The 68,911-nt window shown below is 45.5% G+C and overlaps 6 protein-coding genes, 2 long non-coding RNA genes and 1 other non-coding gene across 43 annotated transcripts; 3 read left to right on the forward strand and 6 right to left on the reverse strand.

Moving 5' to 3' along the window:
• Positions 1-4,155: 4,155 nt before the first annotated feature.
• On the reverse strand, positions 4,156-8,272 carry LOC117833722 (uncharacterized). Its single transcript, XM_034713321.1, has 10 exons — positions 7,986-8,272; positions 6,993-7,029; positions 6,453-6,530; positions 5,957-5,981; positions 5,835-5,867; positions 5,594-5,715; positions 5,382-5,512; positions 4,996-5,219; positions 4,650-4,879; positions 4,156-4,488 (listed from the first exon to the last, which is right to left on the reverse strand). Exons 1-10 carry the CDS (start codon positions 8,264-8,266, stop codon positions 4,399-4,401), a joined length of 1,251 nt encoding a protein of 416 aa, XP_034569212.1. The 5' UTR covers positions 8,267-8,272; the 3' UTR covers positions 4,156-4,398.
• Positions 8,273-8,548: 276 nt separating this feature from the next.
• LOC117833729 (uncharacterized) lies at positions 8,549-10,977 on the reverse strand. The gene is made up of 3 exons (XM_034713331.2): positions 10,363-10,977; positions 9,342-10,289; positions 8,549-9,259 (listed from the first exon to the last, which is right to left on the reverse strand). Exons 2-3 carry the CDS (start codon positions 10,068-10,070, stop codon positions 8,912-8,914), a joined length of 1,077 nt encoding a protein of 358 aa, XP_034569222.1. The 5' UTR covers positions 10,071-10,289; positions 10,363-10,977; the 3' UTR covers positions 8,549-8,911.
• Positions 10,978-11,216: 239 nt separating this feature from the next.
• Positions 11,217-11,298, forward strand: TRNAS-AGA (transfer RNA serine (anticodon AGA)). The gene has a single exon. It is a non-coding gene; the product is annotated as a tRNA-Ser (tRNA).
• A 2,911-nt stretch (positions 11,299-14,209) lies between these two features.
• On the reverse strand, positions 14,210-15,918 carry LOC117842683 (WRKY transcription factor WRKY71). The gene is made up of 2 exons (XM_034723537.2): positions 15,625-15,918; positions 14,210-15,513 (listed from the first exon to the last, which is right to left on the reverse strand). Exons 1-2 carry the CDS (start codon positions 15,775-15,777, stop codon positions 14,617-14,619), a joined length of 1,050 nt encoding a protein of 349 aa, XP_034579428.1. The 5' UTR covers positions 15,778-15,918; the 3' UTR covers positions 14,210-14,616.
• Positions 15,919-30,263: 14,345 nt separating this feature from the next.
• LOC117843134 (uncharacterized) lies at positions 30,264-49,376 on the forward strand. 35 transcript variants are annotated; one of them, XR_011897438.1, is made up of 14 exons: positions 30,270-30,516; positions 31,545-31,798; positions 33,243-33,982; positions 34,910-34,980; positions 35,068-35,161; positions 37,164-37,502; positions 37,594-37,843; positions 39,003-39,168; positions 40,176-41,009; positions 41,112-41,432; positions 41,749-45,414; positions 45,607-45,680; positions 46,248-49,135; positions 49,238-49,365. It is a non-coding gene; the product is annotated as an uncharacterized lncRNA (long non-coding RNA). The 35 variants fall into 35 exon arrangements; XR_004637659.2 differs by having other exon boundaries at positions 30,271-30,516; positions 47,267-49,135; XR_011897422.1 differs by having other exon boundaries at positions 30,271-30,516; positions 33,243-33,378; positions 33,544-33,614; positions 33,746-33,982; positions 41,749-49,135.
• Positions 35,978-39,893, reverse strand: LOC117843239 (uncharacterized). The gene is made up of 3 exons (XR_004637688.2): positions 39,411-39,893; positions 37,117-39,288; positions 35,978-36,992 (listed from the first exon to the last, which is right to left on the reverse strand). It is a non-coding gene; the product is annotated as an uncharacterized lncRNA (long non-coding RNA).
• LOC140221743 (cinnamoyl-CoA reductase 1-like) lies at positions 47,365-49,930 on the reverse strand. Its single transcript, XM_072291652.1, has 6 exons — positions 49,788-49,930; positions 49,485-49,639; positions 49,222-49,407; positions 48,759-49,114; positions 47,892-48,051; positions 47,365-47,681 (listed from the first exon to the last, which is right to left on the reverse strand). The coding sequence occupies exons 1-6, from the start codon at positions 49,894-49,896 to the stop codon at positions 47,616-47,618; spliced, it is 1,032 nt and encodes a 343-aa protein (XP_072147753.1). The 5' UTR covers positions 49,897-49,930; the 3' UTR covers positions 47,365-47,615.
• A 1,308-nt stretch (positions 49,931-51,238) lies between these two features.
• LOC117843254 (chorismate mutase 2, cytosolic) lies at positions 51,239-54,229 on the forward strand. Its single transcript, XM_034723828.2, has 5 exons — positions 51,239-51,553; positions 52,948-53,034; positions 53,118-53,261; positions 53,374-53,466; positions 53,831-54,229. The coding sequence occupies exons 1-5, from the start codon at positions 51,347-51,349 to the stop codon at positions 54,080-54,082; spliced, it is 783 nt and encodes a 260-aa protein (XP_034579719.1). The 5' UTR covers positions 51,239-51,346; the 3' UTR covers positions 54,083-54,229.
• Positions 54,230-58,303: 4,074 nt separating this feature from the next.
• LOC117843245 (acetyl transferase GW6a) lies at positions 58,304-60,629 on the reverse strand. Its single transcript, XM_034723819.2, has 3 exons — positions 59,942-60,629; positions 59,688-59,848; positions 58,304-59,528 (listed from the first exon to the last, which is right to left on the reverse strand). Exons 1-3 carry the CDS (start codon positions 60,224-60,226, stop codon positions 58,667-58,669), a joined length of 1,308 nt encoding a protein of 435 aa, XP_034579710.1. The 5' UTR covers positions 60,227-60,629; the 3' UTR covers positions 58,304-58,666.
• Positions 60,630-68,911: the final 8,282 nt, after the last annotated feature.

A 68,911-nucleotide genomic window follows, 5' to 3' on the forward strand; every position in this document is an offset into this window, starting at 1 on the left:
GCACACATATAAATATGTTCTACCATGCGTGCGATCTCGTGCCTTTTGGTTTTGTTTCATTCTTTGCTTTTGCGGCTTGTAATGTTAGATTGATCTTGCAAGAATTGTGCAGGCTAAAGTAGTGTGGCAATTCACTGCTGAATACTCATTAGGATGTTTGAGGAAACTGATCAAACGCCGCCATGTCAGAGATGAAGCTGCATATTACTCCTAGACTATGCAGTTGATGCTGAGCAGGTTCATTCCAGGCACCCTATATCAGATTGTGGAGAGGAGAGAATGGAGGAGGTAAGGAAAACGTTCTAAAATTAGGTGGCTACTGAATGATGGCCACCTTTTAACAGGCTGCATATATCTGGCTGGCTGTTTTCATCGGGGGACAATTTTTAACGCCTGAAACAAAACTAGCCGCTGCGTTTGTTGTTGTAACTGATCGCCTATTGTTGTAACAGCGGCTTTCTTGACCTGCTTCTTGTTGAAGAAACAAAGCAGGCATTAAAAAAACAACACAGGTAAAATATTTTCCAAACATGTAACGTCTGGGATTTACCACTTCCCACATTTTTTTTGGCAAAAACTTTCTTCTGTAACTGCTCTCTTATGAAAGAAAGAAAGAATGTGATACTTTTTTCTTTCTGATTGTAGATTCACAAATTTCAAGGAAATGACAATTACTAAATCTGCAAAATATAGTGCATGATCACGCAGAATTTAAAAAAAAAACTTGAAAGATCAACAGCCTGGTAATGATCTCCTAAGCCAAGAATCACACAGGAAACAGTAACAGCAAACTTATTGGAATTTCTAGCTTCCATATATATGTTACAGTCAACCGTTCAACCCAGTACATGGTACACTTGAAACAGAGCCCTAATTTTACATCATTCAGGTCCAAATTGCATTTGCTCAATTTCCTGCCAGCATATAAGATCTTTCAAGCTAGACTCTGTTGAGAGTAATCACAATTTTGCGAGGGCTGGCATGATCACGGTGTTCGCACAGCCATGTACCCTGGAACAGTTGAGTAAACACTAAGTAAGATTTGGCAATCTCAATACAGGCAGTTTATTAGGTGGGAGAACGCTCACATTCCTTGCGTTAGTGAGTGGCATTGGCACGGAGTCACCATGACAAAATTAACTGGTCACGCTTCACAACATGTTAAGGAAAAAACTGACCGGTCACAGCAAGGTATGCACGGTACAGCACACGATTCGCGCACAGGCAGCCCGGAGCACATATTTATATATGTTCTACCATGCGTGTGATCTCGTGCCTTTTGGGTTTTGTTTCATTCTTTGCTTTTGCGGCTTGTAATGTCAAGGGGGTGTTCGGATACTAGGTGTTAAACTTTAGTAGTGTCACATCGGATGTTCGGATGCTAATTAGAAGGACTAAATATGAACTAATTATAAAACTAATTGTAGAACCTCTGGGCTAATTCGCGAGACGAATCTATTAAGTCTAATTAATACATCATTAGCAAATGGTTACTGTAGCACCACATTGTCAAATCATGGACTAATTAGGCTTAATAGATTCATCTCGCGAATTAGACTCCATCTGTGCAATTAGTTTTATAATTAGCACATGTTTAATACTCCTAATTAGTATCCAAACATCCAACGTGACAGGTGCTAAACTTTAGCGGGTGGTATCCAAACACCCGCTTAGATTGATCTTGATGATAGGAATCAGCATGGCAAGAATCGTGCAGGCTAAAGTAGTGTGGCAATTCGCTGCTGAATACTCATTAGGATGTTTGAGGAAACTGATATAGGTTTGCGGCTTCAAACGCCACCATGTCAGGGATGAAGCTGCATATTACTCCTAGACTATGCCGTTGATGCTTGGCAGGTTTATTAACATGATCCAGATGTCTCTAATCACAATTTTGGCATCTACTTCCGGTAAGAAAATCATAGCCGCATCGATATCCCTCTATCCGATGAGGTCCTGTGGGTGTTATTAGCTGCACAAACGAAGATTTTCAACTCATTTATCAGTTTACAAAATCAGCAATCAGTTTGAGATTAGTTAAATTGACATTGAAAAGAAGTCTACTGTATCAATTTATTTAGTGGTAGGAAGCTGAGGAGCAACTTGTTGGGTTCGCTCGCGGTGAAGAACATTTTTTTTACATGATCTTCAACAACATCATCACCTGGGATTGTCATTGTTGGTTGATGTAAAGACTTTTATGACAATGGATGTTACGATATTTGCACAAATAAAACGATAGATAACATTATAGAAATTTTGAATGCTACAAACTTTTACCAAACAACGACCTATAGCATTATAGGAATTTTTAATGTTACGAAATTGTACAACCGATGATCCATAATATTATAGAAATTTTGAGTGTTACTAAATTTGTACAAAAGAACAAGCCATAATATAAAATTTGAATGTTTTGAAATGTACTGATTTCAAAAACGTCATCCATAAGATCGAAACAATTAATTTGAGTGACACTTATTCACCAGAAATGGAAATCTATAAAAAGTAAAATTTAAAGGGTGTTTGGATACGAGGTGCTAAACTTTAGTAAGGTCACATTGAATGTTCGGATGCTAATTAGGAGGACTAAACATGAGCTAATTACAAAACTAATTGCACATATGGAGTCTAATTCGCGAGACGAATCTATTAAGGCTAATTAATCCATCATTAGCAAATGGTTACTGTAGCACCACATTATCAAATCATGGACTAATTAGGTTTAATAGATTCGTCTCGCAAATTAGACTCCATCTATGCAATTAGTTTTGTAATTAGACTATATTTAATACTTCTAATTAGTATCAAACATCCGACACCTTCTTAGTTTGATTCACGAGAGAATAGGAGCTACCGGGCTAACCGGCTAGGATGGTGGTGTGTGTATTTTCTTAGCTAGGTGCGGTCGTGAACACGCCATGAGGAGCTAGTCTAGCAAAAAAATGCTCCAATGTTGTGAACTGGCTTAGCTTAGGCTAAGGTGGCACCCACGTGAGTAGAAAAAATCTCTCTTCCCACCTTGTCACTTACTCTAGTTGAAATCATTTGTTTATTCATTGCACCGGGTGCCCAACCAAGCTACGGGTGCTTGGAGATTCTAGCTTAGCACCAAAGCTCCAACGTGTAGCACCTCCTCCTGTTTCTCTCTCCTTCTAGCACCTCCTTAGCAAGGACACTAGAGCTGCCCTACTGAATTTCTTACCCCATCTCTTATCAACCTATCTCTCTCCTACGTATCCTTTCACGAATCTCAATCTGCAAAGTAAGCTTGGCATGGCAGATATGCCTTTCCAAAGGAAGGCACATTCGGCGTTCGGCTCAATCAAGATGGCAGAGGCAAACTCGTCAGCCTCGAGCCCTCGACTTGAGCGGGTGGGCGAGCGTTCCCCGTGGCCGTGCCGGCCGGCATGCAACCCGAGGGGGAGTGGCACTGTGACATGAGCTCAACATGAGAGTGAGGCAGATGCTCACAGCACTTGAGCTGGTAAACAGTAGCACCGTGCGAGATTTCTGTGACCAAACCGACTGTTCACAATCTCTGCACGGTGCAGTACAGAAGATCACACAGCTCGTCACATAAATACAGTCCAGCGACGTTGTGCTTTCATTCTTCTTTTGCCTCGTAATCTCATATGACTTGATAATGACAGTCAAATCAAGCGCGCAAAGCACACACCGGAACCAACAATTACTAGTCAAAAGGCACTGCGGAAATTCTGCGTCTGGATATCAGCCACTGTGAATGTTGGAGGAAACTGATCTCTGATCCCAAACAAGAGCAAACATGAGCTTCACAAGTGTCAAACACATATGTTTTCCTTTTTTGTTTTCAAATTTATGGTTTTTATATCTTTTACTCTTTTTGGTTGTCAAACACCTACGTTGCGAATATTTTGGTTAACTCGTTTTGTTTTCAAATTTATGTCTTTTGTTCTTCATAACTACTCTTTTTTCCAAATTAGATGTTCTACGAAGACTCTCTATGCTCCCTATGTATTCAGGTAGCTACTTGTAACGTAGACTGCTGGTTCTTCCTTGATTTATTCAGGCAGGTCATCTTTCTCTTTTTCAATCTGCTCATTCGATTGCTGTGACCACCCTACATTTCACATCCGGATTAGGCGAGGCAAATGACAGCAAAGACAGGTAATATGTACATGGAAGTACTGTAAAGAATCCATAAATAGACATGAATAGCTTTAGATATCAGTTGCTCCACTGTGGCTGAGAAAGGATCACAATTCTCACAAAAGAAACATTCAACTTTACGATGCCACTAACCCAACCAAGGATGCCCATCCCACAAGGACAATAATTAGTCAGTAGCTCATCAAGCTCTTCTCCCTGGTCATGTCTGTCGCTGGAAATACTGATAAAACATCACTGCCTATGTATTCAGCCCTTCAGTGAGTATTTCTTTCCCGTAAATGCTGAGAATTTCGGTTCTTCTTTCTTTGGCTCTTCCTTTGCTTCCTTCTCAGGTGCCTACGAATTGATGGGCAAAATATTAGCACAAAAAGCTGGAAGCCTGAGGCAGTTATTCCATGCATCTATGCCAACTCAAACAAGCTCTCAGAAAACAATGCAGTTCATCATTGGGTTTCCCAAACACTGGTTACAAGGCGCATATGTTGCAAAATACCAACCTTATCAGCTCGATTTCCACCAGAGCCAAAGACAAGCTTTCCTGTGGTCTTACGCGACGAACCGCCCTGTGACGTGCTGGCTGTCGAGGGCTGCACACTATTGGTTGCATTAGCTTGTCGCTTTGCAGGGCATGAGGCCAGCATATCTTTATCTTTAGAAGGCTTCCCATCCAGACGCCTTCCTGAACCAGTGAAGGGAATGAACTTTGGTTCTTCTTCAGCTGGAGCCTCTGCAAAAACAAACGCAAAAGAATTGGAGGGCCAGTGTTTCTTGTCTAAAAGTTACAGAATAAACTGCACAAAGAAGAGTAATCGCATCCAGTGATGTATAGAACAAGAGCATTACCACCAGTAGGCTCTGTGTTTGCAGGAACGGCAGGTTTTACTGGCTCAGGTTCTTTATAGTCAAGTGGTGGAGCAAAGTCAACCTCGCAATCAGTCTCAATAATACTTATAGCATTGGAAGGTTTTGTCTCCACTATATCAATGTAGTACTTCTTGTTATTATATGCTACCATGATGCTGTCACCTGTGGTTAGACAAGAAAAGTTCCGCAAAGTTTTCTCCAAGCTGCAAGAATGACGCAAACAGGTCATCAGTGTTCTTCAGGGATTCCATACTTGAATTACTCACTACTTGTATCATGTCACAATACAGCAGTCATATATAGGAGAGAAGGGTAACAGATGTTCCACTAGGATAAGAAATAGTTAATAAAAGGAAAATACTAACATTGCTTTGGGGTTTGAGATATCTAAAAAGTCTGTTGTATGAGGCTGTAACTTGACATATGTGCCCTTTGGGAGGTTGGCATTTTTTATGAACACCATATCTCCCTCTTGCAGAAGAAGATTTTGCATCATCTGATCATGACCACGTAAAGTTAGCTTCATTGCCATAATAATATCCAGAGAAGTGCAGCAGTATCCTAGATCTCAACATACCCAATATGGCATGTAGATCATGCCTTCTTCTGCAATGAACTCCAGAACACCACAATGTGAAGTCCGTTCCGCTGCCGCATTGTGGACTTCAAAAAGCATAGGATATTCAATATGCAAAGATGCTGCAGAGAAATCAAACATGATTTTTTTTTAGAACTGAGAATTTATTGCCAAATGCGTGTGTGTGAAAAATTGCTAAATAATGTAAGATAAAGAGAACTAGTCGAATGCGCTAATTTACCAAGACGATCAAGAGCCGACGGTGGCATAATAACTGAAAAGAAGCAAAGTCATAATCTTGTGAACTTCTAATGGCAAATAAAATAGATACAGAACTCAGAACTCAGTGAAACGAGCACATACTTTTGTCGCCGGCCTCAAGTTGTGGCTGCAAAAAAGGTAAAAGAGATCTCTTAAAATTAATTCGAAAAACGCAAACCAAAACTGTTATCTTGAGAAGTGGTAATTATTCTATCATTATATGTTGATAGAATTTACTGCAGGATGCTATATTGATATTCTAGTAAATCATAACAATTGCAAGCTTAAAAGTAATTCAGTGACATCCTTACAAAGGCAAGAGTCAATATAAGCATGCCAACAAGTCGCTACTAAAGCTTAGTTACTGATAATTTAAAGATATTTTACTTGATTCAATTCACAGTCATGTTGAAAGCTCCTCATTCAATAATCGAGTAAAAATTGGCATTAGAACCCAACCTATGGAATATGACTCAGATGCAAAGGAGCACAGAAGCAATGCAGAATGGAATAAGAGAATTGCTTACAGTAAAGCATGCAGTGGAAAAGTATGTTCAAATAGAAAATACGGCCCCTCATCTTAAGAAGATTTACAGACCTTATCAATGAAAGATGCAGGGTAGCAGCGATATGTCTGCTCGAAAGTGCTTCCACGGTAGCCATAGCCTTCGAAGTACTATTCATCAGAAAGAAATGTATAACTGTATAAGGATTGAGCACAATGCAGTGTGTCTCAGCAACAAATGAAATAAGTAAAAATTCTTGTATGAAAACGAAACAAGGCAGGAAACAGCTCATCCCAACTTCTCTAGTTTTGTGCATCAATAACATATATGATACGTAAAAGAAACCATAGCTTGGTTCAGATCTAAAATCAAATGCTACCATATTGGTCAAGCAATGGCAGCAAGTATCATGGAAGAACTTTGGGGGTCTGAATTCACTGCTGCACATTAGTCAGTGCTATAGACCATAAGGAATATCTCTTCACATTGTTTGACTGTACAGTGCTATTAGCTACTTCCAATTGGGAGGAGCAAGCTACTTACATGATTCCAGGGGAAGAAATTCTTGACCTATGGGTCCGATTGTTGGAAAAAGATAAGGAAAAGAACATATTTTCAGCTATAGGATTTACCATTGTTTCCAACACGAAGGTTATCCCCTTCTGCTCCCTAGAATATCAGAAACAGAAAATAAATTAAATGATGCAGAGTTGCAGACATAGCAGAGATATAAAAGCAGGCACTCGAAGTCTCGAGCATAAATCACGGCTACAAAAATAATTGCACTCACACTTGTGATCAGTGTGACAACCAAGAAAGGAGAGACAATATCAGTGTAAGTCTTGGTCAGTCCTTGCCTTGACTGAGGCTAAGAAGACACAACATCACACCAAAGAATTAACACTCACAGTAAGGAGATAACATGTTTGCAAAATGCTCGTGAACATGATGACAACCAATTATGGATGTAGAAAAATTATATCCAAGATATAGTCAGCTATAAGTCCAGTGGAATTTTTTGGAATAAAAGTCCAATAGAATTGATAACCATGTACTCCCTCCGTTCCAAATTGTAGGTCGTTTTAGCTTTTTTTAGTTCATGGATATTATTATGCATCTAGATATAGTGTATGTCTAGGTGCATAGTAATACTAGAAAAGTCAAAAAACGACCTACAATTTGGGGAACGAAGGGAGTACTCCGTGTCTGGGTAAAGGCGCAAAGCAAACTTCAAGGTCCTAATACTCACTGGCATAGCGGCATGGTACAGTATATTGATTCGGCTTTCCGCATAGCGCCCAACTTGAACGAAAATTGAACAGGTTACTTTAGCAATAGACAGTGACGGCTGCTAACCTAGCAGCCTTCCAGTAACTACTAAAAAGACGCATCTTTTACCACTCCTAGCGCGCAAAGGGGCTAGATTGCTAGCACATACGAACAAGAAGACAGTTGACAAGACGACGAACTTTGCCAGGCACAACTTCCTGAGAACTACTGATCTAATTCAAGCGCGGTAAAGGGCCTGCTGCGGGGATCGGATGGGACCGGAACGGTTGGATTGCCCTTGCCCCGGATTAAAGGGGAGCAAAATTGAGCCGACAGTTGAGGGCCTCGAGGCTTACCGAGAAATCGACGAGCCGGTGTATCTTGAGGCAGTCGGAAAGGCAGCGGTTGCGGGGAGGGGGCGGAGTAGAGTAGAGCGGAACCCTCCGCTCTGGGTTTCTTCGGGGAGAAGAAGAGGAGCTCGCGCCTTGCGCTTGCCGCTTGGTTGGAGGAGATTGGAGAGAGCCTGAAAGAGGAACAGAGGGAGAGGAAGGAAGAAGAAGCGAATCGGGGGGCGAACAATCCAGAAGACGGGATTCGGCCACGTATTGGGCCGGAAACCGGGCCGCATTTCGCTCATTCTTCTTCACTGACAGACTGGTTGAGAGCCCAAGCGTAAGAGGAGGCCTCACGCGAGGCCCGTTAGCCGCACCGAACAGGCGCCGTGTTCCTCCCTCCGTGCGGCCGCCGCCGTGGCGCCGTGCGCCCGTCCTCTGTTACGTAACGGTCGTGCAACGTCACGGATGGATCCAGCCAGCAAATGATTACTAGTATTGCGTGTTCGGCTCCCCTTTTCAGCCGGCTTATCAGCTGTACTGCACCTTATTCTCTCTCACGAAATACTATTGAATCAGCAGCAAAAAAAAATAATGCTAGTTAAAAATTATCTTATAATTTAAGTTAAAAATAGATTACCACCCAAGTTGCACGCACACGATGGCCATAGGCCTCAACAGAGACCTCGCGCTAAATCTCTGCCGAAATGATCGAGTTCTTATTTCCCTTTCTTCACGGGGCAACCGGCTGAGCAATCAAAAATGAAAAGGCCATGGTCCGCTAAAAAAAAAGAAAATAAAAGGTTATGGTAACACTGTCACAGGTAAGAGGAACTTGTACATTGTACATGTTAACCTACGGACTAATGCAAACGCCGGGCATCGTGCGAACGCAAGCTGTACAGTACAGCAGCCCAGTACGGCGCGCTGCAACGCGAGCAAGCGCGAGGTCACTGTCCCTGTCCGTCGTGCCGCGGCGCCGCCGGCCGCCCCAGCGCCAGCGCGGCCGTGTCCTGCCACAGCCGCGCCTCCATCTCCTTCTCGGTCAGCCTCCGCTCCGCGCGCCGCAGCGCCGACTCCAGCGCCGCGATGCGCTCCCTGTCCCGCCGGTGCCGGAGCTCGTGCAGCCTCCGCTCCAGCTCGATCGCCGACACCCCTCCCTCGTCCCGCTCGCGAGATGATGACGATCCGTTGTCGCTGTCGTCAGGATTTCCCCCGCCGCCGCCGCCGCCGCCGAAGCGCCCTCCTTCCAGCTCTATGAAACCGTCGTCGTCGTCCGACGGCGACTGCATCGAACACTAAGCAAACACAATCCTGCCGATCAGCGAATCGAAACGTGCCAATTTCGTCGCGGTTATGTGTGCAGACAAGTATCCGTACCTCAGGAGTTTCTTGCACGGTGTCGCACTTCCACTCTAATGATGGTGGTTGACGCTGCACGGGCTCCGCCTCGAGCTCTGCTCCCAGCGCGTCCGTTCCGGCGCACCTATCAACTTCTTCCGACGTCCTCTTCCCGTCCTCGCCTCGCCCGATCTCCAGGCAGTTGGTGCTCGTGTCGGAGACGCAGCTCGACGACGCGGTGGTCGTCGACGACGACTGCAGGTTGTTGTTGCAGGTCTTCGGCATGACAACGGCGTGATCCGCTGCGGCGCCCTTCACCCTGCCGGCCTCGTCTCTGATCTCCTTCAGGAGCGCCTCCATCTGCGCGCGCACCTCGGCCATCCGGTTGAGCTCGACGCATGTCCTGGCGAGGAGGAGGAGCATGCTCAGCCCCATGCCGGTCTGCGCCGCCGCCGCCACGCTGCCGGCGCTCCGCTCCGCCGCGCCCGACGAGGAGTCCGCCGACGACGCGCCCTCCTCGCTCTTCTCGGCCGCCGCCGCGGTCTCCTTCCGGCCGCGGCCGCCGCTGCGCTTCCTCCTGCCGAGCCCACCAAACCGGATGCTGGCGCAGGTGAACCGCGGGAGCCGCAGCCGCGGCGGCGTCTCCGGGGAAGGCTGCGAGGCCGCCTCGCCGTCCTCGCCTTCGCCAAGGTAATCGTGGATCGTCCTCTTGCCCTTCGTCGCCGCCGCCTCTGCTTCGCCAATGTCGCCGGCGCCGGCGCCGGCCATCGCGTCCGCGCGCGCGAGAGGTCACCGAGCAATGAACCGCCGGCCGGACGGGCGAGCGAAGCACGCGCGTCGAGTGGAGTGGCGTGTCCCCGTGTCGAGTACTCGAGTGGATCAACCGAGTGGTGAGAAGAGGGGGTCCGGGGCGCGGCAACGCAGATGGCGTTAGTACGGTCGGGGCGCGGGACACGTCGGCGCGTTCCTGTTGCCGGACCGGGGCAGCTGCCCCGGAAAAGAACATTCCATTAGGACAGAAGATGAAGAGTGAGAAAAAAGAAATCGTCAGATTCCTCACCGTGGTTTCCCTGTGTCAATGTGAGTCTCTGGATGGACACCGTGCATGACATTGCCATCACACCACCATTATCTTGGGAGATTAACTTAACACAACACAAGTGGAAGTGTACTGAACTCCTACACTGGGGAAGAAAACGACCATCATCAAGCCGTCCCTTCCCAGTCTGATGCATGTAGTCGCATGTCGTGTCAGCATGGACCGCGCGCCGGCGACTAGTCCATATTCCCCCAATCATTGATCGGCTGGCGACGACGCAGCGCTGGAGGTCGCGCCGGTGAGGGCGACCCGCCCGTCTGGAGAGGCATGGGCGTGAATGCTGCAAGTGTCAAGTCCCCATGGCCCCGCGTCGTCCAGCTCCCCGCCATGGACCCCGCGACAAGCTTAACCCCAGAAGCAAGCGGCCAGGAATGGCGATTGATTATTAGCTAATTAAATCCGGCCTGCTCGTGGTCTGACCGGCCGCCGCCGATGCAGGCGGAACGCGTCGGCGTCGGCGGGGGAGCGAGCTAGCGGCGGGTGGAGGTGGGGGGCCTGGGAGGGCATGTTGGCGACTTGACGATGGGCAGGTGATCCAGCACGGGCCGGGATCGATCTGATCTCAGCTGCTGTTGACGGATTCGAACGGGTCGCCATCGGCCGGCGTGGAGATTGGTAGTTGGGGGAAGCGTCCAAACGGTGCACTGTCCGATCGGTCCATCGGGTCTCGTCGCCCCGTCGAGCTCGCTCGCCAGTGCACAGCATAAAGCCGGCGATCTCGCGGGGAGGAAACGCACGACACGGCACGCAATAACTGCCCGCCCTTGTGAATTTTCGTTGTTTTTTAGACATAATTTTAGGCCGTTAGCATGAAAGTGGTCGTGCCGGAGTGGTTATCGGGCATGACTAGAAATCATGTGGGCTTTGCCCGCGCAGGTTCGAATCCTGCCGACCACGATTATTTTAGTTCGTTTCTACTTTTTTATTTTGGGCCGTATGCAGCCCACTTTTATCATTGTCATGGGCTTATGGTGTGACCGGCTGAGCCAGTTTGTAAGGCCCAGATGAGGACGGAGAGAGTGCTGGACCGAGCTTCTTCTAGCCCGTTATGCAGTTTAATTGGGCTATGTTGTTCTTCCAACAATGTTGCATAGGCACCGTTCTACGCATCTCTCCCTGTGACAAGAATCATTTTAGGCAAAGATTATTATACTCCTTTCCCATCAAAGTATATATCGTTTTAGAGTTATACACATATAAAATGATTAAGAAAGTGGATGAAATGATTTTGTTGCGGGAATCATTGGAAGGACGCGTCATTTTCTTCTGGAGGGTATAGGTGAGCCATTTTTAGCTAAGGAGGCATAATACAATCAAGTTGAACCAATTGGGCAATGCAAGTGGCCACTTTGCCTCGACTAGAAAGCACAACTAGAACGAACGTTTGTCCTAGCTAGTTGCGCTAAAAAATGCGCCGCAAAAATTTACTCGCTATTTTTACTATCTCCACCCCTGGAAGAAGTGGCATCAGCTCCTTCCCTTCCCTAAACGGTGTAGCGCGTCAATAATTTGCGCTTTGTGGCCGCAACATAATTTGCACGATGTCCTGTTTGGCAACATACTCATAAACTTTCATAAACTTAGTACCTATCATATCGGATGTTTGGATACTAATTAGAAGTATTAAATATAGTCTAATTACAAAACTAATTGCACAGATAGAGTCTAATTCACGAGACGAATCTATTAAGCCTAATTAGTTCATGATTTGACAATGTGGTGCTACAGTAACTATTTGCTAATGATGGATTAATTAGCCTTAATTCGTCTCGTGAATTAGTATAGGGGTTCTGCAGTTAGTTTTATAATTAACTCATGTGTAGTCCTCCTAATTCTAAAGAACTTTAGTACCTCGTATCATTAGGATCAGTTGCTAACGTTGCGCTCTAGAAGTTTGAAGTACTGTCCACAGACAGGGACGTGTTTACGTGCCGACTGTTTCTGAACTCTGACTGAGCCCAGCAGACAGCAGAGGGAATCTCAGACGATAACCATGCTCATTTTTCTCTTTCCTTATAATAATCTCCGAATACAGCAACAATGCTTTTCGGAGCTCTCTGTGCTCAAAGATTCGTAAGATAGTACTGGCAGAATTGTCCTCAGCGAATAATCGACGGCTGTAGCCTTTTATGCTGAGTTCCAGCAACTTGCAGTACCTATCCCGGATCCAGTTTTTCTCCAGAAAACATGCACGTCGAGGTCCCAGGTCAGGCTGGCTGGCTGCTCCCGGTTCTCCCCGCCTAGTCAAACGTGGGCCGCTGCGTGAAGACTTGTACACCCAAAAGTTGCAGTCGCGCGCTTGACTAGGCGTATCTTACGCAGTGCCGTATACGACCACCGGACCACGGGACTCGATCGCTCCGTCAGATAAAAATCCAAATGGAAGCACACTGGTTTTCCACAGAAAACGGAGAAAAGAATATGCCCGGCGAAAACGATAGCTACCAGACCAGACTAGACCAGAGCAGTAAGCTAGCTGAGAGCATCATCTCCTAGCTAGTGATTAACTAGCCTGTCCCTCCGTAACGACCATCCAACACACAAGCCTGCCTGACGAAACTGCATCTCCCAACCCAAATACTAGTAGGTTCAGTTCAGTAACTGGAAAACAAGTGAGCTCCAGCTCCAGCTCCACCGGCGGGCGCGTGCTTGAGCACGCTGCAAGCGAACGTGTCTGGGCAGGCGCAGGTCCCATGGGCTTGACCTGCCGCTGCCGCCGAGCTCGCTCGCCGTCGCCGTCTCGACCGGGGTGCTGGGTGGAATCCATCATCTCATCTCCCCGGATCCAGCTGGGCGGCGTGCGGAATGGTACGCGGATTGCGGCGCGCGCACGGTTGGCTGGCCAGCGGAAATAGATTATTAAACACACGCAGCGGTGTCCCGGTCAATCGGCAAGCCAGCTAGTGGGCCGGCGAAGTGAAGTCCGTCCGGTCGGTCGTCCACCGCCCCATGTTCTTCCGGCCGCCCCCGGTCGTCCGGGGATCGCGACGGCCGACGACCTCCGAACCTTCCTTCCCCGTGAAAGGACCGAACCATCGCCGGACGGACGGACAGGCTGGATCGCGACCGAGTGACGGACAGAAGACGAGACAACACACAGACAACTCCGTTTTTTACTCCTGTTTTACCTGCCCGCGATATTTCCAGAAACTACTGCAAATCGATCGCCCTTGCGCCCTAGCCTTCGTGACGGACGAGTGAGGGAGCTGCCTGGACGGCATGGCGGGCGACACGGCTGTGGCGGGCTGCCGTGCGCCGACGGCAAAGGGGCGAGGACGGCGGCCGGGTCGTGGAGCAGCGGACCCGCCGACCCGCACGTGTTTGACTGGCGCCCGTCTCCCGCCCGGCCGGGGCGATCGCCCACGGCGCCGCGGGGCCCGCCACCGCCAGCCCCCGCCGTCGCGGCGGCCTTGCGTTTCCACCCAGCTTCCTTTCTCTCGGCCCCGCGGCGAGATGCAGAGTCAAACAACAACACAACACGTCGCACGTGGGTCACGGCCAACCCCGCCCGCCGCGGGCGGGGACGAGGGACTTTCCTCGTGGGCCCGTCCCGCCGGGGTCGCCTACTTTTCGAACCCCCTTCTTGTAGCTAGAGCTTAGTCCGGCGTAAGCGCCCGTCTTTTTATGGATAAGACCGAGGAAGATCGCGGGGACCGGGGACCTAATGGTGGGTGGCCCACACGTCAGTCTCGCCCACACAGTTCCTGATTGGACGAGTGCGGAGTGTGTCTACTACGGAGTACACCCAATGAAACTTTGCAAATTCATTCCAGACTTGTTGTCGCGATGATCACGTTTCAATCAAACGGAGAAAAAAATATAGTCAATTTCAATTGATCAAGGGAAAATTGATGAACACTTTTGTGTGCCTACAATGAATTGTACATTTTTCGTGTGTTTCCTGTGCTATACTTCGATCTGCTACGACGCTCGACCGTCGCCGGCCGATCGGATCACCCGCCGTGATGATGTTCTTCCGGTCCGCGCCATGCGCGGATGCGAGGTGTAGACTCGTCTTTCGATCGCCGTGCAGAGCTGCAGACCTCCTCCGTGTCCATTGTTCTCGCAATTCTTGCTGGAACAGTGAGTGAACGGAGGCGGCGGCGGCAGTAGCAGCAGTGGGGAGGAGGCCAAGCCCAGTTGGCCACCATGGCTGCAAGAAATTTGAGCAACCAAGAATCTCTTGTGATGGTGTCGCGAATTTGTTTCGCTAGTTTAATCCTTGGTCGGCGAGAGCTCGAGGATGCGGCCGGAGAGCGCGGTGACGAGGGCCGCCTTGAAGCTTGGGTCCCGCGTCAGCGTCATGGCCATCTGCTCCGCCAGGTTGCGCCGGATCAGCTCCGACGCCGCGACGGCGTCTTGCTGCGGCTGCTGCTTCTGCTGGTGGTGGTGGAGCAGCTGCTGCGGGTGGTCAGGCGACTGAGGCGCCGCCGCCGGGGCAGCGGGCCTCGGCGGCGACGGCGGCTTCGCGGCGGCGTTCTTGGCGTCGTGCGGCTGCTGCTGCGACGACGGCGCCGGCGGGGGCTGGCCGTGGTTGTGCTCGCCCTCGTACGTGGCCACGAGGATGGTGTTGTCGTCGGCGCTCCGCTGCACCTTCTTCTTGACGGGGCACGCCGGCGCGAAGGAGCACCGGAAGTAGGCCCGCGGGCAGGGGTTGTCCTTGGTCACCTTCTGCCCGTACTTGCGCCACTGGTAGCCGTCCTTCACCACCAGGCTCAGGTCCGACGGGTCCGCGTGCACGTACAGCTTCGACACCTTGGGCTTGCACTCCTCCCGGATGCGCTTGCACGGCTCGCCGGAGGTGCACTCCATCTGGTCTGCCAGGCCCGGCTGCTGCTGGCCGCCGTTCTGCAGGCCGTGCTGCGGCGGGTGCTGCGCCTGCGCGCCCGGCGCCGCCGCGGTGTCGAGGCTCTCGCTCGTCTTGCGCTTCCTGGACGGGGAGACCGATCCGCCCTCCGACGTGGACGACGGGTTGTTGGTCACGCCGGCGGCGACCATCCCCGTGTACTGGCTCCGCAGCGCCTCGTACTTGGCCGCCACCGCCGTGAGCGCCTCGGCCAGGCGCCGGTTCTCCTCGCCCATCCGCTGGAGCTCCGTCTCGAGGGCCGCGACCTGCGCGTTTCAAGGATCCATTAGACTCGTAGCTCATCAAACACCGAGCTGCTACTAGAATCAATCGATCGATCGATCAGCCACGCCATCGATCGGGGGTCGTGTTTATACCTCTGGTTCTTTCTTGAGAGGCTGCAGGAAGTTCTCCTCGACGAGCACCTTGGGCTTGGCCATGGCGACCGGCGCCTGGTGGCGGCTGAGCGGCGGCAGGCCGACGTGAAGGTCAAGGCTCAGGGAAGGCTGGCTGCCGATCCATGGATCCATCTGCCGATTACTAATCCCCTTCGATGTCTCAGAGCAGGTCAACAAGGCTGCAGAGCGCTCGATGTAGAAGGAGACAGGAGAACGAGGGAGGAGCTGGAGGAGTAGGAAGAATGCCTGAGCGTGGGAGGGCAATGGCTGGGGACGAGCCGCAATATATAGAGGAGGGACTCGAGGACTAGGAGGGGGGAATATAGAATGGTCCGTTCTCTGCCGGTCTCTGGAAGCGGGAGACGAGGAGGAGGACGCTGAGGAGCTAGCAGCGCACGTCACCATCACCCGCCCCACGCACACGCGCCCGTCGTCTTCGCCCTCTTCCTCCCGGTCGCGCAGCGAGCCAGCAGCTGCCTGCCCGAGACCCAAACCCAATAAACAAACGGGACGGCGGGGCCCGTGGAATTCGCGCACGCGGATGTGGTGGAAGAAATCGGGGGAGGGCCGGAGAACGACGAAGCCACGAAGGGGAGTGGAGGGTGCTGGACCAGCAGGGCACGTAGGCGACGCGACGGGCCCCGACCGCGACGTTTCTTTTAGTGTTTTGTCGCGAGTGGGTGGGGAGGTGAGCTTTGAGCATGTCGGCCTGCGGACGCGGATGAGCGGATGGAGGAGGAGGTCAGGAGGGTGATGACGACGGTCGCCGGGGGGTTGGGTGGTGGTGGATCCGTGGGTCAAGAAAATACACCACATGCGTACAAGATCCGGGCGGTGTCGCGCCAACTTGCTCTCCGTGTGTCGGAATTGCCCCTGGGTTTTCCTGCTGGGGGGAGCGAGGACTTCTTGACCCGCCTTTTGGAGCCTAGTTTAGGAGTAAGCTGGCAGGTTTAGCCCTCCTTTTTGTTTTCTTTTCTTTTTCAAATCCGTCTGGAATTTGATTCCTTTTTTTTGTTTTGTTTTTTCCCTTGTAGTGGCTCTAGTTTAGGACTTTAATTAGGTGATGAGGTAAGATTGTTCGTCTAGACACAAGAGTATTCTTGATTGGTGGGGCTTCTTGTTTGGCGAGCTCCAAAATTGTGGAATCAAACCCGGGGAACTGTCAACAAGTAATATTGCTGTGCCTTTTGCCTAATTCTGACCAGAACATTCTTTCTCTGGGGAGACGAGACTCCCATAGTGCTCGTCGCACGGGTCAATGTTACACCATTTTTTATGACCATTTGCCGATGTTTAAGGTCGTAACCAGAAGCTGTTTTTGACTGACGGCGCAGCCTCGACGCTAATAAATTTCCTTTCTAGAGGGTGCGGTGGGAGCTAGTGTTAGGGCGGGTGAAACTGAAAACGCTCTTTGTTTCGTGCTCCGTATATTCAGTGGACCTGGACAGTGCTCGGAACAGGTTAGAGAGGGACTTGGCATTGACAGGAGCGGAGAAAGAACGGGTAAAGCTCACGCAAAGGACTGCCGTGGACCCGACCGGCTATTAGGGAGACTCGGTAGAAGTAGAACTTAGCAAGCTTGCTTGTTCGCGTCAAGAGTTCCAGTCGGGCATCAGTTGGCGACGGCGTCTCAGTATTCTGTTAATTAAGGTTCATCTGAAAGAACTTACTTAGTACACGTGTGCATTCTTAATAACCCTGTAAACCACAAACACAAGCATTCCTACCCACTACGGACGTCGTCGCCGGGAGACTTCAGACTTGACAGATCCGTAACTTGCATGACTCCTTCATTGGTTAACCACGGTGCAATTCTGCGTAAACAAGCTGCATGCAGGTGCCTAGTCAGCAGTCTTCCACTTGAACTAATCCTCTTGCCTTGCCCAGGAGAACTGTACAATATAAAAATGGGAGTTCTCACGCGACGTCCCTGTCGGGCCACAACTCGTGCACGTGTGAACTCACGGCGCGCCGCAATCCGTTGCGGCTCGCGAGACGGACCCGCGGCCACCACCACCGGTCCACCACCATATTTCTATCCATCCCTGGCATCACGGGGCGTCTGCTTGCACGGCGGACAGCAGCAGTTAATGTGACTGAGAGAAACTTTGCATCCGGCACCTATCTCGAACGCATTATCGTGTCGACGACGAACAGGAGAACCTGCATGCACTAGTCCAAGTTCGCCGCCGCCTGATCCCTTCAATTGGTCACGTCGTCGTTCACGTCCAGGCCCAGTACAGCTCTGCCGTTGACCGTAGCAATAAGCATCGTAGCGTAGGATCAGGATCGGAGTAAGTAACCCGCGTATAATACGTTGACGTATTCCTACTAGGCATTGTACGTAGCTAGCGGAGTTACCTTAACGGGTAAATCCGCGGACGGATATGCTAGTGGTTGGCACCTGCCACCTCCTGGGTTCGGACGTTCGGTAACGGTGAAACCATAGGAGCTAGCACGTTCTTGGTGCAGTAAATTTTGAGCGGTGAAAGGCATGCAAGGGAACTCTGATCTCTCGATTTTCAAGCGGTGACATTGTCTTGGCGTTGGTTTTTTTCCTTCCTCGCGACGTGACAGTCCAGCTTGCGTAGCATAGGACAGGCCGCGGTCAAGGGACGGTTGGAAAACGGAGGCGGCAACAGTGACCGCTATGTAGCAGCTGGATCTACCTCGGTCTACTAGCTCCCACTTGCAAAGAGTCGTGGAAAGAACGGAGAAACTAACAGTTTACTACGGTCACTGTTGGAGACCTGGCCTTTTGAACGGGCGCGAGCTTCGCGTTTCCCTCTTCAGTTCTCCCATGGTGCGTGGTCAGCCTCTCTAAAATGTAGGGCGCTTTTTCTCACCACGAAAAAGTCGTAGTACTGTAGCACTTGACAAGATTTGACTCGCCGTTAGTCAAATTGTACGTGTATGTTTAGTGTATAGTGAAAGTTATGTCAACAGTAGATTTGGTATTTAAGGTGGTTTTGAGATGACAGTATGATTATATATGCAGCATTGACAAAAAATATTGTAAGATACTCCCTCCGTTCCAAATTGTAAGTCATTCCAAGAATCTTGGGGAGTCAAAGTATCTCAAGTTTGACCAAATTTATATGATAATATAATAATATTTATGATGTCAATTAAGTATCATTAGATTCTTTATCAATTATATTTTCATAGTATATCTATTTGATGTCATAAATCTTTATATTTTTCTCTGTAATTTTGGTCAAACTTAGATGTTTTGACTCTCCAAGATTCTTGGAATAACTTACAATTTGGACGGAGGGATTACAATTTGGGACGGAGGGAGTAAATTAAAGGTTGAAATCTAAGTACCCCAAATAATTTTCCTCTTCTCGGAACAGTATCGATGTACCACTGTACCGGCCTCTGAAACTGATTTGGAGTATCGATTGGTTTCTTCAACATGGAGAGAGAGCATCGATCGCAGTTGCGACCTGCTGTTGCCTCGCCGTGTTCTTCACGGAAGTTACAGTATGGCACGTGCCAGCCTTTGGACTGAGCTGAGCCGAGCAAACTGCGGCGCGGTGGCAGACAGGACAGCGTGTAGTGGATTCTACGTGACGCGTGTGGTGCCCGCGGCCAAGCACCGGAAGCAGAGCGCACCCGGGCAGCCCCACGCCACGTGTCAGGACTCAGGAGATGGGAGCAAGGCGACAAGGCTAAAAGCAAACCGAGCTGCGAATCCCCAGCCCCAGCAGGCCGGTGTTCTCAGGTGGGCCCTCCCCTTTTGACGACGGCCAGTGGCGAGTGCGTCGAGTCCAAAGGCCCAAACGAAAGGCGCAAAGGGCAAGCGCCAAGCGCGGTGGTGGGCGTCGGCGCTGGACCTTGACCGCCGGAAGAAGAAGGAACTTTCGCAGGTTCGTGCCCGCGTCCAGTCAACCGTTCTGTTCTGCTCTCTCCACTCCTCTCCCTCCTCTCGTTCCGCATCGCATCATTGCTTGCGTCGTCGCCGGGCCTCGCAGCTGAGTGCTGAATTACCTTTTTTTTTTTCCTTCTTCCCTCAGGAGATGTCGGCCTCGGTTCCCATCGTGTCCAGCTGGGTACGCGGCGCAGGGGATGATGCATCATGCATGCATGTGCGTGGACGCCACGAGCCTAACGGATGGGCGATGGAGTTTGCTATCGGGAACAAACAAATCACATTCCAAGTTAGTACGGCCTCAATCCTAAAATTTTATAATCCTAAAATTTTATGGATCGTATAAGTTTGCACCGAAATTGAACTTTATGATATGAAATGGGTATATTTAAGGTATTGTTCCTAGATTATATAAGTTAAATTATGGGTCATGGTAATATGGTGACCACTTGGAAAACTTTTCCCGGTGTGGTTTCATGATGTTCTTTTACCTTACTACTTTTGTAATCTAACTTATATAATCCATGAGGGAAACAATATATTGAACTTTTCGCTTGATCAGACTTAGCTTGATCGATTTAGAATGCCTTACATTTTAGGATGGAGATAGTATATTCCTATATAGGAATAGCCAGTAGGTGTAGTAAGAGCTAAGGGGGTGTTTGGTTCCACGGACTAAAGTTTAATCCTTGTCACATCGAATATTTAGATACTAATTAGGAGGACTAAACATCAGCTAATTGTAAAACCAATTGCACAGATGGGGGCTAATTCGCGAGACGAATCTATTAAGCCTAATTAGTTCATGATTTGACAATGTGATGATACAGTAAATATGTGCTAATCATGAATTAATTTGGCTTAATAGATTCGTCTCGCGAATAAACCTCCATCTGTGCAATTGGTTTTGTAATTAGTCTATATTTAATACTTCTAATTAGTATCTAAATATTCGATGTGACAGGGACTAAACTTTAGTCCGTGAAACCAAACACCCCTTAAGAAGGATCACTTTATCAAGATCCCTAGCTTCTCCCTCAGTCCCAAATTATAAGTCGTTTCAGCATTTCTAGGTTCGTAGCTTTTGCTATGCACTTAGATATATATTATGTCTAGATACATAGCAAAAGATATGAATCTTAAATACTAAAGAGACCTGCAATTTGGGACGGAGGGAGCATACAACATCAGTGAGGAGGTTCACGGTTAGCATTGGCGCAAAACCATGAACAGATGATTTTACCGAGATGCATGCATTGCAACGTCAACAAATACATTTGACAAGATGCATATACATGGAAACACCAACTGTCCGACTCAAAAAACCTACGGCTTGATGAGAGTTAGTCGTGTGGTTCCCCTACTCCATCAACGAATTAAGACGGGAACTTGCTAGCGCCCAGACGTCTGGTGGGAGACGTTCCCATCGGACGGTGGGTCCAGGAAAAGCACCAGTCATCTGCCACTAGCAGATTCCTATCGGATACTCTAACGGTCTGTCGTAACATGAATCGATGATGTCTGCAACATCATAGATGGAAATGTGCAATATCAAAAATATTCTAAATATATTCTAAAGTAGCTCATTGCATTGAACCAATTTTAAAGAAAAATCCCACCGAAATATCACCAATTTTAAAGAAAAATCCCACCGAAATATTGAAATATTTTTCATGTAACAGCGATCAAAATAATCTGCAACAATCTCATCGCAACATTCATAAATCAAAGATGCAACACCTTCAAACATCAAGTGCAACATCACCGTCAAATCTCCCATTGCAACATCACAGATTGTCCTTACAACATCTCAAAACATCTTTTGTAGCATGAGAAATCATCAATTGAAACATTCGAAATCAGCCAATCAATCATCCCAAAATCTCGTATTGCAAACAAACAATAAATGCAACATCTTAAATTTGTTGGTGCAACATCCAAATAATTCACAATCCATAAATCACATGTTGCAAACAAAGCACCTGAAAATCCCTCATCCTCCTTGCCGCCCATCGACGGCACCGAGGACCGTAGCGAGGTGATCGTCATCGCTTCCATTACTTCCTGCCCCACCACATCGCTTCCGCTCCCCGCCACGGTGCTGCCTTGCTTGCAACAGTAAAGAAGGAAGCCTCACGGATGTGGTGGATGCATGGTTCTCAATGGCCAGGACCACCTCGCGCGTTGATTGAGATGTACATGGAGCACGGGGGCTAGAGACAGTGCTCCGCCGTCTGTGCCCATCAACGGTGACTAGCTGGAGATGAGGAATAGAGCAACATCATCAATGGGTGGGAGAGGAGGAGGGCGCGGGCCGAGCGGAGCAGCAGGAAGCCAAGCAGGCTGGGGAGGAGCCGAGCGGGGCGAGGCACCATATCCTCCGTCTCCAGGTGGAAGAAGAGCAAAGATAAGGTAGGATGAGAGAATGAGTGGTCAAACGCTAGGGGAAAATATCTGCTGGGCAGATGTGGATGGGATACGACCACATTGTCATCCATACATCTATGGACCCACCAGAAAGTTTGAACAGTCCTAGATATGGGCTGTACACCGAGACGTGTCAGACATGGGGACTACGGTGCAAGACAGCGTGGTCTACATGGAGGATAAGAACTAGTCGAGGATTAGGAAACTACTTGTAACAATTAGAGTAGGACTCTCTAATCGAATCCGACTAGTATTCTTATAAATAACCGACCTGTAACCCTACCCCCAGCTATATAAGGCAAGGTAGGGACCCCCTCCAAACAAGTTTAATCAATACAACAGAACCAACACACATGACGTAGGGTATTACGCGACATAAGCAACCCGAACCTGTCTAAATTGTGTGTTCGAGTTCACCTTCGAGTTCCTGATCTCGACGAGCCCCATGCATAAAACACTACCTCGAGCACCCCCTTAGTAGGTTACCGGGTCTGAACACCGACACACGTAGACGTCAGATTTTACTGATCGGGTCGGACGCACGATGCTGAGCATTACTGATTAAGACTCCTGGTTTAGCATAATATAGCCATCGACAGATGCCTTTGACAAGATGCATGCATGATATTGGAACGCCAACTGTCTGACTCGCGAAAAACTTATGGATTCCATTGACAAGAGCTTTCTGTACGTATAGCCTAGCCTCGTGTCAACCTGGAAACGAGATGGCGGACGTCGCGGTGGTACAACCAAATACAATCACTCTCTGGAAAAAAAAACGAGCTATAGGAGAATGAACTATGTTTTTAGTTGACCACGTACGTGTACGACGTGTCACAGGACTCGATCATAGCATAACCCAATAACCATGCGCGCGTGCACGGACGACCTGGAAAAGTCATCGTCGTTGGGTCCTCGGATGCTCCATCACCGCCACAGGTCAGCGGTGCACGTACGAGGACGTTTTCTACTTTTCTTAATTCGTAGAGAGCTGCACCAGCAGCCGAACGCGATGGCAGATCGATCCATCCACCGGGACGAGTGGACAACTGGCGAGCGGAGGAAAAGTCAGACCGTGCCCCAACACGTACCGGCGAGCGAGTCTGCGGTCGTCTGTCCGGCTGCGAGTGCGTTGAGCGCCGTGGACGCTGCGGATTCGCTTGACCTGTGGTTCCGACCAACCATTTCTGCATGTGGATAACGAACTGCGTCAGAACGTACTCGAAAGCAGGATTTGGATAGTGCTCCGCTCCACCAAACTCTGACCTCGTCCGAGTGTCAACGACTGCTCCGTCCCAGAGTGCGCGTGTCAAACTCGGCAAGATGGATAGATCCACGTGTTCCACTCTTATTTTACTGCTGCTGCTACTGTTAATCTTGGACACTTGTGTTCTTCGTTCGAAAAGGACTACGGTAAATTGATTACCAAGATGATGGGAAAAAAAATCCAAATGGAGGTGTTTCTCACCGCTTCTACGTTCTATTTTTTTCCACTACCACATCTAGAGAAGATTACTTGACGGAGAAGATTGATAGGAGATTCCTTAATGGAAATAGTCTTTCAACCCTACCCTCAACCCTAACCGTTGCTCACCCTCCATTTTTTAGATAATGGAAAAAAATATTCCAACTTCAAACCGCTCATCAGACCGCAATTATTATAGACACACTTAAAGTTTAACCTCTATTATTTAACATTATTGACCAATTCGCCAAAAAGAAATGCTACCCATGAGATGCAAATAATTGCATAGCTGTTGACTCCAGAAATTAGCTTCCCTCCGATCATCAATGTGCTGCAACCGAGCCCAGAACCGTTGCTCACCCTCCTTATCTAGGTGGCGGTTTGGCTAATGTTCGTGCTCTCCCTCCTCCACCATCCAGATCGCGTGATTCCGTTTTCCCTGCAATGCTCTTGCCACTACGCTGCAAGCCAGCTGTCACCACGGAGGGGTGGCATCCCTTGCCAGTGTCTCTCACACATGCGTGCTGGATTAGTTTGCGAGATGATCATGCAAAGTGAGCGAGTATTCATTTCCATAGGTGGACCCAGGGGCATATATCCTTTCTCAAATTCTAGATTTCAGTGGACTTTATCATATCTCGAGAAGTTAGGGTCTCTCGGTGGACCAATGCGCCATGTTGTGCTGCTACACCTGCATAGGCAGTAGCAGATATTCTTCGCCTACCATCCCATGGACGACAAGGAGGGGGAGTGCCGCAGGCTCTGCCCCAAGAACCCTTCGGGTGCTGCTGCTGCTTCTGCTCCAACGATGATGACTTGATCGATTCCATCTGGCCTACCGGTGCACAAGCCAGTCAACGTGATTGAGGAGCATAATAGTATATAAACAAATGTGATTGAAATGAACACGTACTGTATATAGTGAAAAACTAAGGTTGCATTGGCACGGATCGGACAGTAAATGCTTATGTTGCAACTGCTAAATGTTCCTTTATTTTCACTCTCTGCTTACGAAGCAAACAGAAATGAGTTGGGGTGGTTTCGATTTGGCAGTCGACATCAATGATCAACCAAATATCCATTGCAACATCCACTAGACCGTACTAAAAGAAGAGAATCCTTTAATTTGTCATGGTAAGGTGAAGTGAGCAGAACCCAGAATGTTCGATCGAAATAGTATCATCGTCCCTATCTCTCGTGTCTCTCACGCATGCGTGCTGGATTAGTTTGCAAGACGGTCATACAAAGTGGACGAGCATCCATTTCCGTAGGTGGACCCAGAGAGATTTTAGAGGGGGCATATGTCCTCCCTCAAATTTTAGGTTTCGTTACTTTGTCATATTTTGAGAAATTATAGATTTGCACGTGCCAACTCAATTTTTAGTTTAGATTCGCTCCGAGAACAACTAAAGATGGGAGTTGGCAAATTAATTGTAGCATCAAACATGACACATGATTAACTCCAGCATGGAGCAAGAGTTGGAGGAATGTCCAAATCTTAAAAGAGCAGATAGACTCTATGATCAAAAGAATCACGTTTTGGATTGCTTATTCGGAACACTCGAGTCTCGTGTAGCCAAGCTGAAATAAACTAAACATAGCCAAGGAGTCAAGGACCCAGGTGGACGGGATATTGAGAATTTTCTTTCTGAGAACATATTGTTATTAATTCGGTAGCCCGTAGCCGCCACCACGATCACAGCGTTCCAGTATTGTCATCGTCCATCACACACGTATACCATATATCCACTTGCGCAAAAACGGCCGGTCAGTCTTCGGTACGGTCTCCGTCTTGGCCAATCAATGCAGCGGACCGACGACCGGATTAGGCCACGCCGTCGCACTAATAAACTAGTCAAGGACCCTCGAGAGAGAACGCATGCATCGTGTCAATCTTCCAGTCTACTGCTTCCAGTGTCCCGTTACCACTCGTTACTATCATGCTGATGCTTCGTTTGGAGGCTTTCGCCTAATGATGAGATCATGAAAACCCATTCTTGAAGCAAAAGCATGCAGGGGAAGAAGGGACGAAGAAGCATCCAACTCGGTTTTGCCTGCGGCGCACGCGTACACACCGGATCGGAGGACGCGCAGGCGGCAGGCGTGCATGGCGGCATCTGCATGCGGGCGTCGATCAGATCCCCCGCCGGGATCTCCCGTGTCCGATCCGATCCGGCTGTCCCCTTGTGTCAATTCTCTCGAGACTTTTTTTTTTGGCAGCGTAGAGAGTACAGGTTGGTTTTGCTTGGGTTCCCCGTTTCCTGATCGGAGAGATTCGGAAACAGTCACTTCGTCGGCCTCGCATAGTCGCATGTGCGTCGAGTTGGATGCAGATGGAAGAAAAAAAAAGTGTACTAGCGCGGCCCCAAGGTCGCCGCCGTGGGTTCCTGTATGTATCAGCAGTCCAGCCCAACATAGAAAAAGAAGATCAAGTTGATTAGGATTACGACTTCGAAATATAGCTACCTGGCCTGTCTACGCACACTCATATTAAGGACATGCCTCTTGTGTTGAATAAAAGAGCATGGCTGCAGTATTCTTCTGAATGCTTTGATTGACTTGACTATGTTCTATGCATAGAGTAGTACTCCCTCTATCCGGGAAAGAATGCAACTACGGGTTGCGTGCCATCAAAAGTAGCTCACGTTTGACCACATTTCTAGTGAATACTATTCATATTTATGACTCCAAATTAATTTATTATAAAAATACATTTCATAATTAACCTAATGGTATTTATTTGATATCATAAGTATCGATACTTTTTTATCTATAATTAATCAAATTTAAGATACAAAACTATGACACTATGCTAGAATTGCAATCTTTTCCGGACGGAGGGAGTACTTCTGAAGAGTACGGCTCTATGCACTTTCCAATACACTTTTCTTTATTGATATGAGTGTTATTTTAATTAAATGAGTGTCATTAGAAGCTAAATTAACACTCTTTGTGGGATAAAATTTGAAGCCTAAAGGAACACTTATTTTGGAATAAATTAAGGATGAAGACAGAATGCCCATCTTTCCTTAATTATTAATAGACTAGAAAATAGGTTAATTTTTTCTATAAATTCTAAACTAACATATTACTTCGAAAATTGTGAAGTAGACACGATGTCAAAATGCCGAAACACCGGAGGCCAACAACCGACCGCCTTTTGATGCTTGGCACTAAAGTAGGCACACGGCATGGAATCAATTTTACAAGTCGCTGTTTGTAATTTAAAGGAAGTCGTTTGCAACTGCTTCTGTAGCATGCAAGTGTGGCCGGGCCTGGAAATAGAATAATCCTAAAAGATACTACCAGGCACATACGTATCCTCTGCGGCACCTGCACGACGTGGCTCTTCTCCAGCACGTGGAACACGTGCTTCTCGTTCTGCTGTACATGCAATAAGCTCTCGATTCCGGTGACTGAAACTCGTGTGGTATACTGTATACATGCGTTGTTGTTGATCGATTATTTTGCTTTGAGTGCGTTTAAAAAAGATCCTGCTAGACTTAGATTCTAATCAGCAAAGGATAGAGGTGCTGGTTCTGATGTGCTTTCGCATGGATTTGTCGCTCGTAGCACCCACGTCAGTTGCTTCTTCTCTAGATATGCAATAATAGAATACCGCACTGTAATGGACACGTGCCGATGAGTAGGCGGATGATGTGAGTATAAGTGACATGAAGGAGCTGAGCTCCACCGAGATTCCTATGGAAACAGATTGACTTGAAAAAATATATGAATTTCTTTTAAGGTTCATCATGAAAAAAAAGAAGTCCTCACCTGAAATTTCATCACAACATATCCACCGACTGGTCCGGTGATGGTTAGTGTGCAGTACTTACAACATGTTAAATGTCCGATGCGAGAAGGTTGATAGAGACACAACTCACGTACAAACCAAGCCACGACAAATCTGAAATAGCATCGCACCCGTTTTATTGTTGCAGCCTGCAGCTTTACCCTGTATGTGGCACACATGTCTAAATGTCCGATGCGAGAAGGTTGATAGAGACACAACTCACGTACAAACCAACCCACGACAAATCTGAAATAGAATCGCACCTGTTTCATTGCTGCAGCCTGCACAGAGCTTTTACCCTGTACGTGGTACACATGTCGTCATGTCTGTATTATTATTCAGAGGATTAGAGTTTTATTACCCTGTACGTGGTACACATGTCGACATGTCTGCATTATTATTTAGAGGATTAGAGTTTTGTTTCAGGCACATGTCTGCGTGCATACATGCATTATTCAGAGGTTTGTTATAGGGGGTGTTTGGTTCGCACCATGGACTAAAATTTGGACTAAAATGTGCACTTTAGTTGGACTAAACACCCAAACACTTGGACTTAAAGTAGGACTAAAGCCTTTAGTCCACAAAACTAGACTAAAGTGGACTAAAGCATATTGGGGGACAACCCTACCCCTTATTTACTGCCCTCCCTCCCACCCGCCTCCTCCCTTCCACTCGGCCGTCCCTCCTGCCCGCTGCCATCCCCCCGCCGCCGACATCGCCGCCCGCCGCTGCCCTCCCTTCCAACGTAGCACCCTGCAGCAGCAGAGGAGGAGAGAGCGGACGCCATCGCCAGTCGCCACCGCCGCTGTCGCCCCTAAATAGATTAGGCGTGGATAATGGTGGGGGCCCGACAGTGACGGGCCGAGGAGCGCGCCGCCGTCGGTGGCGACCCTAACCACTGCTGATTGTTGTGCTTGTCTGCCATCATCGGTGGTGGTGGTAGCTCGCCAGGGGTCGGATTGATTGGGGGACGATGCTGTCGGCCGTGGGGATGGAGGTGGAGGCGCCCGTAGAACCAGCGATGGTCCACGTCTCCGACTCCGGCCGCTGCTGAATCGGACGCTTCGTATTGGTTTCGCGCCAGGAAGGAGTAGGCGCAGGGGTACCAAGGGGCAGGGAAGAAAGGTAAAAGGATCTTTATTGAACAACGTTTATAGACTTTAGTCCATTTTAGTTCATGAAATTAAATAGGGGTGGGACTAAAGTTTACTCCATGGACACCAAGACCATAGGCCAAGAGTCAAGGCCCGACTGTTCCTTACGTAACTGCGTGCGTCTGCGTGGTCGGGCCGGGTCACCCGCTTGCCCGGTTCGGTCGCCCGTCACCACGCCATCTTGCCAGTTGCCACTGGCATTCTGAATTTCCGATGGGCCTGACCATCCCATCCGACATCCGAGTCGTCGTCCGTGCAGAGGCATGCACGTTGCATGCACGCATGCATGCACCAGTCCAGTCCGTGGGTGTCGGCACGGGGGGCGTTGGCGCACGGAGTCCACGCGACCCGGCCCCGCCTGCCGCGCCGACGAGCGACGACGCGCGCGCGCTCGCGGCGGTCGTCCTGCGCCCTCCTGCCCCACGGCGCGCGGCTTGGCTCGCCACTCTTCCTTCCTCTCATGTGCGTGCGGGCGCGGCCTCTGATGTGAACACAGAACACGACAGCCTGCTGCTCCAGAGTCCAGAGGGATGTGAACGCACGGCTCGGTGCTGAAACTTTAAGCACGTACTGTAGCTTACTATTTTTAACGTTACTTTTGGTAGGTACTCAGTTCTTTTTTTTAGAAAAAATATTACTCTCGTTAGCACGAGGTTGTTAATTAAGGGCCTGTTTGTTTCCACCCTCCTAAAGTTTTAGCTCCTAAAATATTTTAGGCAATTTTTAGGCACCTCCTAAAAGTATGTTTGGTTCCACCTCCTAAAAGTGACTAAAGGCAATGAATGAAGTGGTAAAATGACCAATATGCACCTCTCCCCCACCAACCCGCTACCCCTATTCCCCTCCACGGCGTTCCCCGAGCTGAGCAGAGCCCGTCCGCCGGCCAAATCCCCGGCCTCCGCTCCACCATCTTCAAATCACCACCTCCCACGGCTTCCTGACCCCCTCCTCTTCCCCCTCGACCACTCCTTATCCGCCGTCGTAGCTCCTGGTGCCGGGGATGTCAGATCCCGCGGCCGCCATTGCCGCCGGCCCAAGCTCGGCGCCACCGCCGAACACCACCTCCCCGGCCTCCTCGTCCCTAACAAGCAGCCAAAACGGGGTCGTCGTGAAGCCCCGGTGCTCCTGCGCCCATCACCGGCCGCTCTCCCTCGCCGTGCCAGACTCCCGGCATCGCTCCTCATCCGCCGGCCAAGGCCACGGCCGGCCATGCGTTGCCGGCTTGTGTGCGTGGGTGTGTTGAGGGTGCTGGGCGGCGGGAGATGGGCGGCCGTGGCAGCCCTACGCGCGGCTGCTGGCCGCCGAGGCGCGGGACACGGTGGCCGCGGCGGCAACGCGGCACCTGGCGGCGCCGCGGGCGTCGCGGCGGGGGATGGGTGGCGGGAGCTGGGCGGTGGCGGCGGGCGGTGGGAGATGGGCGGCGGCAGCGGGCGGCGGGAGTCGGGCGAGAGAGAGAGGGTAAGGCGGGGTCTGGCGTGCGGTGGGGGTAGGAGCGGTCCAGAACCGATTTTAGTCAGTTTTAGGAGGGGGGTGAGGGCCTAAAAGATTTGGACCTCCTAAAAGATTTTAGTCACTCTTTAGGAGAAGTGTTTGGCACTTTAGGCAGTTTTTAGTCACTTTTTACAAGGTAAGGTTTTAGGAGGGTCCGTCGCTCACTCCGAGGCCCATTCTTCTTTTCAGTTAGCTTGTCGGATGGCCCATTAGAAGTGGACTTCAAGCCCATTTTTCTGCAGCCTTCTTCTTCAGCGAAGCCCAGTCTACTAAGCCCGTCGCTTTTAAATAGTAAGTAGGCCGAGAGGAACGTTATGGGCCAACAAGTACCAAGGCTTGTAGCAAACAGCGATGCTGCTGGCCCACCATGGTGTTCTGTTCCTTTCCCTCTCTCCCGGCAGCCGCTGCCGCCGTGTGGCCAAGGCCTCACACCGCTCACCGCCCTCGTCGCGGGAGAAAAAGCCACCGCTCGCCGCCCACCGCCGATTCGAAATCCCGAGCCTGAAGCCACCCTAGGCTAGGCTCCCCACGCAGCGGCAACGGAGGGCGAGGAGCGCGAGCGCGCCTCTGCGGGGCCTCGGGCCTCGGCTCTTCCAGCCGCGCGCGCGCGGAGCGGCCGCGGCACGCGCCTCCAGCTCCGTTCCGTCGGCCTCCCGCTATCCAGGTAGAAAGCGCCCCTTCCCCTGCCTTCCTTTTAAATTCCGGTTTCTTGCTCTGCTTGGTTCGGTCGATCGGATCACAGCTGCTGCGTTGGCTGCAGCGGCGGACGGGCGGAGAATTAATTTGCTGCTCGTTTGGCGCTTTTTTTTGGGGGGCAATTCGTGCGGTTTGGGATCGCCGGAGCTGCTCGTTTCGATCGGTGTAGTTTCCGCTTATTCGGTGGTTTCGCGGCGGAGAATTAACCCCCGTTTCTCTGTGCGGGGAGCAGAATTTTGGGCGTTCGAGGAAGGAACGTGTCCTAGTTGTCTTTGTTTCTGATTGAGCTGCTGCGGCCTGGAGGAATCGGACCCACCGCAGTCTCCACGATAAGCACCCGCTGGTAGTTTGTGGCAATTTGTAGCATCAACTTCTAAGAGCGCACGCTTGGATTTCGTTTTCATCAGGTGGCAAGTCCGATGGTTCTCTGGGTAGACACTCAAATGTAAATGGTTAATTCGATCGAAACCTCTTGATTGAATCAATGGGAGGGATGCATCCATCTATCTGAAGTTTTACGCACCCCCCCCCCCCCCCCCCCTCCTTTTGCGGTTGATGATAGTTGTGCATTTTGGGTTTTGGGTCATTGAGATTCTGCATACTGAGATTCTGAGAGTTGTGCTGTCGATGTATAACTGGAGCTGACAATTAAATAACTGCTTCCTAAATGTAACAGTTGTCTTGGAGGAATCTCTACTGTACATCTCTTCCCTCTGCTTAGTTTCTCTCTCTGAGTTCACATCCGGTGGTTAGTTGTTATAATTAGTTATCATTTGCAGGCTGACCCAAATTGATGAATCAATTTGAACCCAAAATGGGCACTTATCCGCTTGTTACTGCAGAGTTACTGCAATCCATCGGTTGAATGTCATGTCTAATGAGCAATGACAGCCAAATCTTATTTAGTTCTTTTCCAAGTTGCATTTATCACGGATCATTTTTTTTAAAAAAAACAACCAACTCATTGTCTTCATTTTCTTCTACTATTAATTAAAGACTGAACAATGGAGAGGGAATGCAAGACTTAATTGTTAGGGTAGTACCAGTGGATGGGGGAGAGCCGTTGAGGACTTGAGACTGGACTGGAGTTTGAGAAGGAGAAACAGAGCTTTTTGTCCCCATTTCCAACTACAGTTGGGCCCAATTGAGGTATATAGTTTAAGCTCCGGCCTCAGACCAAGGAAAAGGTTCTGCGCAAGGTGCAATTTAGGCATTGTACGTCGGTGTGACCACAAAACATGCTGCCAAAGGTATGAGATCAATCGTGTTCCCAGGATTTGTACCTGCCTTAAAATTCTTCTGATCCATGTTTATTCTTTACGATTCTGTTGGTTTCATTGTTTTATTTTGGTCTTGTAGTACTTATGATATAGTTTAGATTTTTCTGTGCTTTTAAAGCTGTACTCATCATAGAAGATGAGCAAACTCTAGGATCCTCATCGCCTGCCAACTTTGGCAGATGCTACTTGCTAGTTGCTGCTAACATAGCCAGGTAATGGCATGCAATTGGATGATGATGGTATAGCATGAGTCGCATGATGGTGATACCAAACTATGGCCTTTTAGGTTTTGTAATATGCTGGCAGCTGCTTGAATTATGCCATGTGGTGCTAAGCCCATGCTTTTCAAAATAAAGCCCATAATAGTGTTCAGCTGAAACTGATATGATAATTAGGAAGAGAAAATGAGGTTCTAGTTCTGTGGGCGCTTATCAAGATGCAGTCTTCATGATACATTTTCCCCCAGGAATATATAGCTTGATGTGCTGGAACAGATGGTCCCTTGTTTGTGCCAACTGGACGAATTCAGTGAATTATCCACCTAAATAGCTACGCTGACCTTTCAGAAACAAAGTATTAAGTATCAACTGCACAATCCAAAAAGAAATTAGATTGCAATTAAAATAATACAATTGTGCTTGCAATTTTCCACCTAGAGAAGGCAACAACTTGCTGAAGAATTTGAATTATATATACCATCCATGATGGATGGCAATTTGGCGATACCATTCCACTGTGTGTCCCCTAATTTTGCAAGATTTTAAACGGGTGTTACAACTGTTGATGCAGTGACCACAACTGAGGTGAATCATTTTCATGAGCTGATGGTACAACTGTTAACTGAAAACAACTTTGTTTGAAAGCTGACATCATGAATAAATTTGTTCCGTGCAAGTCAACATGACTGTAGGGCGCTCAACTGGTATTTTACAGTTCCCACTAGAAGCTTCACGGCAAATTGTCACCTGCCTTTCAGTAATAGTAATGTTGATTTGTCCACGCGAATGACAATTCGATTACAAGTTCATAACAGTCCACTTGTTTGAACATTTTACAAATAAGTTTCTTCAAAACTAGACTCTTATTAGCACTGTGTGTACTGAGTAGTCTGTCCAGTTTTGTCGCTCTCCTGTTAGGCCACAACCCTGCCCCATGTTTTCTCCTGTGAACTGGCTAGTGCTCCGTTCCAGCACCAGAATACATCCACTGGCCCAAATCATAGAATCATGGAGGGGATGGACTGAGGGTACGTGTAGGCCCAGTGAGAAATTATTGTGGGGCAAGCCAACTTGACTTTGACCACTTGTCCTTCAATTGGTGCAAAGTAGGTTCTGTGTGGTGCTTACTGAGATGCAGTCTTCATGTGGCATTGTTCTGGACCTTATCATGGATTGCTGGTGAATGTCCCTCGCAGGCTCTTGCCGGTGGTCCTAGACCGCAGTTCAGTGTCAAAAGGATGGCTTGAGTGGGAGAGGAAGAAGAGTAGAAGTCATCTGCCAACAAATTGTGCCCATGGGCAAAATAAGAATCAAAGCAAACCAATGGCATTGGTAAGGGATTAAAGTGATTGGCTAACCAATGGTCATCTTTCAGCATCACTGATCCTACTTCGCTTCCCAGACCTGACTGGTCTGGCGACCAAATTCAGCTTACTAGCGATTGGATGCAGCATGTTTCTTTGTTCCCTTACCTGTTTGCTTTCTTGACAATGACAGAAGAAATAGTCATCAGGGCACGCCCAATGGTAGCTTTGCATCTATTCTCTTCTGAAAAGGAAACCACACAGGTGCCAAAATATGTGTGGGTTACCATGCTATCCAAATCAGCTTCAGTTGTCACCTAGAGCTCTTGAAATCACACAGTTTTCTTCTTACATGAGAGGACTTACAACTGATCCAGTGCTTTCTTGGCTAGCAGATTGTTCGTGTGTCACCTTCCCTTCTCTATCTGATGCATTGCTGTCTTGATTGCACACATCTGCACCACCTTTACACTCAACAGGATATATGATGTTGATGCAACCACCAAGTACCAGCAACACGAGGAAGCTACATATCTGCCTCCCAAAAGTTGATAATTGATATAAATTCTACGACAATGCAGTCAATCCATATTCTTGAAGGTCATTCAGACGCAAAAGAAGATAGTTGCATCGTAAGTCACTGGGAATAAAGCTGGATAATCTTCAGACACTGATGATGCGTCATACTGCAATGGACCTAAGAAACTAGCTGCTGCTTCTCAAAGGGAGAACCGAAAATGAATAAAAAAGAAAATAAGTGAAATGAATGAATGAAAGAAAGTAGCTGCTGCACATGTGATTAAAGATTTTTCTGGAGCCCAGGTTATGAGATAAATGCATCACTATTCTAAAACAGTGCTACATCTGCTTTAACTACTTAATGGAGAGTCATTCTTTTTAGTAGAATAAAGCTTCATATATGACATGTGATCTTCATCTGAGATACAAGCTTGTATTTTCTGCCATTCCACTCAGATCTGTTTGTTTAATTTAGAAACTCTCAAATCTGTTGAACTACAATCCCTGCTGCTGTTGCAATGATCTGTGCATCCATGATGTGTGGTGCCACCAACGACTTAAATTTTCAGTGAACGTATATAGTAGCAGAAAATGTTTACAATGAATGAAATCATTTGTTTTCAGAACACTCGACAAATCTTCCTGTGTTCTAACAACAAAACTGTGCTATTGCTATCCCCTTTCTATGGTGTTAATTTGTGTAAGTTATACCTAAGATGTATGATCTCATTAAACTGTAGTTGTGAATTTGTGGGTATGGTTGATTGGTTGTACTATATGATAGTCTGTAGGTCTCTCCGACAACTCTGTTTCAAATGAGAATTAGGAAAGCCATGTCAGTATTCTATCTGATTGGATTCTGATGTGTTTTCACATGGAATTTGTTCTATATGAAAATGTGGATTGCCTATATGCAAAGCTTTTGAGAAGATTTGACGGTATAAAGTTGCGCCTAGATGTTTTGAACATTAGGATTTGTGTACAATTCTTTTGAGATCTGTAAAAAATGGGATGTTTAAACTATTTAATTTTTCTTGCAGGTCGCTTTGATCTGAAGCTTCTAAAATATGGAAGCTCCGAAGTATTTATTACTTGACCTTCCTATTTTGGTGTTAGTATATTAACGTTTTCTTTCATCTAACAACAATATGCTTTCTCATTTTGATAATTTGATCTAGTTAATCCTGCAATTCTACAGTTGGATGTCCAGTGGACATCATGCGTGGTTTTTCATGCTCAATGGAAATATTTATTTCGTGGGCTATTTGTGCAAGGGCCTCGACATCGCTTAGGTATGTAATCAAACTAACCTCACTTGCTAAAATTAAAGTAGCACTAGAATAAGCAATTTTTCTAACTTTTGGCCCAGAGATGAAAGTGAACTTTTAAAGTTCTCTGTGTGTGAAGCTTTTCTATTTTTTTAGCAATGGACTTTGACTATTAATTATTTATTTTGAAAAGAGGTAGCCTTGGATGCATAATTACTCAAGAATTTAGAATGACCACATCGAAACATCTTTCTGTAGCGGGAAAGATGCCGTGACTATCTGAAACAACGAGTAGTCATGCATGACTAATTGAAAACTTCAAGCAAGGTAGTGGTCCGAACTAACCCCATCTAGGAAAGCAAAGTTTAGTAAAATGGACAAATTTACAACATCTAGCTCAGATTTGTCAACTCTGGATATTAAGGTCCTGTTTGGCATGGCTCCAGCTCTGGGTGGAGCTGCTCTACTCCAAAACTCCAGGTAGAGTCAGCTCCACTCCAGAACTCCAGAAATAAAATGGAGTGTTTGGCTAGATGGCTACTCTTAGCTCCAAAACAATCGATTTCAGTGTTAATTGCCATTGTTGCCCCCAATTCAGGCCCCACTTGTCATCCTCTCCCCCTCCTTTCTTCCTCCTTTCCTTTTCCCTCTGTCTCTCTGCCATTGCCCACTGGTCACCCGAAGGAAGAGGAGGGGAAGGCACTGTTAGCAAGTGCGTGGTGCGGCGGGCGGCGGGATGGGGCGGCGGGCGGCGGGGGGTGCGGCCGGCGGCGGGGCTCGGGCGGCGGTCGTGAGAACAAAGGCGACGGAGGGAGGCACGGGACAGGGAATAGCGGAATAGAACGAAGAATAGCGGAATAGAACGAAACGTTTTTTTTTCATAACCAGTGGTATTGGTGGGTAATTATCCACCAACTCCACGAGGAGGTTCAAAAGAGTGGTTTTTGGAGCAGCAAAAGAGGTGCTCCAAAATTCCACCTCCATTTGCACTACAGCTCCATGGAGTTGGCAACTCCATGGAGTTTTGGAGTTGGGGTGTTGTGCTGAATTTTTTGATGGAGTTGCTGGAGTTTAGGAGTGGAGCTGCTAAACAGGGCCTAAAGCTGCAAGGATACTAAATCAGTAGATCTCATCATACCATCCTACTAGCGCATTGAATACTAGATAAGATATATATGATCCTAGTACCTGGGATCTGTCAGTGTCATTCATGACTAGGACTATTTAGGATAAAACTTAATCTATGGTGCATCCATAACCTAGCCCGCAGATAAGTATCACATTCGAATCCAATCTTCATCAAGCCAAATCTATGGCATCAGATCAAATCACTGCTAAATATAATCTGGTATACAGATCGAAGAATTGTACTCCATTGTCTGACATGTACCATATGACCTACTCCATGATTGTTAATAAGCAAGAATCTTATACTCGGTCAGATGGAATCTTTAAGCAGTAGTTGTTTAATGTAATATATAGAAAACACAGCCAGTACCACTACTGAAAAATATAACCCAGCTATCCGAGGTTTAACATAACCGTACTTTAAAGGTCAGAGAGACGACGGCATGATCTGTAGCCAGCTAGCAAACATCCGAGGAAGCATTTTCATTCAGTTTTTGAGCATGAACATTTCAAAGTGAATCTGTCCATTGTTTCCCCATTGTCTTGGGGAGTTGGGATGTCGACATGGGATCAACTCCGTTTTGGAATATCTTATATTCACTATTCGCTCAAAGTATTCGAAACCTTATGCTCCATAATTGCTCTGGGAATGGATCACGGTGCCGATAGTGATAGCCTGATAGGTCTTCCACATTCCACCAGGAGATACGAACAAGCCATGTGTGTGCTGCAATGCACAAACAATTATATTTGTGGTCAGAACCATGAAAACTGCAATGTAGAACAATTTCTTCAACTAAAGATTGCTAATTTCTGATGGGCCTTTGGAAATACTCCTAGAATGAACTTACCTGTGGATTGTCAGCTGATAACATACATGCTGATGATGTATTTTCAGGGAAGGGTCCATACTCCCGTGGCCTGTGTGTGAGGTGATGAAATACACGCAGAATGATGTTGGGGATTTGTCAATTGCCCATTCTTCAGGGGGTATAATTGTTAACATTCCTAGCACCAAACACGTTGCTGTACTGCGCCCACGCTACCCGCCATCCGTGGTGCCCAGCAGTACCCACTAGGCAGGGGGCAGGACTCCGGGAGACTACTCGATCCAGCCTCCAAGCCTCAGGGACACCGGCCGGTGGGGGACCCGCCTACGGCCACTCAGAGGCAGCCACGTCCACACTCACGGCCGTGGGGCCCACCTGGGGAGGACCAACCATGGCTCGACACCGCGGTGAGATAAAATGCCCGACACGGCCAGTTGTTAACTATTATTGCCGCCGGTCCACACTCACCTCACCCTCTCTCCTGAAAACGAAACGCAGAGGACGAAATGAAAAGAAGGGAGGAGGAATTCTTTGCTCTCGCTGGATTCTTTTTTACTTGAAAGGGGAAGACGAGGACGCACACGCTTCTTTTCTCTTTCGCGACAGTGTCATGTGGATGGTGGTGACACGAAGTGGCTGCCGGCTGCCGATGCCTGCGATTGGAGGAGAGCCGTATCGGCTGATGGGGAAAGGTACCGGTACGAGTACTGGATAACTTCGTCCATCCCATCGCGACAGGCGACGACAGGTACGGTCCTCCTCCCCTGCCCTTTGCTACGATGCTAACCTCTACTCAAGTCTCTCACACGCGAGTACTAGCTACTAGCAAGTCTCTCACGCTAGTTCATTGGGTTGGGTGGTAGATTTTTTATTTTTTTTAAAGATGGGTGGTAGATTTTCAAGCGCAATTGCGCAGATCTTGCTTTCCTTTTCCTTTGATCGTCTATGCATCTCGCTGTAGTTAAAGTTATTCCTCGCTGTTGTCACTCCTGTGGACATTAGCAAATCACCCTACGACCTTCAGTCAAGTTTACTTGATGTTTCATACAAAGAAAATAGCTTGTTTAATTTGATCTACTTGCATTTATTGTTTGAAATGACAACTTTGCTTGACCAGAGGCAGTATATTTGGCAATCAGTATACTCCCTCCCTTTGAAATTATAAGGCGTATTTAGTTTTGTTAGGATACCTGACCAGTATATTTGGCAATCATATGCTCCTCCCTTTGAAATTATAAGGCGTATTTCGTTTGTTAGGATAATGTTTTTGACCAACAATTATGATTTTGTGACACAAAGTTGGTGTCATTAGATTTGTATTGAAAAAAGTTCTTTCTTATGATTATACTTTAGTATCACATGAATAAAATATTAGTAGAGTAATTACTAGTCAAAGCCTTGTCTTAACGAAACAGAATAGGTATTGTGAAAAAAGGAGGGAGTGTTATTATGGATGAGAATGTATAAATTGTTCTTATCCGTGATAATACAATTTTTTTGTAACTATTTGTATTTTATGTTCGTTTATTACTCCTCATCACAAATATTTTACCTTATGAAAAATGTTTTAGACAAATTTTTAAAACCTTGCCTGTCAATAATTTTCAAAATATGGTTTGGAATGTTTAAAGACTAGTGGTTTTGTCCTAAGTCAAACTTGTCCAATTTTGATTAAGTCTATTTGAATCAAATTAGTTTCATTAGGTACATCATGAAATATGTCTAGATAATATATTTATTATTTGGTACCATATAGGTGTTAATATACTTTTATATAAACTTGATCAAAATTAGAAAAGTTTGACTTAAGACAAAGCTAAATAAACTGTAACCAGAAATCGGGTTTACTCCACGAGTTACCGTGGAAAGTGAAACGCCCTGTTAACCACATCTGCTCTTGGGCGTAGGGGACAGTTGAGGGCAACGTTTTCTTCAACGGAACAAGGAGAGGGACTGGCAACAGCCAGGGACAGGCAGAGACAACCATCATCAATGCTTGGACGTAGGACATCTGCGTTGAGCTTTCCTTCGCCCTGTGCAGAGCAAGGAGCCACTAGCAAAGGTCCGGTACAGGTGAGAGTGAGACCATGAAATCAAATCGACGAAAATAACACCCACATCACCTAGAACTTGCTTCAAAGTCCAACACACGCTGCCTTGATTGGTTGAACAATCAGTTGGTACCTAGGTTGGCTGAAAAGGAAAAGGAAAAGGAAAAGGAAAAATTTACACGTACGGACAGAAAATCTTAAAAGTTTAGGTAAAACATAAAAGCTAGGCTGGCCACAGCAGCATGGATAAAATATTTCACCAACCATATTGGTACATCCAGGTCCAGACAGATCAGTGCGGCGCTTTCCAGAAATTTCAAGGGGCGATTTCAGGTGGTATTGGGGAAGACTCACTGCACCTTCATCTGCACTCGGAATCACTTTATCGCTCACTGCTAACTGTAGGCGCTTATTTAGCCTGACTTCGCTGACTTGTAATCTGAACGAGCAAATCAACCTCTCTCTCTCTTTACTTGGGCTATGCATATATATAGGCTGTCATGGCATCCATACCCTCTCTCTAAATCCGCATTCACTTTAAATGGGAGGGTATGGGTAGAAAATAATATATCCATTAGAAATGAGAAGGGCAGGTATGGGAATGGTACAATCAATCAATTGGATATGTATATATATATGTAGTACAAAGTTAATTATCCATGGAATATGGGTGGAACCGGGGAGGATAAGGATGGATAATAATTATTTGGATTTGGCTGTGAATAAGAATGGATTTGCCTATACCCTCCCAGTGGCAGGCTACGCATATATGATTCTCCCTCTAGAAAAGATGGGCATATGCGCCTCCCCCAGCTGTGTACAAGCTGTTCAACGAGAGAGATAAACTGGGATCCCAATGATATCATTTTCAGGAAACCTCGTTGTGGATGCTAAGCTACTGTATTACCGTACTGATTTTTAAAATTTTGCTGGGCTATTGCCGCCTTGTCCTCTCAGTAATAAAATAAAAACCCGTAAGCAAAAGGAGTGCAGTGTTAACTGTTGCTGATTGGAACTACTACTTGGCAGGGGCAGGGTACTAGCACCGGGCAGTACTACTTTAAAATCTCGCGAGGCTGCGGCACTGGGAGGTAAGGTACGACGACCCATCCCATCCATCTCCTCTGCTCCAAAAACCAAACATCAAGAACCACAGGGAGGTAGAGATGATAGAGGAGAGAGAGACATAGATGGCCGTTTCTCTCACTGCCTCTCCTTTCAATTTCTGTACGGCGAGTGCTCACCGGATCCAAGGAGAACAAGGGCCTCTTCTCTTTCTCGTTCTTCCTGTTGTGCTTGGAGGGTTTATTTGGTTTTTTCCTCTTCGGTTTCATGGTTATGCAACTTCTGCTTGGATTTTCAAAGGTATCCGGCTGATCCGTGTGAAGTCATTGAGTAAGGCGCTTCTAGGTGCGGAGAGGCTCCGGAGAGATTGACAGAAGAGAGTGAGCACACGGCGCGATGAACAACATAGCGTGTGTGCTGTCCTCGTCGCGTGCTCACTCCTCTTTCTGTCAGCCTCTCCATTTCTTGAGGACTTAACTCCCACCGAGATCCGCTAGTGGGAGTGTAAAACCGTTTATTATTCAATTTCATTCCAATTCAATCCAATTCATATGTTTTTATGTAGTCATTTCCTTCCAAGAAAGGGATTATGTGGGCTACTTTTGGAAGAAACTCAATCACTAAAGACAGAGCACGCATGCCTCTAGTACCGTGGCTTTTCTCCTACTTTACACCTCCACTTCCTTATCTCCTAGATCTTCACACACACTTGGTTTTTCCTCATGTTGTTCTAGTCTTTTCAGTCAAGTTGTCTTGGGAACTGCTACCGAGGAGAGTATACGGATGCTGGTGGTAATGGTAAGATGGGCAGCTGTAGGCTTCGCAGTACCGGAATAAATGATTGGCTTTCCTTCTTGTTTTTCTTATCCCCAAATTTTCTGTTTCCTTCACATCTTGCAGTAGTACCCGTCGCCTTGGGAGCTGAAGCATTGAGATTGTGCCAGTACACTGCAACACTGTGAGGATTTTATCTACGGAATAAGCTGCATCCTTGCTCTCTCTTTCTCTCTCTCTCTCACACACACACTACCAGCACCCTTTGCTTTCATGGTTTCTTGTTCTTTTCGGGTTCTTCGGCATGCAGGTGGTTGGCCATGTGTTGGAGTTGATCAAGTTCTTGTTGGGTCAAAAATGGAGCATGGAGGAGGCTAAGAGATGAGCTATATTTGGCATGGAAGGTGCCCTTGCTTTGCCTCTGCCAGATCTAGCTTGCATCTATAGGTTAGGCCCTTTGTCTCTCTCGTGCACACAACATTTGGCCTTGTTGAGTTGGGTTTCTCTCTCTTTCTCGCAACAGTGCTGCTCGCTGTGAAAGGAGAGCTTCTGTTGTTGCAGTGTTACTACTGATGTGGGGCGCATAAGTGTGTCGTCCCTTGTGTTTGTTGGCTTTTCTTTTGGTCTCATATCTTTTGATTTCTTCTATATTTGTTGTGATGAGAGTTGCATGGTTGGGTGTGCATCTTGCTTGTGGTCCTTCTTTACTGCTATTCTGCTACTCATGAGCGATCCATTCACAAGCACCTTTGTTTTTTCTCAGCCCAACAGCATCATGATAAGCTAGGAAATACACTGTGGAGGTGTTTACCCAGATAACTAAGGTATTTCCACGATCTTAGCCTCGTCCTTTTGTTAGTTAATTAGTTTGGTGGTTCCTTGTGAGGAATGAACTACTGCTGTCATTTTTGCATCATGCATGTCAGATGTGTTTGTGCTTGATTGCGTTTGGTATCTCTTTGTTTTTGCCCTGACACTGTTTTGCCTCAGGTAGGGGAAAAATCAAGTTTGACTAAAGTACAGAAAAATTACATCTTTGTAGTATCCACTGTTTTGATATGTCATATGCATACTAGCTAGCTAGGTTAACTGTACCTAGCCGAAGACATTCAGCAGAATATCTTTTCATGATGAGATAGGCGCACATACATGCATGGAAAGAAGTGTTGGTATTTATCCATCCGAATTAGTACATCCCAGTGAAGAACTGCGGAAAGCTGGATCAATTTGCATTGGGTGGTGAAATGTGTGGCACGTAGTGAAAGCTATTCTCTAGTAAGATCGATGTGATATGATTCGAGTTGATGGATGCTTTGGGAAAGTTACTACTCGACATGTGTTGTTCCTTTCGACTGGAGAGAGGTAAATTTTCTCGTCAACTCTCTTTTTCTGAGGTGTTTGTGGCAATCACTTTGTTGACTAACTGTGTGTTTTAGTAGCCATATGGTTTCATCTTTTTTTTCTTTTGTCTAGATATTTGTATTTATAATCATATGATAGTATATTAGGTGTATACCCGGTTCTAATAAAATCTTTGCAAGCAGCAGTGAACCTGTGATCAAACTCTAGTTATGAATTTTAGTATCATTTAGAGTACCCTTGAAAATTTGGACCATTTTATTTTATGTGGGTATATAGTGCACATTTAGCTTGTGTCAAAACAACTTTGAAAGACTAATCAGTAGTACAGTCATATATATGTAATATACTTGGTGTAAATTATTCGAGAACGGCACATGCAACAATTTATTTTTTTGGAATTCATGATTAATCCAAATTAATAATGATGTTAAAGTTCATTGGTCCTATTTGATTTATCTTCATTTACTTTCCTATAAGCTTGACCTGTATATATATTCTTGGGATCCAGTAAAATCGTCATTTGAGATAAATTCAGGAAGTTTGTTCTTATACCTTAGCATGTTCTGATAATTCAGTGGCCTATATATAAATGCGTGTTCCTTTCTCTAGTATTTCTTTTTAATGCTTGTTATTATCGATAGATCTGCATGCACAAGCACATCTACTGCATCTCGACTTCATATTATGTGGGCAGGAGTAGAGGTTGTTGGACCTCGCAAATAAATATAATTAAGCCATGCAATAAATAATTAGATTGAACATTTGTTTTTAAGCCGTTTGTTCATCCTTCTACCCAGATCAACACTAGCTTTAATTATTCTGGGAGATCGTGAACAATTTTCGAAGCCATATTGGTGTATGAACTCACAAGTATAGAAATGCATGCGTGCAGAAAAGAGATAAGCTTTGCACGTACATTTGTAGACACATGTAAATTAATTAGAAATGTATGCATGCAGAACCGGCTTACATGATGTGTGCTGATACTGAATTTATAACATTGCTTGTCATGGATTTATTAGGGTGTGCAATAATGCTATTAGAATGACTTAAGAGACAACCCATACATAATGGGGATTTATCCATTATGTGCCTATTATCCCGTGCAAAACCTTGTTCAACACGCAGAAGAGCTGCGTCACCTTGTTAATATCTCACAATTCTGTCTCTTTTTAAGTATGCAAAAAAAAGACAGATTAGCTAAATACTGCCACTCTAATTATTAAAAATATAACATAGATCCTCGTACACTGTGTTTATATGAAACTTTTTTTTATGCCTAACCATTGATATGTAGAAGAATTTGAATTAGGATAAATGCAGTTGCAAATTAAAATGTGTAGTTTTGAGAAATATCTGTGAAAATAGACCCAAGATGTGTTTGCGTCCATGGCTCACAAGCAAGAAAACAGTCCTTTCATGGAATTTGCTTTTGCTTGTGAAAGGACTATATTTTCTTGTGCGTAGCCTAATCATGGTATTCAATCATTCATATTGGTTTATGACGTGTGTAGGATGCATGAGTTTTATGAGAAACGATTAAGAACTCCCATAGAAATCGGAAAATCAACTAGCCACTCAAATGGTATTCATATTGGTTTATGACGTGTGTAGGATGCATGAATTTTATGAGAAACAATTAAGAACTCCCATAGAAATCGGAAAATCAAGTTGCCACTCAAATGGCCCCTTTTGTGAGTGTGACTAGCTGGTACCCGTTAAATACTTAATGCATGATGGAAATGTATATATATTTCCTTTCATATAACTTGAAAGTTAACCTATGGATATCCCTTGATGAACTGTTAAGCAGCTATTGCATACACTGTTCTGCAAGTAAGGTGCGGCACTGTTCATGAGAACTCCCTTTCTCTCTCAAGGGAACATGACTCGGTTTATTTAATTTTATGGAAAAAAAATGCTCTGTTACTCGATTTTTTAACAGTCAGTTGCTTGAAATTTGAGACTTCTCCTGTAATTCATTTTATAGTGCTGTATCAGTCCAAACACCTTCAGATTCGTTATATATATTGTTAGTACTGTTTAGTTACTTCTTATTCTCTATATTTATCTTTTGAAAGAAGGTTTTATCTCTATCCTACCGTAACTTGCTTAGGACTAGGAGACTTACTGTTTTTGTGTATGAGAAACAGAGAGATTCCCACCATAATTTATAATTTTAGCAAAATATTTAATATTAAATCATTTTAAGATTGTTTCCAACCGGTTTATATTATCATTAATGAAAGTGACAGTCACCCATATACCTGCAGATCTTTTCTAGCTCCATGCAAGCAAAGTATATTTGCAGCTAGCAAAGTTGTTGCCCTTCCTTTGTAAATCAGTAAACGTGATCTGAACTCTGAAGTATCGAAACATGTGTGTGAAATATATAGAACTAGGAAGCAAACTAATACAAAAAGGGCTTGATTTCATATTCTTAGATTGTCAAAATTTGGTCGGTATATAGACTAATGAAAAACACAGACCGAATATATGATCATTGATAGATGGTTGGTAATTTTATTAATTGCTAGGTTTTGAGTTTTTTTTTAGTTTAACGTACTGTAGGTCTGTAGCCTTTTCAATTGGCTACGACTGTGTCAAGTCATAGGCTCATAGCCTCTCTGATAAAGGACGAAGGTGTTATTGTCATATCACTGTTGAGGTTTTTAATTTCATCTTCTGTCATGCATGGCACTTGTAGGAAGAGAGAGATGTGACAGTACAGTTGCCGCCCGTCCCAGTTTGTGAGCCATGCATGTACATTTGCTTTCATGCATCAGAAGTACCAGGCCAACACTGTTTTTTGTTGCCGTCTTTCATCAGGCAGTTCTTCTGTACTTGGCATCAGATGCTGGAGCTATGCTCTGCTGTACAGTATAGCATCGGATGTGGTGCAGACGTATTATGCATGTGACATTGTGACGAAGACTCGTCGAGAGGATAATGACTAAACCAACTGCAACAGATGCGTAAATTGGAAGTTCAGCCAACCTCAGTTTTGTATTTCAAGTTCTGGACGCGTATCTTGCTACTAGTATGAAATCTAGCGTTTTAAAAACATGTGAGTTGTATGAAATTTGGTGCCATGCTCGATTATAGAGTATAGACGTGTGTTTTACCCGAGGGAAATTGCAATAACCATTGCTTAAGAGTTTGGGATTCTCTCATAAGCTATTTTTGTTACATGTTTTTGTTGCAAAACATCATATATATTATGCATTCGCTCAACCAATAATCATGCACGTTTTTGTAGAGATATGCATGTTTTCAAAGATATGGAGCCATGACATGATGCTGCCAAGCTATCGCCGATTCAAACTTATCCAGGTGCCTGGAATATCTTTATTCTTCATGTTATAGTGTTCTTTTTTGCAAATAATGAAGCTTGATCCGACAATTTTAAGCTCCGATCAGTTATTCTTTTGGTGAAATCACCAAAGTGGGCTGGGGTTGTATATTTCTAAAATTATGCATAACTTCAATCAATAAACACGTTGACGGTTTCAAATTGATGGAAACAGGCCCAATTTGTTAGCCATATGGATATTTTTCAAGAAAACTAGGTAGGAAACTAGGAATATGCATTTGCAATAAAATGACTAATTGTGAGGGTGAGGGAGAATTCATATCCAAGTGATACATTGGGTGGGTTCTACAGTTTTCCCTTTTACCTTGAGTGCATGCATTCTTTTTCTTTTTACGAAACGCAGTAACAGTACAGATGATGTAGACGCTCATTACATGCGTTCGGCATTGCTTTACGTGCTGTTGTTTTCTATATTATTATGAAATTCTATTATGTTTATTTATAGTTTGATAGCCAGACGCTTATGTGGCGTAGTTTAGAGATGTTCCATCCAGAGAATTTCGGCCATTCAGCCCTTTCTCTTGTAGTTTTGTGAAGCTCGACTGACGACTGCGATTGAGAATTTTAGTAACGTGGGCCAACTGACCCACTCAATTTGGGCCGGAGCCCGGAATGCCAGGAGAAAAAAAAGGTGCAATTGCTTTTGGTTGGAGTCCGCGATCTTTTTCCCCCTTTTTTGTGCCTGCGATAGTCGAGCAGCAAGACAAATTGAGGTTCAGTCAATGACCTCATTGTAGAAATTGAAGTTGATCGAGTAACTATTTTATGCATGGGCAGAGAATGGTATGACGTGCAACATTGAGTTGCATGCCAAAGCTGCGCTATATTCTACTCTCTCCGTTCCAAATTATAAGTCATTTCAATTTTATTGGAGGGTCAAAGCATCTCAAGTTTGACCAAATTTATACAATAAAGTACTAACATTCATGTTATCAAATAAGTACCATTAGTTTTTTCATTAAATATATTTGTATAATATATCTATTCGGTGCCATAAACTTTAACTTTTGTGATCTTCTCTATAATTTTAGTCAAACATAAAATGGTTTGAGTCTCCAAAAAAGTTAGAATAACTTATAATTTGAAACGGAGGACGTGTAATGTAAAAATATAATCTGCATGTTATGCTGATGATATCCTCGTCTCCACATACGCAAACTCTACCTCTACCCTTATCAAAGAAAAAAAAACTCTACCTCTATGAGAATGAGCTGATAGATTTTATTGACGAAGTTACCATGCCTCGCTGCTACCACTATAAGAATAGCACCATTATAATTCCTATAATAAATACCGAGGAATATGACTCAAACCTATATGGACAAATTTCACCACATTAAATCCTGCACTCAAGTTCGCTCCTTAATTGCACGAACATACAAATCAGACAATCTAACAAAAAAGAAAATTAGTGATGTGCTAGTCAACTTCTACAGTTGCACATCACAAAAAAATCTGCTTCAATATTTTCTCGTATTTATTTCATCCTATTTTTTTAAAAAAAGTTATGTGACTGTATTTGTTAATTTGTTTAACGCAGCAACAGAATCAAGGTCATGAAGAATATGCTCAGACTCAAGATGAAGTCAAGAGCTGACTTCCTACTAGCTACATTAATTTATTCCTAAATGAGATAAAATGATGTAGATGTTGGAAGACTGGGAGAGTTCATTAGAACCATCCCTGAAATTGCTCTATACTGCTGCTGCACACAAGTGTAGTGCAAGAGCAACATGATGCTGCACTCTCAAGTAGTCAAGTCTCAAGGCATTTGGCTTTATACAAGAACTGACCGGCAAAATTTAACAAATCAAATGAACCACTATATTTATTAAGATAATCAGCAGATTTTTTTCAAGTGTAATAATTGGTGGATTACTTCGTGTGTGAATCCATCAAAGTTTTGAAATCAACACTGGCGCTGGCTGCTTTTGAGGTGGGGAACTGCGTCTTTCAGTCACCTGCAACAGCAAACGCCACAATTAGGACAGTATATATTGTCAAAAGCGCGCACAACGGGGATTTTGTTGTTCACATTTTCTTTTCTCGGTGCGCTTAGGATGTTTAGATTAGATTGAAACTGTCAAAGCGTTGAATGTATGAAATGCAAACTCTGATACCACTCTGAATGCTTGGTGATTTTTAATTCTTTATCCTGTACAGTTTTTTACCTTTGTGGCAGAAGCCTTGGGGAGAAATCCCCTTTCTTGCAGGGATTTCACTGCTTCATAGAGGTATTCATGCACGGGAGTGAACCTGATGCCTAGGTCCTTCAGAGGCTGGTTTGTAAACTTGTAACCCTTCTTTGGTGGATTCACCTCATCCTTGCACCTGCAGAAGTACCATGCAACCAGTAGGTTAGTGTTGTGACTAGAGTGCCGTCTAAGGGAAGCCATTGTTTTGTCTTGAAGCAATTTCAGGATCCGGGCACCATGTATGTTGTTAATATCTTGAAAACAAAGTAAGCTTTGAGATAGAGCAATACCATTCTTGTCTTCACAGAAAATAATTGGCATTGTTATGTTTCAAGATGTTGTCCCATACATTCAGACAGTTGCAAGCACAAAGATGTAATGAAAATACTTTATGCTTAAGAAATGCATGAACATTCAGACTTTATGCTAGTGTTTTCTGGAGGTCAGACTATTCTATCCTTGTGTATCTATTTGACTGTGTCGGCCTATTATATGCATGGATATCTACTTCTTAGATACACATTTGACCATGCAAGTATTCAAATCCATGGAGCCCCACTTGACTAAGTTGGCCTTTTCTAAAACTATTAACCAATCATACCAACTTGATTACTCACAGAAACAGTCTTCAGTATTGATTTAGTCAGCTTACTGTGCTGAAGTTCAATTTCAGGACAATCCGAACAGACCTGCTGAATTCTCCAATGTTCCTAAATCATGCTAGTGAATTCTTCCATTTCTTCAGATTACTAAAAGCCTCTTGATTGAAGCAAGCTAGCAGTGATTCAGAGGCTTCAGAGCAGCACCAGTTGCTAGAATCAGTAAGCAGCACAATAACCATACCTCGTCGGAATCGGGTACTCCGGGAAGAGCTCAGCGAGGATCCGGCACAGCTCGCCGCGGTGCAGAGTCCGCTCGGCGCAGACGTAGCGCCGCCCGCCGGCGCCGGGCGCCTCGAGCACCCTGACGTGCGCCTCGGCGGCGTCCTTGACGTGCACGTACGCGTGCGACTCGTTGACGTACTCCTTGGCATTTCCGGTGAGGTACTTGAGTATGTGCTTGGTGCTGGTGTTCATGCTCGGCTGCATCAGCTCGCCGAGCACCACCACCGGGATCACCACCGCCAGGTCCAGCCCCCACGCCCGCGCCGCCTCCCACGCGTTCTGCTCCGCGATCGTCTTCGCGTAGCAGTACCAGTTCTGCGAATAATTCGAACGGCTGTCAGCATCAATTTTTACTCTTTTTTTTGGAAAAGATTCGAAATTTGAGGGGATGGAGAAAGGATTCGATCCAAATTTATTTTTACCTTGGTGCTCTTGCAGTGCTCGAGGTCGCTCCAGCTCGATTCGTCGAGAGGCGCGTCGGGGTCCCGGTGCGGGTTCATGTACATGGTGCCGATGGTGGAGGAGATGACCAAGCGCCGCACGCCGGCGTCGGCGGCGGCCTCGACGACGTTCCGCGTCCCGGCGATGATTGGCTCGATGATCTCCTCCTGCCAGGGGGGAGAACTTCAGTTAATCTTTCCGCGGGGAGAATGGGAGATCCGAGCTCATCGGCGGCGGCGCTCACAGGTTTGTCGTGCATCGGCGAGGCGGTGTGGATGACGCCGTCGCAGCCGTCGAAGGCGGCGCGGAGGCTGGCCCGGTCGAGCAGGTCCACCTGCAGCATCGTGAGGCGCTCCGCCGCGCCGTCGAGCGCCCACAGGTGCGCGTTCTTGGGGTCATCTGCGCCGCCAACCGAGATCCCGCCGCCGCACCACGACCGGAAGGAAGCGAGTTAGAAGAACCCGTCAGCCTCACTCCGGGTGCAAGAAAGAATCTTGGGGACGGCGTGGGGTCCGGTCCGGGTAAGGGAGGGAGCAGCAGCGCGTACCTGCGAGGCGGGAGGTGCCCCGGACGGCGTACCCGCGGGCGAGGAGGAGCTTGACAATCCACGACCCGATGAAGCCGCCGGCGCCGGTGACGCAAACGGCGACGGCCATGGGCGCGCGGCCTGGCTCCGATTCCTACCAAACAGGCAGGTGGCGGCGGCGGTGGTTGTGGCTGTGCCGGCAGAGATGCGCGGACGGACGAATGAACGAATATAGCCGGACGGTGGCGAGAAATCAAGATCGACGCGCGTCGAGGAATTTCGCCCAAAGAGGGGGCGGCGAGGATTTATTGCCGGAACAGGACGGGGTACGGTAAACTCGCGGAAATGGCGCCGAACGCGACCAGGAAGCCACGCCGTCCGTCAAGCCCGTGGCCCGGTCATGTGAACCGTGAATCACCACGACCTTGACGACGACGAGGACCGATTGCCAGCACCACCGTCGCTACCGCCCAATCGGTGTGAACCTTGAACGCCAACGGGAAACGTGTTTCGCGATTAGTCGCTCCAAACCATGCATTTTTCTGCGCGGCGTATGTTAAACGTGTGCAAGCAAGAATCGCCGGTCGCTTGTTTATGACTGCGATTGCCACCAGCAACAGCTTCTTTCTTAGTATAATGGCTAGCGGTACAGGATCATGTGCCTGGGTGCCTCTCCGTAGGTGGGTTGCTTGCGGTGCTCGGCACGCGTAGGAATGGTGCCTGCCAATGGCACGCGTAGGAATGGTGCCTTGTCGTCATGTGCTGAATGGAGCACGGTATAGCGGGTTGGTGAGATACCGTGCAGTGCGCCGGGGGGGGGGGGGGGGGGGGGACTGGCCTAAGAATTATCGAATGAATATATTAGTTATTATCACGAAAAAAATGCTTTGTGCTCTTAATTATCTGTGTTGATACTCAATTGAGGGCAAAGAGAAATAGTCATATCGAATATATATGTCTTTTGCAGGAAAATATTGAACCATGTGAAGTATGTGAATTTCTTCCCTAAAACCAAAATTAAGTTCATATAACATTATCTTTTTCATTTATATTGGGCGTAATAAATATATAGAACATTTTATTTTTCTCCGGATCAAAGAACACCTTTTATATCTCTCTAAAAGTCAATCACTGTACCTCTCCACCACTTACACCCTCGTCTATGACTATCATTGACTCGTGATTTTCTACTTAAGCTGTCCAACTCAGTCTTCAGCAAGAACATACCCCTATCTCATGCCTTTAGCAAGAACATGTCTGTTTCATTCGCACCCCACATCTGGCAATCTTTCTAGAGATGAATCAATAGAACAACGTTGCGAAATGGATTTTTCAGAAAGAAAAAAACAATGTTTTGAATTCACTAGACCGTGGCTTTTCACACTGGTCCACGCACTGAGTGAGCACAGGGTCGTCTTGGGCCCCTTGGCCACTCAAACCATTTCCACCAGAGGCGTGTACTTGTGGTGGCCTGACCACTCGCCAACCCCCACCAGGCCACTACCGTGCCGAAGGCCCAAAGCACACTCCTTTCCCTTCCGCCCCCCGGAAACCACCCCGCTCCGATCTCATTCCTCGCCATGGACGCGCTGGGGGCCGAGCAGCTGAGCCTGGCCGCGGTGCGGGACGCGCTGGTCCGGCTGGAGGACTCGGTGGTGTTCGCGCTCCTCGAGCGCGCCAGGCACCCGCGCAACGCGCCGGCCTACGCGCCCGCCGCCGGCGGCGGCGGCGGAGGGCGCTCTCTCGTTGAGTTCTTCGTCCGGGAAGCGGAGGCCCTCAACGCCAAGGCAAGCTTCTTTCTTTTCGTTCCTTCATCTTACGCCGGCCGCGGGGCGAACTCTGGGTCGCCTTCATCGGCGGCACCGTCATGTTCAAGTAAGCAAGCGACGCCGCCGCATTGCTGGCTCTGTTTGGGAGGGGAGAAGCATCTCGCCGCCGCCGTTTACCGGCCGAAGCCTCGTCTCTGCCTCAGTCCTCCGCCGGCAAGTGTCAGGACTCAGGACCCGAGGGGGGGGGGGGGGGGGGGGGGGGGGGGGGGTCAAATATTCGGATCGCGATTCGCGATTAATAGTCGCGATCCGAATATTTACAAATAACCCCCTATTTTGGATCGCGATCCAATTTAGGGGTTTAAATGTAAAAACCCAGGGTCTGTTTTGTAAATATTCGGATCGCGATTATTGGTCGCGATCCAGTTTAGGGGGCTATATGCAAAACACTTCTGCTGCGACGGCGATGGCTTCCGCCGGCCGGAGACGCCCGCCTTCCCCCCTCTACGGCTGCTTCGTGCACTCTCTCGCTCGGCCCGGCCCGGCCGTCAGTTTGCTCCATTAAGATTTGCATTAACCGGATGGGGAACCATGCGGAACAGTGTAGGGGATGGGGAACTGTTTGCTCAAGTTCTTGAATCTTGATAAGGCTGGACCTGTCCGTTTGTTACTGTTAATGTGGTCGTCTTACTTACCATTACGAATCAAGATGTGAAGATTTTTATCCCTACCGTGATGTGGTTTTAGAATTTTAGCTGAAATGCAGAGGCTGCAGTTGTTGTCATTTGGCAGATTACCTAATTTTGTCTTGCGAAATGCAATTATGTCCGATCAAATTATTAAAGCAACTGTTTTGTAGAACTTCAGTACGCTAGGATTGAAACAAGTAACTGGTTTGAAACCATCTTGCCAGGGTAGAGATGAATCTCAGTTCTTTGAGCTCTATTGGCACTTCTCTACTTGGCTTTCCACTGTTTGTTGATTCAAACGACTTAATACTTAATCCTGTCCCCATTCAATTGTTTAAAATTCAGAAGGCAAGAAAAGTAAGATGTACTTCCTATTACTTACTATCAGTTATCTAACTAATGGCATGTTTGGAAAAAAGGTAATATGATTAATCGTTGCTTACTGATACTTTACTGGACATGGAAAAGGTCAAAATGTTTATTTTCTCATTTCTAGATTGTACTGTATCTTCCAAGCCTGGACAGCTTAATAACATGTTCTTTGTTAAGGCATATAGCACAGATGCTACTGGAAGTATGGCTGCACATACACTGCAATTTATACCATTGCTGTGTCATCTCTTACAAATTCTCAATCCATCTGTGAATTTTCATGTACTGCAATAGTTAACCCTTTTGTGCAATCTCATACACAATCTCAGTACATTTTTTAAATTCTCATAGGCTGGACATTATCAAAAGCCAGAAGATGTTCCATTCTTCCCTCAAGATCTTCCCTCGCCACTCTTTCCTACCAAGAGTTCCCCAAAGGTGCTCATCAGGCAATACCTTAAAATACCAAGAAGTGGTAGTGATGGTTGCTGAGATCTGACCTTCTCTTTCTTTATTATTAGGTTTTGCACCCTCTAGCTTCGTTGGTCACTGTGAATGATGCAATATGGAAAATGTATTTCGATGAATTGCTCCCCTTATTCACTGTTGACGGCGACGACGGTAGCTATGCAGAAACAGTTGCGTTGGATTTTGCATGTCTGCAGGTATGAGTTCTAGGTTAGAATTTCTTGTACTGGAGGAAGAATTGCAAATTGCTGGATTTTTTTACTTTGAAATTGATGTGTACCTGTAAAATACAAGGTTCTTTTCTTGTAGGTGCTATCAAGAAGAGTCCATATTGGTAAATATGTTGCTGAGGTGAAGTTCAAAGACGCTCCTCATGATTATAGTCCACTAATACAAGCAAAGGTTAATCTACTGAACATCACATTAGCTGCCTCCCTGAATTACCTAATACGTACATAATTGGTATATTTGCTGATATTATGTATATAGCAATATAAAAGATATCTAGTGTTCCCAAGGGCTATGTATATTGGTGAACCTTGATAGTTGAAGTTCAACTAAGAAATCAGCTTATATGTCCCTTTAAATGGCTACCTTTTTATTTCTAGGTTACATGGTACTCTGTCACATTCTCACATCTTCAGAGCACTTTACACATTTCATGAGTCCAATTCTACTACATTTCTCCTATCTGTCTGCTCTGAATGATTTAGATGCCGACCCCTAGAAAATGAACTCCTTTTGCTTTATCTCACTGTCGATGCAGGACAGCAATTCTTTGATGGATCTGCTTACATTCAAGGCTGTCGAAGAGAAGGTGAAGAAGAGAGTAGAGAAGAAGGCCAGGACCTTCGGACAGAACGTCACCTTGGAGGACAATGCCGGCAAGCAAGAAGTCACTGCCGGTGACAGCGAATGCAAGGTCGATCCTAAAGTGCTCTCCAAGCTGTATGATCAGTGGGTGATGCCATTGACTAAGGACGTCGAAGTCGAGTATCTCCTGCGCCGCCTCGACTGATCACAAAACATAGCAGCAGCTGCAAATATCATGTGTGATTTTCAGTTGTGTCATCAGAGTGTTTTGCACACGCCTTTAGCAACAACTGTGATTTTCAGCTGCAAATATTCAAACTCGATTACCAGAGAATGTTACACATTTGCGCCAGGATTTGGACTTGTCTCATTTTGCCTGACCTGATCATCAGCTGTATGGGAGTTTCATCCAGCGAACACTTATGAAAAATCTTTTGAAATTCAGAAACGATTTGCAGAAGAGGCACATACGTATTGTACACTTCTGGGCTGGCAAACACGTATGAAAAATCCATCCGGGTTGCATCTCAGCGTCTTGGTTTAGATTGCTACCATGCCCACGGAATCTAGTGTGGGTGATCTCGTCAGGCTCCTCCTCTTAACTCCTCGTCCGATGATCCGGTACTTGCTGCTTCGTCGTGTCCGTCAACGGCATCTCGCTAGCTTAAACTTCGAATCCGCTACGGTGTAGACCGCCAGGCCGAGCTGCAGCTGGAGCTTGTACGTCTTGGCGTCCATGGCGTGGCGAGTGGCGACCGTACTCTGGATCCATCGATTAGTCGGTGACGGCCACGCGCCGCTGCCGATTCGAAAGAGGACGAGGAAGCGAAGAAGAAAGCAGGCGGTCACGGCGCAGTCACACAGCCGGAGTTCGTGCAGGGGATGCGGAGGAGATGCGCGTGGTGGATGCCACTTCGGAGCGCCGGTGAGAAATTGTCCGTCGAGTTCTTTACTGTACGTCTGTACCTAGTATAAGCTTCGTTGCTCAAATATGTTTGGTGACTGCGAAGCACATCAGATCTGATGGGGAAGAGGGTTGAATCTTCAACCGTTCGGAATATTTGCCCAGCCGTCTCCAATTTCCAAACCGTAAGAATTTTTGGAGCTATGTGACATTGCAGATGCAAGTAACTGCTTCCATGATCTTTAAGCGGCTGTTGTTCATCTGGAACAGAGGGGCTTCACAGTAGAGCACTGTTTTTCTGGTTCAGAAACGTATCATGGTTGCAGCAGTTCTGACGTGCGTGCAATCTATAGTTTGGTTTACTACTGTCGTGCTGAAATGCTGGACGGCATCATGGCAACATTGTTAACCTGAAAACTGCAGGGCAGGTCAATGTGGAACTCTGAAGACATCATTCAGGTCACCTCTAGTGCATTAGCTGAGCTACATGGCTTGCAGGTACTGGCAGTTCAGTTGTAATAAATAAACTAATTCATGAAAAACTCATGTGCAATGGCTAACATCTATAACAAATTATCCAGGGAGATTTTTGATGGACTTGACCTAGAGTCCTATATGCTGTCTCTTAAGATAAAGCTACATGGCCTGAAGATGCTCTAAAGAAAGCATATCTGCAGGTACTGGCAGTTCAGTTGTAATTTATAAACTAATTCATGAAAAACTCATGTGAAATGGCTAGCATCTATAACAGATCCAGGGAGATTTTTCATGGACTTTTACATAGATGTTATCTCTTAAGATAAATAAAAAGAAGCGTTGTGGCATCAGGCAGCACTGCTGTCCCTCTTGTCAGAGAAAAAGTTCAGAAGAGCAATCATTTGAAAATGCTTGGCAGAAACTAAAAATTGGCCCATTTTCAAGATTCTTTGCTGTGGTTTCTTTTGTATGTCTGTTGTCTGAACTTGCAACTTCAGTTTGGATCAGTCAGATTCTATAGATGTTCTTTTGACTGATATTTCTGGAGTTTATTGAACAGGACAAGCTAAGCTAATCCAAATTTCTGAACTCTGAACCAAGTACCCATGAAGAGTACCAAGGGGGATCTGATCAGGAAGGGTTTGTTCCTAAAATCCTAATATTATTTCTGCTGTGTGAAGTGGCTAATTTTTAATAGTGACAAATTTAGTTGACTGACATTGTGTCATGTGCATGGATACCCACACCACAAGAAGCAATAGACACCCTTAGGGCTAGCTGAGGCAACGGCAGCATATACGCTTATCCTCGCGGCTATATTAGTTGGATGCATATCCTTCCATTTAGGTTCAGTCTCCTCTTTAGCTGATTTGTCATATTATTGGGAAAGCAATAAGAAGGAATGGGATCAATCTAGTCTCCACCAAGGTTCTTCCTCCTAGTCCATTGTCTCCTCTTTCTCCTAAAAGTCCCTCTCCTTCAGTTGTTGCCATCCAACCCTCCACTGCTCAGCATGTGGTGTGTGTCGCTCTTGTGATCTAAGGGTCATAGCACATTGTTTTGAAAGTGTTATTTGTTTATGAATTGGATCTTTCTATTATTTAATGCTTACTGGACATGATATTTGGACAGGGAGTCAAAACTGGAATATAGTCTTGCCAGTGCTCCTAAGTAATCGCTTATAAAGTGGATCAAAATTCAAAATAAACATGTATGAGCATCTTTATTCTCTTGGGTCCCACTTTCCAAAAAATGCATATGTCCAACATTGATGTCTGGTCTCAGTGATTTGAAATGCATCTTGTGCAGGGGCGGACCTAGAACAAAATTTGAGTGAGGGCACACATCAAGAGAAGCTAAAATTATGAAACTTTTATATGGTGAAATTTTATCACTTACCTTAGCTTGAAGATTTTGAGTGAGGGCCTATGCCCTCACTCACATGACTGTAGGTCCACCTCTGATCTTGTGTCCATTGTTGGTGATTGGTCTTCGCCAGTAAATTACTAGCACTTCAGAGATTAGTATGTAAGCCACTTGTAATGCGGAAATAAAGTTTTGCGTTTAGTCTTCACCAGTAATAAATTACTATTTTGGATATTAGTATCTATAAATGCCAATCGGAGTGTGTGAAATAAAGTTTACAATTGCAGAATACTATTCACTAGCCATTTGCTTTCTCTTTTATTTGGGTGCCATTCCTCGTTCATGCAAGGTGACCTAAAGCAGACTGTTGTCATGTCTACCTTATTTATTTGTTCCTTTTATGAAGTTCTATTCTGTTTTGCTTAAGTGGCTCACTAACTGATTGGACTGATATTTTGCTTATCCCTGTCCAATTGCAGTTCTTGTTAGATATAGTTGCATAGTGTCATGTAAGCAGATTGGACCGATTATGCATATTCTTGTCCACATTACAGTGTTTATTAGATCTAGGTGTGCCGCATCAGGACCAATTCATATGTTTATTCCCAGTCTGCATACGATAGCCAGCAACAGATATGCTTGCCTTTAATTTGTGGCCTCCTATCTATTGAAGCTCTTTAGACCAAGGCAAATGCAAAGAATGTTCTGTGAATAGTTTGAAAAAACATACTGCAGATTTGACATAAACAATCATGCTTTTTCTTGGTGCACATAGAATATTTTCTGTTGTGCTTGGAAAATGAACTGCCTATACCTGTAAGTTAGCACTGATATGCTGCATGCCATTCTAATTATCCCAGCGAGGCATTGACATGTGGCTGCATTTACTCTAGGACAGTGCATTTCAGAATCACATTCCTGACTGCTATATTGTTTTCTGGTGTCACTTGCAAGTTGCAAACTGCATTGCAGTTTTATTTATCTTTGCCCTCATTGTACAGATTAATTCCTTTCTACCAAACTAATAGCTTGTTTGTCTCTTTTACTTTGCAGTTATTTTGTATGGTCCATGTGAATGGTGTTAGAGAAGTGATCGTTAGATGGTTGTGGCCAATTGGCCATGTTTCTTTTCCAGGTTGTGGAAAACCAAAGGATACAGAGCCTTAGTTTAAATTTCAAGTAGGGCCTGGCCAGTGGCTTCTGGAAGATATGCACTGCCTGCAATTGGGTATAAAGGAATTGAGTATTGGAGTCCCTTTATATGCTATCTGGGGTTGGTTACGACATTATCTCGAAATTGGCACTTTCCCTTTGTGAGCTGCGCTGAACTGGACCCATCAAGTTGCTGCGTGGAAGCCCTTTTGTTTTCAAGGTTCAGAGATTTGATCAAGGGTAGGTTGCAGATGTGATCTTGCTGAAACAAGAGATTTTACCAGAATATTCAGCAAGTAGAAGACATGCTGTGGTTTACGCTAGTTCAATCGGTCAATGATGTGGACTGTATAAATTCTTCATGACAACATCTGCTTGTGTTTGTTTTCTTCAAATCATGGACCCCAGGTGGTCAGAGTAGGTGTGATTGTGTTTGTGTTTGTTTTCTGTAATCCTTATCAATGAATGTAGGCAGGTTGCAGCCGTCTCCAGTCGCTGCTGCTGCTCCTTAGTTCATTCATTGTAAACTTTAAACCAATAAGTTTTGTTCATATTGAATTTCCATTGAATACTGAGCTAAAATAATCACCTATGCTTTACGGCTATACAAGAGACCCAACTGAAGCATATTCTTCTGACATTTCTACGCATCTTTGAGAGATGGATGGCCATTTCACTTGAAAATGACCAACCATCGCTCTTCAGAAGTACAGACTTTCAGAGCCAAAAGCTGATAAGGTCTGTTGCTACCCTAAATTGTACTTGGGAGGTACATAATCTGCAAAATGCACTGCATTTTTGCATCGACTTGCAGCATCATGTCCACGTATGTATGATGTATATCTACACAATCATAAAAAAAAAATCAAAACTTGTACATTGCGCCAACGTTCAGAACTCCCGTGGATCCACAAACAGGACTCCGGGCGGCGGTGACGTCGTCCAGTCATCCTCGTCCTCGTCGCCGGCGGCATTGCCGCCGGTAGCGGCGCCGAGCTTCTTGATGCACCAGACGTCCTCGTCGCAGGAGAACTTGGCCCAGTGCGGCACGACGGCGGCGGCCGGGTCCTCGGGCCCGAGGTCGGCGGCCAGGACGGCGCACGCTGGGTTCTTGCGGGCGACGTTGTGAGCGTGGCGGCAGAGCGAGCGGAGGAGCGCCGGACCCTCCGGCCCGGACATGCGGAGGCCGTAGAGGAGGTAGGTGCCGAACGGCCGGAAGATGTCGGGCACGGAGGGCACCCGCAGCCACGGTGCGTGGCTGTCGAGGGCGCGCGCTGCCGCCAGCGACGCGCGGAGGAGCGCCGGCGCGCCGCCGACGCGGAGGCGGAGGGAGCGCGTGGCGTCCCAGACGCTGACCAGCGCGAACGACGACGGGCGCGCTGCGTCCTCGGGGCCGCCGCCGCGCTCGATGGCGAGGTAGGTGCCGAGGGTGAGCTTGTGGGCGAGCAGCGCGGGGAGGTCGGCGGGGAGGAACTCGGCGGCGTGGGGCGGGAGCAGCGCGGCGTAGGCGGCAGCGGCGAGCGGCGGGGGCAGGCGGAGGACGCGGTGCGCGCGCGGGACACGCGCCCGGTGCCGGTGCACGGGGTGGCCGAGGAACACCGGCCGCCGGAAAGGCGCGTACGCGAAGCGGCCGGCGAAGAGAGCGAGCGACGCCGCGTTGGACTCGGTGGTGGCCATGGTGGCGTACGCCGCGCCGCGAGCTGCGCACCACGACTCGGCGCGCCGGACCAGCTCCGTCGCGATCCCGAGGCGCCTGCGAACGGAGACGAAGAAGAAAGAACCTGTCAGTCCACTGTCCCCACATGGTGGTTGCTCGCATTGCTCTCTCGCTCTCGCGCAATGCGTCAGCACCTGATGATTTCTAGTACACTAATACTAGTAATTAACTCGGGTTAGTTGTTTAATTAATCACCTGTGCGAGGGGGACACCCTGAGCCCAAGAAGGCATGCCACCTTGACGAACTGCTTTGATGAGCTGCTGAAGCTTTGCGTCGTCTTCTTCCCTCGGCTGACCATCCTGGTGCACGCCTTGATCACCCCGACGACCTCTTCTTCATCCCCGTACTCGGCGACCTGGACACAAGCACACTCCATGAGCATCGCTATCATGGACGCGCAAGGTCAAACTGAAGCGTCAATGGCGGCTGCTGGGTATAGTAAAATTACCAGCATGACGTGGTCCGGCGCATGGCGCACCCGGGCAAACGGGTCGCCGATCTGCTCGACGTAGAGCGACATGCCTCTCTTCTTCTTCTTGCCGCTCCTCTTCTTCCTCTCTGCGCCGCCGTCATGGTCGGCGGCAGGGTCGTCAGAGCTTTGGTCGCCGGACAGGCCAACCTGGCACCGGAGCTCGAGCTCCTCCACGGCGCGAAGGTCCCTCGCCACGTCGAACTCCCTCACTCTTATCATCGTCTTCTTCATTGGCTCTGCCTCGTCCATCATCACCCCCATGCCTCTCACTCTACCACTTCAATTTCTTGCTAGCTCTATGTGAATCCTCTATGCTTCTCTCTGTGAGGCTGTGACCAAGCAAGTGCAGCTACAAGCTTCTTGAAAGCTCTTGCTGAGTGCTTCTTCTTCTCACTTGGGAGGGAAGGAACGGGGCATTTATACACGTAGGCAGACAGAGGAGAGAGAGAGAGTGTGTGTAGGAGGTTTGTGGGGGCCAGGGAGAAAACAATAGTAATCAACGGATGATACGCGAGGGGACATAGAAAAAAAATGGCGCCTTTTTATAATAGATTTGTGAGCTTGATTTGATCATTAGCAGGGATTAACAAGTGCAGTTGAATATGATGGCAAACCCAACATAAGCATGGCTTAGAATATGCCTCTGTGCTTATCTAATAATGTAGGACCGGCTCTTGCCATCTCTCTGCAGTTCCATGTCCCCTGACTCCATCTCTTTCTTCTTCTCTCCTCTATAGCTCTCCTTAACTACTCCTTAATTACAATTGTTAAGCAATGGGGCCTAGTAATTAGGAGTCGTGACCAATTAGCTACATAGATATAGATGCAATGCTATTTTTACCAAAGGCACGCAAAGAGCTACATGGGTTATGCTGCCTAGCTGCTACACTGTGTTAAATAAAAGATAGTAGAAGAACACTACTGCCTTTAAACTAGTGAGATTCTACTGGGTGTGTACCTTTTGTTTTCTAAGTACGCTTACTAGCTAATTAAGCTTACTTAGCTTCATGAATATTGATGAAGTGGTACAGATTAATTAGATATAGGTGGGATATAGGCCAAAACCTAGCAATTCCATCTAGGGCATCAAATGTATATTATATTCTAGGCAAAAGCATTTATATGGAATTCTGGATAGGTACTCAATCAGGATATAATCTTATGGAATATGATCATATACACTACAAGAGTTCTCATCTTTTCCTACAGCTTTTTACAAGTGACCTACAATATAAGTACCAAATAGTATTTTTCTTTTAAGTGGCCACCAATACTTTTTTTAGTACAACATAATCGCCCACAAACTCATTACCCGAAACTCTGTTGTTAGTTAACCAAACATAATAGAAAGTAGAAACCACTGGCCACCTACAACAAAAAGCTTAGTTTATTAGAGATGTGAGTACACAGCCTTGTACTTCATGTTTGATCATCGTCTTTTGCTTGGATTTGTGTATCTTTCTTTTACTTATTTGAAAAACTACTTAGGCTGCAATGTGGAGCAAGTAATTTTGCATCGTGGAGTATTTTTCATGAAAGAAAAAATCTCACAAAAAGTCCAAGTGAAGAAAAATTATTGAGCCTGCTAGGCACCACTACTAGCTGAACTAGGCTCAGTTAACCTCCTCCTGTTTCATATAAGCTGGTGAGAATGTTTGGGACTTTGGGCTACTTCCTACTGGTTTCTCAGCTCCAACTCTGGTTTTTGAATTGTATCAGTCTTGGTCAGGATCAACCTGGCAAACTTCACTTGTAAACTTGCTGTCGTCCTGCGTGTGCTTAACATATTTTGTGTGATGAATCCGTGATCCCATTCTAAATTGCACATGTCATGTTCAACCATAGTCTACACTCTACAGCAATTGTACTCTTTAGAATTGAAAATTATTTACCATAGACTAGTTCACGACTTGCTGAGTGCTTTCTTGCCTCTACACAATATATACACGTATGTGATGGTAACTGGTAAGTTCATTGATGGTGAAAGTTATTGGTGGTCAAAGAGAGGCCTCTCAGGAGTGGAGCTAGAGGGGGAAAAAAAACAGAGCCACCTAGCAACTTCTTTCAATAAAAAAAATTCAAACGTATATTAGCTTAACTTTGAAAATTAATTAACATATATGCAAGGTACTGAGAGAATAATTCCCGATGGGTTTTTCTAATCTTTTGGATGATTAATTCTTCCCATTTTTCTGACAACTCTTGTCCATCAGGAGTGAAATGTTCCGCGATAGTGGCTGGGTGAGATTTTGTTAGTGACGGGTATCATTTTTTATAAATACTAAACAGCATCTGAACTAGAATACCGTGATCATAAGTAAAATTAAGGTGCAACTAAAAGTAATCAAAATAAAATAAGTATTAGCTTGGTCCAGTCGTTATGTAAGTACTAGTGTACTATTACGGTAGTGCTAAGTTTGATGCCCTAGACCACTTTGACTGATTAATTGTTACCCCTCCGTTTCAAATTGTAGATCGTTTTAGCATTTTTAGATACATAGTTTTTGCTATGTATCTAGACATAGCGTGCATATAGATGTATAGCAAAAACTATGAACCTAGAAAAGTCAAAACGACATACAATTTGGAACGGAGGAGTATGTAAACCGTGTCCAACATTATTTTGATAAAGCTTTATTTTCAAGTTAGTTCAAAGTAGCGTGACAAGAGTTGTGATCCGATGTAACGTTAGCTAGCACGTTCCCTTGATCGACAATATGCATCCTAATCTTACCTTCAATATAGAACAGTTCAATGCAAAATAATGTAGATAATTAGTGAAACCCATAAACAAGAGTGACGAATTTGGCCCATTTATTATATTATGTATTCAGAATTCATTTAGGGTGATTGTTTGTTTCTTATGCTATAGCATTTTTTTATAATAAAACTGAGCAAACTTGCCCCCATTGAGTTTAGATATATCTTTGGTTCCAGCTGCAATGACACATAATTCAATACATCACTTGGTTCAACTTGTGCTTAACAAGTATCATGCGTGTGGCCTAACTTGGTACACATAGTTGCTTGCATTATTGTGCTATAAATTTGTCATACTGATCGAGATGTGAGAGAATATTCGTGCTAGATGCAACTTAAGAGGACATTCAACAAATATTACTGGATAGTATATACGTTTCTTAAGCAAGTAATAAGAACATTCAAGCTTAATCGTTAGGTTGGTTATAAACTAAGTCATGTACTAAAACTAATGTGCTTATGTGTCTACCAACTCAGGTGGCATCTATATTGACTTCACTATAATTAAGTCTAGCTATGACAAGAGTTAATCTAAATCGAAGACATTTCAGTGCACGCAACATACAATCACTATCTCTAAACAAAAGTCACTAATGAACTCATGGATATATTGAGGTCCCGTTTGGAACATGAGAATTTTCTTGAACATCTTGTAAAATTCCTGCAGAAATTCTATGAAATCCAAGCATTTGAACATGCCGGCCTGACACCTTTTCTCACAACTTTCCTGTAGTACGATTTGTAGCAACTACTGTCGATTCTGTTTCATATGTTAGAGTACAAGAATCAACAAAACGAAGTACCTACTACAGATCTGTCACCAAAAAGTAGGGCACATTTCGACACCGCATCATGAGAAAATATACATTTGGTACGCATATAGATTGAGCAACTGCCGATATGCGTATCTAGCTAAGCAAATTGATTAAATATTTTTCTAGAATCAAGCCTGGACCATTAGCTTGGTTGCATGTGAGGTCTCTCCTGGAAGGTACGTTCATCCGTGTGTGTTGGCCTACATCTCCATCACCATAAAATCAACAATAGTGTTCTAGATGATCAAAGAAATCCAATTAACAACGCCTTTGCAGTAGGGACCGTGCATGCTTATAATTTTTTTTCCATCAATCATCAACTAGATTCAGATTACTTTTGGGCCTGATCCGGCGAGCTATTCGATTGAGATTCTCAACGCGTGCGTCACTATCAAATTTTCGTGCAAATCACAAAATTGTTTCGTTCACAGTTTGATCTAGTTTGTTGCCTTTTGTCATGATCTTAAACAGATCTGAGTTGTTGAGTTGGAAACTCAAAGGCAGGTGAGGCTTCAAGATTATATAGAAATTAAGCTTGATCCACGAGTTGCCATGTTATTAGGCTCTCCAAAGCAAGAAAATTAGTTTTCAATGTTTGGTTGAGAATGCCATCTTATGATCATATGCATAAATATACAATTAATTTTGTGACACATAGTACTTCTGTAGAATGATAGTTATGTTATGCATAACTAGCAGCCAATATTATGGAAATAATGATGGGTCACACCATTTATAAAAAAAACCCTGCTGCGTGCTCAAGGTTTTAGGGGGGAAATAAGAATATACAACATACATTGTGATTGGCTAATAAGTCGCCCATCTTTCTTTAGGCTTGAAATCGCGAGAGAAATGGCAAAAAAGGATAAATTCTCTGTGGTGGTACAATCCCATATGTGCGGTACAAATATTCTCGACGATTGGTTGTAACCAATCAAAATAAATTCTTAATTGTTGCTAGCAAAGATCTTGCTGCCGGTTGTGATATAATTGTTGTCCAGTCATGACCTTCTTGTAGTTTTGGACAACGAAATAACATTAATCAGCAGAGATCACTACTTAATTGTGTGCGAATAGTCTCAATGCAATTACGATTATTTTTATGCACTTTTTAAGTGCACAAGTAGGACAAGAATGCAGCAATGATGAGTGGCATAAAATTAATACCAAACCCACATGCACAATACTGGCTAATTCTTATGATCCATGCTTATACGTGAAAACCATATGCTCAGCTAGTGTAATGATTCCGAACGATCAGGATGCATGCATGGATATGCAAGTAACCATACATATATCTTTGGAAAGACCAGTTCTAACGAGCAAATATTGCATTAGATCTTGTGTCTACCATCGGATTCCGCTCTTCACTTCTCATTGTATTTTTCAATACATGAGTTTAGGTATAGCAAGTAATGCATGATGAACTCTAAAATTACCTGTACTTTTGTACCATAGCTTGTACTAAAAGTAAGCATTAAATTTCAAATCAAGAAGCTTGGTTCAGTATTGGCCACGTATGCTCATGAGGGCATCCTTAGCTTCATCACTAAAGATTTGTTGGCGTAAAAGAAGCTTTGTCTCAAGAGATTAGTACAGCTAGCTAACCAGCTAAAGAGAATACTCAACTACTCCATCAGTAATCATATGCACAGCTTAATCAATTTGGCAGTCCTCGTGGTGGTTTAACAGTACTCTGTAGTCTGAAAACTAAAGCAAATTAGCAACCATTCCAACAATTATTTCTTATCATCAGAAATATAAATCCATTAGGACATCAACACAAATCTTCAGCATGGCATTTTGACTAGAAACATCAGTAAAAACGTATTACCTTAAATATAATTTTTTAAATATTATGATAGAACTTTTCATGAAGAATCTAACATCACCGTTCTTCTGTTGTCAAGGTATGTGAAATTTTAGATATTGACGGTCAAAGCAAATTGATTTTGACTTATAGGCAAATCCAAATTAATGGACATATATCTCTGATAAGAGGAAGTAATGTATAAAGCATGATTTGCGCGTGGACCATGCGTACGTGCTCATCTTACATCTCCTCCCTAAGTGTCTCTTTTCTTCACCTATCAGGCTATTAGTCTGACCTAAAAGCAAGTCAGCACTGTACCTGCCTCGTGCAATCCAAAGGAAGGAAATGATCTACTAGATAGCTAGTAGTTAGCCTATCGCTAGTTGTGTTTGCTCAAAAAGATCCAGTAGTGTGGCAGTAGTTAGTTAAATTAAGTATAAAATTAGAAGCTAATTAATAGGATAGAAAACTACACAACATAGCTTAATCGAGCATATAATCTTGAGATTCCTGCACATTGCATACAGAAATGTATATATATATGCTTATATTGTTGTACCAGATTGCTATAGTTGTAGCCTGTTGCTCCTGTGTAATTAATTTGAGGTCCAGCCATGCGCATCCTGATCTAATCTCTTTTAGCCTACTTTTTATGGATTCCAAGGAACACTTTGCTGTTGTGCAGATACACCCTATAGTTTACTTAATGATTCTTTTTAAGTTTGATTACATGTGTATTGGATGAACTACTCTAGATGGCTATCTGTACCTCGTCTGGATTCCTCCTAGCTAGTTGCTGGTAGTATACATACTTCAGTTAGGTCTCTTCAATCCTTTTGTTTATCGAAAAAAAGTATGCGAGCTTTGATGGAAGGCCTCACGTTGCCCCGCGTCTTTCTGCCAAACTCCTATACGTGGAAGAGAGAACTGAAAGCCCTTCAGAAAGATAATGCAAAAGGATCATTCTGGATATGGTATTTTACACGGCACACAAAGTGTTCGGCATGTTCGATAGGTGTGAGTTCAGTGAGTGGTAGCCTTAGGAATTTACCTAGCTTTATAGATTATTGTAGTTAAGACACTCAATTGTCACTCTTAAGCTAATCCCAATGCATGCTAACATAATAATGTTGTAACCAAGGCTGTCACGTCATAGAAATGCCATTAAACTGATCTGTGCAACTCCTGTTTTCCTTCAAATGCCAAAAAACATGACGTCATCGTTGACGGCAAAGCATAACAGTTTTCTTTATCCTTTTTAGGATTTATATTTTATATTATGCTACTATAGTTTTCCTGCTTGGTAAGTAGTGGAGGGAAACAAATTACAGTTTTGTAACTTTAGTACCTATCAAAGAAATACAATGAGAAACGAGCAGTTAATTCATTGTCCAAAATAGTGACCCATACTGAAAGTATAGTACTAAGTAGTAGTTAGCTACCTCTTGGTGCTTGTAATCCTCTAAACCTCGTCAAACTTAAACTCCCACATTTAGTTCCCTAAATTTTGTTCTCTTGCATCCACTTGCTACCCAAACTTGTTTTTTCTTTCAGATGCTAGCATTGTTGTCAACAGAAAGCAACAAGCTTGGAAGTTGGAAGATGACTTCATCAGGTATATACATATGAAAAAAAAAACTAAAAACTAAATGACCAGTGGGACACCAATGGGTAGCTAGTGATGCTGACATGCACCATCCCGTTCTAAGGTAAGGGTATCACAAACAATATAATGACACCAATGGGATAAGGCAATTCAATGTCAGGATCACACTCTTGTAATTAGGCCTTGAGAAAATGACCCAATTAAAATCTCCATAATGCACTTCAGAGATATATATGGTCATTATTGTGATTGTGCCACTCCACAAGATGCACCATGCTAGCAGTTGCATCAGTGGTGATGAGTGGTGGCAGGTTTTGGTCCCCTGTCTGCTTGGTTCTTCTCTGATCATGGTGTCAATGCAAGTTTTCCTCCATCGGCATGCATTACAAGTGCAGTGGACTGACAAATCTCATGTTCGCATGCTTTTGACGTTCAACTGCAAGCATCCTAACTGGATATTACTCAAGGTTTTAAATCTCCGGCTATGGGTATTTAGCGGATGACCTCTAAAACAGTTATAGTGGAGACTAAATGAGGCTATAGCCGCTAAGTTGTACATAAACACAAATAGCTTGATCAGCCTCAAACAGCTATAGCCGGCTATAGCGACAGCTATAGCCGGAGATTTAAAACCTTAATATTACTGCACAGCAACAGCACAGAACAATCATATCACCCTTGTACAACTCCAATTTTCTTTTCCAAATTTGACCATAGACACTGGAACCAGTTTTAGGATTCGAACCTTTAACAATACTAGTATCATTTAAGCACTTCTTTTTAGATTAATACCATTCAAGACCCATCACAAGTGCCTTATAACAACAAGCTGCAGTTATTGTGCAAATACACAATGGTGTTATAGTTGTATATATTTGTGGTGATTCACCTAGAATAGTCAGCTGAACTTGGTATCTTGGCTCACTATGACTAAGATCTTCCTGCAGCGAAATGATATTGATTAGCCAAAATGTTGTTTGATGCGTGAATCAAAAAGACCCATCACAATAATTGAACATAGTTTGAGTTCAAGCTTTGTTGAGACTTGATATCTGCACATCACATTGTCAAGTGAAAGTCGCCAAGTTTGACTAGTGTGGTACAGGCAGTTCGTTGGATGGTGGGGCTCAATATGCACAGAGAAAAGAGCATGCACTGCATCAACAGTTCAGGCTACTGTGTTCTACACAAAAAGGTTCAATAACAATCTCTAGCCGATCACACAGGGGTTTTTTTTTTCCCGAAAACTCATACAGGTAAAAGTATTCACTTATCAGTTGCGCAAATTGTGACATCAGCAGGGTTATTTACTTATTTAAATCCTAGAGAGTGGAATTGTAATTGTACCTCTCACCATCCCAACAAGAGTTGGTTCTTCCCACATCAGCCATGGCTTCTCTGCCCTTCAACAACTGGTGTCACTTGGTCCCAACAAGATTCACTTAACTATACAGGACTAAAGCCATAAGAATTTGTGCATTAGGACGCTAATTGGATATAGCTGGTGTCAGAATCCATGTCTCTTTTCTAGCTATCCATAGTCCACTACTATTCCGCTAATAGTGTCCTGCTGCCCAAACTAAACCAACTGCAAGATAGCTGGTTTTCTCTCAACGACGACTAGTCACACATATACATTGCAATGGTACCAACATAACCCTTAGGTTCATCGTCTGTGCCAATCTCTAAGTTTTTCTCTAGTAATAATTAAATGCATTAATTTCCAAGTCGACATCAGTCCAAATACTTTTTGTGAATGTGTTGGGGATGAATCAGTATCCTCTAATGACTTCCCATACACCATACTCTACTGTCAGCTACAAGTCATCAAAATATCCTTTTATTCCATTTGGTCATGCATCAAACTCCATCCAGTCCTCTCCTTATTGTTAAAGCGCACACACACGCAAACACCTGAAGTGACATGCATATGTTTACAGGCATGCATATTA

This window comes from Setaria viridis, chromosome 1 (genome assembly GCF_005286985.2).
Source record: "Setaria viridis chromosome 1, Setaria_viridis_v4.0, whole genome shotgun sequence".
NCBI classification, from domain to species: Eukaryota; Viridiplantae; Streptophyta; class Magnoliopsida; order Poales; family Poaceae; genus Setaria; species Setaria viridis.

What these genes read in the sequence shown, in the direction of transcription:
- LOC117842683 (XM_034723537.2), bottom strand. Translation starts at nt 15,777, where the DNA reads ATGGATCCATGGATCGGCAGCCAGCCTTCCCTGAGCCTTGACCTTCAC. An exon ending in CTCTCAAGAAAGAACCAGAG is followed by an intron (nt 15,514 to 15,624) that starts GTATAAACACGA and finishes TGAAACGCGCAG; the next exon opens with GTCGCGGCCCTCGAGACGGA.
- LOC117833729 (XM_034713331.2), bottom strand. Translation starts at nt 10,070, where the DNA reads ATGGCCGGCGCCGGCGCCGGCGACATTGGCGAAGCAGAGGCGGCGGCG. An exon ending in CCGTGCAAGAAACTCCTGAG is followed by an intron (nt 9,260 to 9,341) that starts GTACGGATACTT and finishes GTGTTTGCTTAG; the next exon opens with TGTTCGATGCAGTCGCCGTC.
- LOC117843245 (XM_034723819.2), bottom strand. Translation starts at nt 60,226, where the DNA reads ATGGGGGTGATGATGGACGAGGCAGAGCCAATGAAGAAGACGATGATA. An exon ending in CGCCGGACCACGTCATGCTG is followed by an intron (nt 59,849 to 59,941) that starts GTAATTTTACTA and finishes GCTTGTGTCCAG; the next exon opens with GTCGCCGAGTACGGGGATGA. An exon ending in AGGGTGTCCCCCTCGCACAG is followed by an intron (nt 59,529 to 59,687) that starts GTGATTAATTAA and finishes CTCCGTTCGCAG; the next exon opens with GCGCCTCGGGATCGCGACGG.
- LOC140221743 (XM_072291652.1), bottom strand. Translation starts at nt 49,896, where the DNA reads ATGGCCGTCGCCGTTTGCGTCACCGGCGCCGGCGGCTTCATCGGGTCG. An exon ending in GGGCACCTCCCGCCTCGCAG is followed by an intron (nt 49,640 to 49,787) that starts GTACGCGCTGCT and finishes TTGGCGGCGCAG; the next exon opens with ATGACCCCAAGAACGCGCAC. An exon ending in AGCACTGCAAGAGCACCAAG is followed by an intron (nt 49,115 to 49,221) that starts GTAAAAATAAAT and finishes AATTATTCGCAG; the next exon opens with AACTGGTACTGCTACGCGAA.
- LOC117843254 (XM_034723828.2), top strand. Translation starts at nt 51,347, where the DNA reads ATGGACGCGCTGGGGGCCGAGCAGCTGAGCCTGGCCGCGGTGCGGGAC. An exon ending in CGGAGGCCCTCAACGCCAAG is followed by an intron (nt 51,554 to 52,947) that starts GCAAGCTTCTTT and finishes AAATTCTCATAG; the next exon opens with GCTGGACATTATCAAAAGCC. An exon ending in CTACCAAGAGTTCCCCAAAG is followed by an intron (nt 53,035 to 53,117) that starts GTGCTCATCAGG and finishes CTTTATTATTAG; the next exon opens with GTTTTGCACCCTCTAGCTTC.
- LOC117833722 (XM_034713321.1), bottom strand. Translation starts at nt 8,266, where the DNA reads ATGAGCGAAATGCGGCCCGGTTTCCGGCCCAATACGTGGCCGAATCCC. An exon ending in ACCGGCTCGTCGATTTCTCG is followed by an intron (nt 7,030 to 7,985) that starts GTAAGCCTCGAG and finishes CTGATATTCTAG; the next exon opens with GGAGCAGAAGGGGATAACCT. An exon ending in TGATCTACATGCCATATTGG is followed by an intron (nt 5,513 to 5,593) that starts GTATGTTGAGAT and finishes GGTCATGATCAG; the next exon opens with ATGATGCAAAATCTTCTTCT.